Genomic DNA, 72089 nt, shown 5'->3' with positions numbered 1-72089 from the left:
GAGGGCTGTAAATCGGCTACTCAAGAGAAGAACAAAGCTGAAACAGAGGTTTATTTCAATTTGGGGTTTTGGTTTCTAGTAATGGTAAATTGATTTGGTTAGATTAACTTTCTCACAGATAACTATGGGACTTGAGACAGATGACAGATAAATACACACATAAAAACAAATATCTTTAGGCACTATAAGGCGACAAAAATACGGCAGGGACTGGAAAAGAGATAGTCTTAAAAGGTATCAATTTTGGCTGCTTTAATAAAAGTACCACAGAATAGGCAGTTTGTAAACAACAGAAACATGTATCATACAGTTCTGGAGACTGGGAAGTCCAAGATCAAGGTGTTGGCTGATTTAGTGTCTGGTGAGAGCTCACTGCCTGGTTCAGATGGCTGTCTTTTCTGTCTGTCCTCACATGGTGAAAGGTCTATTTCATAAAACCTGTAATCTCATCAACTCCCCAAAGCCTACCTCCAAATACCAGCACATTAGGAATGAGATATCAACATATGAATTCGGGGGTGAAGGGGGTGGGGGTAGTGAGCCGCAAAACTATTCAATCTACAGCAAAAGTTTAGTCTTGAAAGAACAGAACTACAATGAGTGAGATTTGCCAGTTTGCCACTTTTTGATTTAGGTTATTTCTCAACCTACAAACTTATCTTGAGTCAGTGGCAAGCTGCAGTCTTATTGCCTTGAGGAGTCAGACACTTGTCAGAACAAGCAGAGTGAGTCAAAGTTAGAGAAGTAATAGAAGAGAGTCACAGTTGTGGGAAACCTGCAGATATGCATATAAATTACACCAGTCAGCTGATTTGATTGCTAAACTATGCACCTACAGAGGAGTGTAAAAAGGACTGTAAAAAGAACAAAAGCAGAAAGCTAAAATCATTAAGTGGATGTTTTAACTACTAGCGATCCAAGGGAGGCATAGTCTGGCATTTGATTTCAGAGCAGGTACCTATCTGCTAGAAGAAAAATAAATATTCTTCAGAAAAACATCATAGATTTCAGAACTTCTAGAATATAATATCCATAATATTCAATATACAATTACAAATTTACAAATCCTGTGAAGAAACAGAACAATGTAATCATAATTAAGAGAAAAAACAGTCATAAGAGAATGTACCCAAGAACCAAGATGCTGCAATTAGCAGAAAAGAACTATAAAAATAAAAGTCACTTGATGTGCCATTTGATGATGGAGTCCTTAGACTGGAAAAAATATTACAATAATTCAATGAACAGTCAGAAAGAGAAAAAGATTCAAGAAAAAATAAAGACTCTCAGTGACATGTTGGAAAATATGAAGTCCTCGAACATACATGTAACTGGAGTTCCAGGAAAGGAGAGAATAAATGCACAGAATAAAATATTTTCATAATCTGTAGCTGAAAATATCTCCAATTGTAAAAACCTTAGACTTATATATTCAGCAAAATTCAATGAGATGAATATCCCAAAGAGAGATAAATACAGATGAAATCCACCTACGCAAATCAAAATAATGCTGCCAAAATCTAAGGATGGAGATAAAGTCTTGAAAGTATCCAGAGAAAATTAGCATATTACATTCCGGAAAACTAAAATATATTTGACATCTGATTACTCATTAGAAAGAATGAAAACAAGAAGATAATGAAATTATATTTTTAAATCCAGAGAGATACAAACATACATCAAAGCAAAAAATCTGCATCTGGTAAAATAATCCTTTAAAATTTAAAATGAGAGTTCTATTACACTCCATGATAGTAGAATGGGGACCAGATTTGCCTGCTATAAACAACAAAAACAAAACACATGGAATTAAAACAAACAAACAAACTCATCTTTTAAGTATTAGAAAACAGAAAAAAAGTGTCTTCTAAGGAACGAAAACAAATGAGATAAGGTCTACAATTGTTGAAGTATTACTGCCTGTAAAGAGTCTTCAGACCTTATCACAGACCAGGAAGCCCAAAGAAATCTCAGAAGTCCCCCTCAGTTGAAACAGCAGAGCTGAATTCTCTTGGAGAAAACGTATGGATAAGAAAATCAGAGAGGAGGAGACTACACCAAGTAAAGAAGACTGCACCAAAAGAGAGATCAGGATAATTGCAAGTAATTTCCCTAAAATGTTCAGCTGAATACCTACAGTTGCATACATGTGAGAAATTAACCAGAGTGGCAGGGATGGGGGAGGGTACAGAAATAAAAACAAAACACCAGAATGAAACAAAAGAAAAAAAATCTTTGCTGCTGCCAGGGTGAGTAAGTTTCATATTCTCACCAGTAAGTTGAAAAAAAAAAAAAAACATTATATAACATGGAGAATCAAGTAGAATCAACAGAAGGCCATCATTTCAATAGTTAGGGGAAAAAACAGCCCTGAACTACAGACTGCTCAAGTACTGAGTGGCAAAACTTTGAAGTTTGAAGCATCCCTGAGAACAAATTGTTTCTCAGTAACAACTTATCCAAGACAAACTACTAGAATATTGAAAAAAATTACAAATACATTCAGTCTACAGAACACACAAAGCTTGATTTCCAATAAAATATTATAAGACATTGAAATAAACAGGAAAGGATAACCCATCATAAGGAAAAAAAAATCAATGTAAAGAGACCTAAACTAGTAAACAAGTACATTAAAATAGTATTTATAACTAGATTCATACATCCAGATAGAGGAAATCATAATCTTGTTCATTAGAGATGTATAAAGTATAGATGGGTAAATACAAATTTGAATTCCAAAAGTAAAAATATAGTTTCCTAAAATGAAATACATACTAGATTGGACTAATAGCAAATAAGACATGGCAGATAAAAGATCAGTAATCTTGATGCATAGGAAGAAGCTATCTACATGAAACAAAGAAAAGGGGGGGAGGGATGGAGAGAAGAAAAGGAACAGAGGAGCAATGGGTTGAGGATCAAGATTAAGTAGCCGAATATATTCATAAATTAGCATACCAACTGAGGAACAGAGAGGAAAAAGAAAGAATTCAAGAAATAATGGCCAAAAATACTAAAAATTTGATGGTAATTTAAACCCATTAATTCACTATGCCCAATAAACCCCAAGCAAAATCTATAATAAGTAAACAATACCAAAGACATCATAATCAAATTGCTCAAAACTCATTATAAAGAGAAAAACCATAAAAATAGTCAGGAAATTAAAGATATTTTGTACAGAGGAAAATAAAAATTACAGCAGATTTCTCCTTAGTGTCAACAAAAATAAGAGGAACCTGAAACAATGTGGTTCAAGTACTAGAAAGACAAAATAAACAAACAAACATACAAAAAACAAAACACCCTTCAAGCTACAATTTATACCCAGAAAACATATATTACAAACACAGAAATATTATCATATATGCAAAAGCTGAAAAAAATCACCTGCAACATATATCTACTAAAAAAAAAAAATTAGAGGAATTCCTTGAAGCAGAAGAAAAATGATCCTAGATGGAAATCTGGATCTACGTAAAGGAATGAAGATAATTGGAAATAGTAAATAAAAAATCTTATAATTTAAAAAATTCTAAAAGATAAATGATTTTTCAGGTGAAAATAACAAAAATCTAGTATGACTTTTATGACATGTAAAATTAAAATACATGAGAAATATAAGGACACAGAGTTGGGAAAATGAAGTATGTCACTGAAAAATTTGTGTATGCTATGTAAAATAGTATAATGTTACCTGAAGATAGAAACTGTGATGCATTAAAACTACATACAAGAATCCCTTAAGCAACTCCCAAAAGAAAACAACAAAGAACTATTTTTTTTTCAAAGAGCTATTGAAAATAAGTCACCATGAAGGAAAAAACAGATAAACTAATTACTAATTTTAATAAATTAACTTATTTAATAAATTAATTTTATCAACATAATTAGAAATTTAAAAATCTCAGCTCAAAAGAAGGCAGAAAAGAAGGAAAAAGAACAAAAACCCCTGCCATATAAAAAATCACATTAAGTTTAAATAGATAAAATACTCCAATTAAAAAGCAGATATTTAAAATTAGGTGGAAAAATAAGAATCACAAATATGCTGTCTACTAAAATATGCACTTTAAATAAAAATACTCAAATATCTAAAAGTAAAAGGATAGAAAATGATACATTATAATAATACCAATTAAAAGAAAGGTGAAACAACTATTAATAACAAAGTATATTTCAGAGCAAAGAATATTTCCAGAGATAAAGATCATTTCATAATGATAAAAGGATCAATTCAGCAAGAGAACATAACAATTCTAAATATTTATACAACTAATAACACAACTTCAAAATACATCAAGTAAATTAAGCTCCAAGAAGAAATTGAAAAATCCACAATTATAGCTAGAGATTTCAAAACCTTTTATGTTAGAACATATTGAAAACAGCAAGAATTTGGAAAACTTGGACACCTGGGTTGCTCAGTGTTTGAGCCTCTGCCTTTGGCCCAGGTTGTGATCCCGAGATCCTGGGATTGAGTCCCATATCAGGCTTCCCATTAGGGATCCTGTTTCTTTCCTCTGCCTATATCTCTACCTCTCATCCTGTGTCTCTCATGAATAAATAAATTTAAAAAATAAAAAGAATATAGAAAACTTGAACAATCAACCAGCTTATCCTAATTGACCTCTCTCTATAGAACACTAATTGCAACAACAGAATAGACTCTGTCTATGCACATGCACCAATAGGACCATATTATGGTCCTAATATCTCAATACATTTAAAATTTCAAATAAAATAAGGTATGTCTCTTGACCACACTGGGCTTACTTGAAGTTAAAAACAGAACTCTAAAAAATGTTAAATATTGGGAAAGTATCTTCTTTTCTTTTATCTGTCATTCATATAACTATTTTAGGTGTCTATTTAAGTCATGGGTCATTTTTCATTTTTTAGTTCTTTAGTTTTTTTCTTAAATCTTTTTGGTTTTGACTCAAAGGGTATAGAAGTATATAAATTTATATTATATATACATATGTATTATATTTACATATAATAACCTTTACATTAAAGAAGAATCGGGGCAGCCCCAGTGGCTCAGCAGCTTAGCGCTGCCTTTAGCCTGGGGTGTGATCCTGGAGTCCCGGGGTCAGGTCCTATGTCGGGATCCCTGCATGGAGCCTGCTTCTCCCTCTGCCTGTGTTTCTGTCTCTCTCTCTCTCTCTCTCTCTCTCTCTGTGTGTGTGTCTCTCATGAATAATAAATAAAATATTAAAAAAGAGAATCAAAAGAGAAACTAAAAAATGTTTTAGTGTAAATTATAAAGAAAACACATTTTTAAATATGTGGGATGAATCTAAAGTATTAAAAACTGTATCCTTAAATAAAGGCTTGATATAAATTATCTAAGCTTCTACCTTAAAACTCTGAAAAGGAGGAACAAATAGCATCCAAAGTTACTACAATGAAATAAATAAGTAGAAATATGAGGTAGAAAAATAATTATTTTCTCCAAAAAGCCATTACATATAGCAGTGCCTATAGAAGATTAAGAGAAAGAGAGATTGGAAATTGGTACTCATCAAAATGTACTGTTAAGAAAATTAAGAGGTATGTCAGAGATAGGAAGAACATATTTGGAAAACACTCATGTGTTTGCAAAACACTTTGCAAATGTCTGGTATCAGACTCTATAAGTTGATAGCAAAAATACAAAAAAATAATAAAAAATAGATGAAAAGTGAAAAATACATATGAATGACAAGTACAGAAAGATATATAAAAGAGCTAACATCATTAGTCATTAGGGAAATGAAAATCCAAGCAATGATGTCATACTGCTATACATCCTTTAAAGTGGTAAAAAATAAAAACACCATAGCACCAAATTCTAGTAATTAAGTATAACAATCAGAACTCTCATATATCACTAGTGAGAATGTAAAATCTACAATTCCTTTGAAACATACTTTTTTTAGCACCTTAGAAACTGAAATATACTCTTATACGTTGTTAAGGACACTATGTGCAAGAAGGTATTTAGCCAAGAGAAATGAAAATACTCACTTTATTCCTAATAGCCAAAACTGAAAACAACCAAAAAGTCTATCTACAGGAGAACAAATATGTAAACTCTGGTGGATTCACACAATGATATACACTCAGAAATTAAAAAAAAAAATACTACATGAAAAAAACATGGCCAATTTTACAGATATGCTGGACGCACAAAAAAATAAAATAAAATTTAAAAACCAGGCACAAAAATACATGATTCCATTTACCTGCATTTCTAGAGCAGGCAAAGATGATGGAGAAACAGATGTATACATCTTTATATATGTACATGTCACCATAGCCTCTGAAGGATGAAGGAAATTACATATTGGAATTTTCTAACTTGATAACTTCACACGGGAGAGAAAAAAACAGATTTATCCATTAATCAAAATCATAATATTAAGATTTGTGCATTTCAAGTGGCAGGATATTAATAGTTAATGAAGCCAGGTGATGAACCCTAGTGATTATCGACTGAATGAGAAGGAATAGATAAGAAGTAAGAATGAATAAAGAGGTGGTGTTTTGACTAGTTAAAAGCTTGGGGCTTGAATATCTGAGTAGATAATTATATCTTTTCCAAGAATAAAATTAAAAATGCTTGAGCCTTGTCGATGTATAAGAAAAAAAGCCCTGTTTGGGGCATAACAAACTTAAGTTCCACTTGAATATCTATATAGAAGTACCCAGTAAACTTTGATTATACAACTTACTGGAAATCTCAACCTAGATGTCCTGTTTTAGAACAATACACACACTCTGAGTTTATAATTCTGATGAGTCAGTTAGGAAGCTAAAACTAAAGATTTAATTATTAAAATGTTGATGTTCATCAAACCAGCATAAGATTAATTTATCCACATGTGCAGAATTGGCTGATACTACTTGGTGGTTGTAAAAAACTGAAGGAATACAACTAATAAATACTAAGAGAAAAAAAGTTAGTTTCAATTAAAACTTGACTCTTTTTATTTTTTTTTTAAATATTTTTTTAATCTTTTTTTTTTTATTTATTTATGATAGTCACAGAGAGAGAGAGAGAGGCAGAGACACAGGCAGAGGGAGAAGCAGGCTCCATGCACCGGGAGCCTGACGTGGGATTCGATCCCGGGTCTCCAGGATCGCGCCCTGGGCCAAAGGCAGGCGCCAAACCGCTGCGCCACCCAGGGATCCCCTTTTAAATTATGGGATGATTTAAAACTAAACTGCTGAATTTTAAAATAACATGGAGTGGCCACGGGCATAATTTAGGTGAACATTATATATTTATAAATTCAGATTCATGTCATTTTTATATGATAAATCTGATTCTGGATTATTTTAAAATCCACCATTAGTATTACATGGCTTGGATCTAGTTTTATATTTATAATCTCAATTCTGAATTTTATAAAAAACCTTTAATCACTGTATTTCCACATAGAGAAATGTCAATTCCATTATATTCGATATACTCTTTGTTGCATTAGAAACAGACTGGAAATGCAGTTCTGTTTTGCCTGATGCTTTACAATGAATTTACATTTTATTTTCAATTCCCATAGACTCAAAATATTCAATATCCATTTTATCTGTCTCTGGGCAAAAGTGCTTTGCAAAATAAAGAATTTGTTGTCAAATGTTGATGTAAGCCAAGGGTTTTTGTTATTTTACATGCCTCCAAGGAATACTACCTACAGGCTAACAGAAGAAATGATAAATGCTGAATAGCACCCAACAAAAGTGACATAATATTCAAGAATAGTACTCTAAATTGATAAAATAGCAACATGCAGAAACATGGGGTGAGGAAAAATTTACTAAGGAATAAAATATTTAAAAATTTCAAACTCCATAATTCATTATTGACTGTCAAGAAAGAGGAAAATATCCAAACAGAGAAGAAAAAAATTGGACAATAAAGATTATTTGTCTATGGCTTTCTAGATGGCTTAGAAAAAGCTCTAGCCTGAATGTACACTGTAGTAAGAGGGCATATTTTTAAAAAATGCAAAATGAATTCTAAAATTCTGTAGAAAGACTCAGACTCAGAATTCTGTAGAAAGACTCAGAATTTATTTACAAAAAAAAAAAAAAAAAAAAGCAGAGGGAACCAATCAAAATGTTTCAGAAGTTGAGGCCACCTATAAACTACAGCATAAAAATAATTCCACTATTTTGAAAAAAAATTAAGATATTATTATAAGAATGTAAAAAACTTAAATGAAAAAGAACAAAAAAATCAGTACAGTCATTGTCAATGGTGTTGAAGAAAGGATTCAGAATGATACTTGATACCTAAGAAAATAAACTACTTCCCGCCAGAAATCTAAAAACACTTTGTCCTCACAGGTAGAATTTGTGTGAACAGCTTATAAAACAAGACTGCTGAGTCCAAGGTAAAGGTGGATATGAAAAAAGCCATATTGCTGATAGTTCTGAAAGAACAAATTACCTTTGAAATAGGAAATTCTTTACCAGCCAAATGGGATTTTTTTTTTAAACTTCATCTTCCTCTTTACAAGAAAGGGGAAAAAGAAAGAGAGAAAGAGAGAACTCATTTAACAACCAATCCATATATTGGTGCTGAGTACTAGATTTGTGAACTCTTAGTCATTTCTCAAACTGAGGTTAAATCAATCATCTCTTTGTTATGGAGAAAGATTTAAAGACATTTGATTAACCTTAAGAGGCTCAACTCCACTGAAGGCCATAGATGGTCTTTGATTTGTTGAGTGTGGGAATTCTAAGAGGCTATTATATTCTATTCCTCATTAAAAATATAGAAGAGTAATAATTGTATATGAGTCTGAGGACTGTCAAGTAACACTTATGAAAATGGTATCATTTTACTAATTAGAAAAAGTAACACATTTACACTAAGGATCATCAAATCCCTTGTTATATTGGGCTTGGCTGGATTCTTTTATCCTGTAACCATAGAAATGCACTGTATATGGGACAAATTTATCAAAGAATTGCCTAAGCATATAGTTGCTTTAAAGAAAAAAGACAGTGGATAAGGTTATCAAAGTAACTATGTAAGATTTACTTCTTTTAAATCTTTTAAATGCCAAAATAATAAGGATTTATTATTATTTTATCAGTTCTATCAACATATATTTATTAGTCCTCTCCCTTGGTGTAGTCTCAAAGAGGAGCAAGGGACAGAATCATTGCATAATTTCAAAATCTCTGTGAGTTCCCAAAATGGTTACAATGTATTTAGCCTATGGAGAGATTTGTTTGGCTCAAATAACTTTACCAAATTAACAAACAAACAAAAATCTGAGCCAAAATTTTACTTAAAAATCTAGACTCCTGGCTGGATTCTACCTGTTCTCTAGCACATTCCAGTGTGTCCACTCACATAAGGAATGTATAGGCTGTATGTTTTCATCATCTTTCATACTGCCCTCTCCTTAGGGACTTTTGAGGGTTTTGATATTATGATTAATCTAAATCATAGTTCTGAATTATCATTAATAAGCTGCACAAACATTAGCAGTTCACTAAAACAAGGTATTTCTCAGTTTCTTCATGTCTCATAAGATACTGAATTATTGTAAAATTTGTTGCAAGATCTCTGTTATACCTTCGTAAAGCATTCCGTATGTATCCAGGAAAAACCCATTTCCTTCTGTGAGCCTATTATTCTTGTTGCAGAGGACCATTTGTGAATATTATGTCATTATTATTGATTTTATAACATCCTAGTAAATAATAAGGAGAGAGGACTAGTGTCCTCTCTATCTTTCTTGAGCCACAGTTCCTGGCACAGTATGTGATATATTACAGGCACCTTGATATTTTGTTCAATAACTAATGGTTGTCTTAATCACTTTTACTCCTACAATACCTTCATCCTCTACTCTGCAGAAGCTCTTGAACTGAATATTTCAGGGGGTTCATTATAGAATTATTTTGGGGTGTGCTTGAGTGACTCAGTGGGTTGAAGTGTCTACCTTCAGCTCAGGTCATGATCCCAGAGTCTTGGGATCGAGCCTCACATTTAGCAACTAATTTTTGTACTAAAATAATATAGCAATAAAATCTGAAATCAGAAATGTATTTAGCAATAAAAACACCCCAAGCTTTTCTAATATTAAAACTGATCTGAAATGGAAAAATCTCTGCAACAACATGGTAGTGGAATATAGTCACCAACTGAACAAGTCTCAGAGAAGAAAGCCAGTGTACACAAAGTAAGAAAATCTCTCCCTGTATTAGGAAAAGGCAACAGAACAAAGAGTAGACTAGTTGTGAAGCAGGTCGCAAAATATCCTCAGAGGGTTTTAAAATAACCAGGGCAGTTTTGAAACAGGGCTCAATGTGAATGGGGATCGAAGCTAGTCAGTTTGTGGGTAGGGTGATAATACTTTTTTTTTTCTATTTATACGCAAAGTCCAGTCGTATTTGTTTCAATAAATTATATAACAAGGTAGGGAAATAACAGAAAATTAAAATAGTCTAGGATTCAGTTTCTTGAAGACTGCCCTTTTACCTTTGTGTTTAATGATATATATTTCATTCTAAAATATATATATATGCATATATATTCCCATATATCCTAACATTATGTGGATCATTAACAGTCATAATGGGTTTGTCATTTCTAACTTTCCTTGATATGGAAAATAATTCCCCAACAAATGAGGAGTTAAAAAGGATAAAAGGAAAAGTACATTTGAATCTAAAGGATTTCTATCTACCAGCTCAGTTCTAAGGGTAACAAGCTAGAAAGCATCATTAAAGTTTTTAGTTATTGTTTAGTTTGTCTCATTTTGTTTTGTTTTGCTTTATGACAAACATTGGAGCAGGCCTTTTTGAAAGTCTTTTGTAGGCAACAATATCAAGTAGTTGAAAATAAACAGTCTTCTTTGCATTCCTTGTAACACAGCCTAACTTTTTTTAAGTTTAAACTGTAAACTTTTTTAGCCAGTGCAGAATCAGTTTAATGCTCACATATTATTGAACATTTTACAGGTGAAAGGGATATTAGAGGTAGTCAGTATTTGAAGAGACCTATAATCAAGAGAAAAATCATCTGCTCCTCAGTTCTCTTTGATGATGTTCTAAAGATCAAAGCTCTCATTGGTCACAAATTTGGGTCAATGCCATTCCTTTCTTTGCTAGCTAACCACATTCCTCTGATACAATATTCATTACCCCAATAAAAAAACATTTTGCTGGTATGTAAAATACAAGTAGCTTTGCACTTTTTTGTGGATTATTAAAAACTGAATGAGTCAAGAACTCTGGGTAAGATATAATAAGAAAGCTTTTTGCCATGTGAAATTTTAAGGAACTGTAAGTAGTAAAAATGGGAGCAATGAGAGAAAAGTAACAAAAATAGAATTTAAAGGATTTTTTATTTATTTTCACAAATCTGGATATTTTCGAACACCAGAAAGTTATGTCATCAACAGCGTTTCGTAAAACTCAGCTGGAAAAAGGACCATTATGTTCTGTTAAATAACACTGGGACCCCAGGAACCACACATATTAGAAATAATGGCTCCTGGTTCTGAGCTCAAATAAAGAGATTACTAGAGAATCAAGTACTTCTAACTCAGCTTAATCTTGTAACTGGTATTCGTGTTATATATTAATCTGAACATTTATATAGTGTCATCACACTTTTCATCATACTATAATGTCTTCCTAAAATGTATGTAATTAACTCAAAGAACTCAAACTTAACCCGAAATGCAATCTTTCTGAAGTGCTATATAACCTCTATACAGGGGATCCCTGGGTGGTTCAGCGGTTTAGCACCTGCCTTCGGCCCAGGGCGTGATCCTGGAGTCCCGGGATTGAGTCCCGCATCAGGCTCCCTGCATGGAGCCTGCTTCTCCCTCTGCCTGTGTCTCTGCCTCTCTCTCTCTCTCTCTCTCCCTCTCTGTGTGTGTCTCTCATGAATAAATAAATAAAATCTTTAAAAAAATAACCTCTATACAACTACATGAAGGGTAGAATTAATCCAGTGTTCTTCTGTATTCTAACTTTACATTTTTCATGATTCTAATCAGTTTTTGCCTAGATATCAATGACTTCTACAGTATTATGTGCCTTTTGAAATATCCCTACTTGCAATTTTACCATCACTCAAACTAAAAATTAACCATTTGGTTGCACCATGTGGATGGAGCTAGAGAGTATTATTACAAGGCAGTCAGAGAGACAAATACATATGATTTTACTAATCTGTGGAATTTAAGAAACAAGCCAGATGAACATAGGGAACAAAAAAATAAAAAGAGGCAATCCAGGAAACAGACTCTTAACTATGGAGAACAAACTGAGGGTTCTGGAGGGCAGGTGGGGGGATGGATTAGATGGGTGATGAATATTAAGGAAGACACTTATGTTAAGCACTGGGTGTTGCATGTAAGTATGAATCATTAAATTCCACACCTGAAACTAATATTATACTGTATGTTAACTGGAATTTAAATAAAAATCTGAAAAAAAAATTAAAACCGCTATAAATCAATACAGCTCATTTTGGAAAAACTAATTTTGATATAATTGTAAACTTTTCTCCCATTTGGTTTACCATTCTCTAACTCTCTCACATTATGCATACATACTGTTAAAAAGACAGGACAAAAGGCCCAAAATGGAGTCACTTATGGAAAGCCAGTCACCAAACTATAATTAGTTACAGTTTTGGCTTTCCCAGAAATGGAATTTCAAACCAATCATCAATTACCTGATCACACTTGTTATTAATCTGCCTGATAGATCCCTATTACCCCCTAAAGGAAAGTGATCTCACAATAACCAACCCATTATTATTATTATTATTATTATTATTATTATTTATTATTATTATTTTGCTTAGTATAACTTCCTTGTTTCTGCTCTCTCTGTCTATAAAAGACTTTCATTTTGTATAATGTCTCTGAGCTCCTTTCCACCTGCTAGATTAGATGCCACCGGATTCAAATAGATTTTTACTCAAATTCTTAAAATTCTCAATATATACTCAGTTTATCTTTTAATGGTTCTGGTGTCAAAAGAGGGAACCAAGTGAGACCCCAACAACCCCCAGGAGTAATGAGCAAACAGACAGGTATACCCATAGAGCCCCTTGAGTTCACTGCTCTCTCACTGCCTCTGGGAGCCATGGGTAAGTCCCTCTCAGATCTTAGCTCTGCAGTAGTAAGAGCTTTCAGACTTGCTTTGAGCATTTCTTTTCCTGGACTGGATCCAGAAACCAGCTGGAGTTGGGTTGGGTCTAACTTGGAAACCAGAGTACACCTGGAGTTGGACTGTCATTGTCTTAAGTTGGACCAAGTCCAGTATAAGGCTTCAGGTGAGTAAAATTGTGTTTTAAGGCTAAACTAGAAGGTTAGTCTTACCAAAGATAATCTCGAATTACAGTGGCCCCAGTGGAGAACTTTTAACCATTTTATAGAAGCTAAAACATTTACAAGGTATCCTAGAGAAAAAGGGGTCTCAAGCCAAGCACTCATTATAAAGCATAGAGGAAAATATTGTTCCTCTTCTACAGTTCCTGCTGATCAGGATGAGACCTTCTGGGACACCCCAGAGTCTGCAGACAAGATCTTGCAAAAATTGGCAGAAATCAGCAAAGGTTTTTTTTTTTTTTTTTTTTTTTTTTTTTTTTTTTTAAACCAAAGTGAGAAATCCCAGCTCTCTATCTGTGGTGCCTTAGTCAGGAGAAGAATGTAAAATTTCATGTTTTCCCTTCCTTCTCAAATTCAAAAGGGCAGCCAAAAAAACAAAACAAAACAAAAAACACACAAAACATTTGTTAAGAATTCAATCCTTGAATTGTGACTGGTGAATCTGCTTTCAATGCCCTCTGGTTATCAGTCCTTTCTATCCCAGGGAGGGCTTTGCCATTATTGTTCCTCTTGTTTTGTGTCCTGAGAACTAGGTTTGACCGTCATCAAGTTGGGGGCCCCCAAAATATGGCCAGACAGAAACATGAACTGTACCCCACTTGTGGCTAGATATGGCTGGACAAAAATAAATGAGTTGCACTGCAACTCACTGAATTTGTGACTAGGGTCCTACAAAACGTTGCCAGCTCACCGAGAAATTATCTAAAGTGTTCTTTCTTTTGGTTATCTTTGGGAATGATGCTGCATTTTGGGAGGGTAGTATCTTTTCCACCTTCTTTGAGGATGTCTCTGGCATCCATAGAGTTGTTCAATACTGTCAGTAATATTTAATTTTTGCCCCAGCTGAGACATGACATGATATTTGAAAGGATTTTCTTAGATAGGTCTATGGCTGAAAGTTGGCCAAATTAGAAGCTGAGATACAAATTTGTTTTTAGGCCTTCTCTAGTAAGCTAAAATGAAACTTTGTACCCACAGGGAAAGAAAAACATTCTGAAGCCTTTGTGGAAGGATTTACTAGAACATTCCAAGGATGCACAACTCTAAATTTAGAACATAGGAGTCCACTGATTTCCATTTTAGTGGAAGATCTTTTCCCTGATATAAAGAGTCAAATTGAAGATAATATAGTTGGATGGAGGGGTTAATCCCTTGATATCATCAGGTTGCAATTCAATTCTATGAGGCATTAAAAACTGTGCTTGTCTTACAAATAAAGCTTTTACAAGAACAGAAATGTGACTCTAGAAAGAATTCAAAGCCCACATATTCTTTTTTTACAATTTCCAAACCTCTGCTATTCGCTTGTAGATAATGGAAAGGATCTGGACAGAGAGAACAAAAGTCTTTCTTGGTGAAACTTTATTTTTGTGTGTGTGTGCCTGTTGAGATATAAGTATTCTATGTGGTCTTCTCTAGGAACCAAGGTAGTTACTATCAGAAGGGAAAAGAAAGGAAATTCTATTTTGAAAACTATGCCTATGAAAAATGTTAAAAGTCCCTTCCACAAATATTAGTAGAAAGTTTTAGCATCTGCCATCTGAGCAGGTACCTTAACTAATCCCATCTGCCAGAAACACAGTTTGGATGCAAATGTTCTTTTATAAACTAGTGAGTTTTGCATTCTCATAACTGTCTTATGGCTAAAATCTTAAAACAACAGCTATAAAATCTCTGTTTCTATATTTATGTATACCTATGTATGTATGTATACTACAAATGTGTGAAATTTTTTCTACCCCTGGATGACATTGCCAAAATCAGTTTGTAAAGGAGTTTATTTAATTGGCTTAAAGGGAAACAAGTTTTTATACAAAGCAAGGATACTCTGAGAAATACAGAAACTAATACAAATGCTTTTCAAGTTCACATAATCTAGGATAATCTTAGTAAATAAAAGCTAGGTTGAATTTGCTGGTTTAATTAAAACAGTCAATTCTTAGAGTTACTGGTATTAAATATATAGTACTTTCATTCTTCCTAGGTTCACTAAAAGTCAAATAAGCTTATGTTATTTCTATTACAGAATTTATCAGACAGATAATCTAAGATAATGCTTAGCTGCTTGATGTCTCATGAAATTTTCATGAGTAATCTTTTTTTAAAGATTTTATTTATTCATTCATTCACTCATTCATTCATGACAGACACACAGAGAGGGGCAGAGAAATAGAGAGAGAAGGGAGAAACAGGTTCCTCACAGGGAGCCTGATGAGGGACTTGATCCCTGGACCAGAAACATGCCCTGAGCCAAAGGCAGACGCTCAACCATTGAGTCCCCTCGGCATCCCTTTCATGAGTAATCTAAACATAATTGCTAAGAACAAGGAAATTAAATAGATGTAAAAGTTTATAAATGGACTTTTCAACAATAATTGTGTTAAATGTCTCAGTCTATCCTTTAGTAATACATAATCATATATTTATGCATATACATATATTAATGCATATGGATGTTTTATATTCATCTAGAATTCCTTAATCTATATCCTGATAAGCACTATGTATAAAGACATAGAAATAAAAACCACCCCATATCTTCAGTCATGCATTTTACTAGTGCAATAAGGGCTTTAAATGAAATAGCACAAAGTTTTGCAGTATCTGAACATGGTGGCCAGAACCCAAATCAGAAATAATGTGCAATCTTGATCTTTTAATGTAAACTCCAGGCTCTATACTTCTTTCTCTTAGAACTATGACTCAGTGTTCTACCTATTTCCTTACCTATTTATTGATGTATCTTGGTCTCTGTCTCTATCAAGCAAAATTAATGGGCTCTTGTGTGAAAACTCAGAAAATTTTCTATTCTTACTTAGGGTATCCCAAATTTCATTGCTTTTATTATACAACATATCAGCTGTATCAAACTATATTCAAAGCCTTTTTTGACATTTTTCTTTTTTTTTTAAGAGAGTATGCAGACATGAGCTAGTGGTGGGGGAGGAGCAGAGGGAGAGAGATAATCTTAAACAGGCTCCATTCTCAATGTAGAGCCAGGCATGCAGCTGGATCTTAGGATTCTAGGATCAAGACCTGAGCCGAAATCAAGTCAATTGCTTAACTGACTGAGCCACCAAGTGCTCCTTGACTCACTCTTTTTTTTTTTCCTTTTCTTAACCTGTTTTTATTTTGTTACTTTTTTGATCTGCTTGTCTAGATTTGTTAACATATAAAATTTTATCTAGCTCTTTGTTGTTTTTAATGGGAATATTTATTTCTCTAGCTATATAGACCACAATGTTGAAGAAAAAGGGATAGATAAATGATTTCAAGGGGAAATTGCCACTGTTTTCAGATAGAATGCCTTTTAACATTAGTTCAGGATTTTCACATATTGCTATCTTTGTTTATGACACACTTCCTTATACTTGCCTAACATCTCACTAAATGAAAAGTAAGTAGTAGATTCAGTTGCTATAATACTGCAAATTTCAGCCATCTTGGAATGTTGGATGTGACCTAAATGGCTTCCGTTAGCAAGGTCACATTTCCTTCTCTCTCTGTTCCTAGTTATGATTACACATATTCCTTTCCTATAAGATTTTATTGAAAATTACAGGACATAGTCACAACTCTCCAATAAACCAATTCCCTTGACCCCCTCCAACTAAGTTTTCCTAAATTTATTGGCTAGAAAGGTAAATGATCTGAGTTGCAAGTTCAAGCAACTACTTCACTACCTCTTAACAGGGATTGTTGGCTTCCATGCAGGGCATCCAGGAATCCTCATTACTCCTCAACCTCTCTTAACTCAGGTTATTCCAAATATTATTATCCATCACTGCTGTACCTATTTCTGATATCTACATGGGTATCTCTTGATATCTACATGGGTATCTCTTGATATTATTAGGATCAAGTGACAAAAAGCATAATTTAGAAAGTTTGTGTATATTTGTTTTCAAGTAGGCTCTATTCAGTATGAAAACCAATGGTACTGCTATTAAATCTGTCTTTTCAACTCTAGACTCTACTTTCTCTGCAATGGTTTAATTACTAGGTATTTGTCAATATACAGTGGTGAAGGCAGGATTTTCAGACTAACAAATCACCAACATCTACTATAAAGTATTTCCAATACTAGAAAGTGTTTCCTGTTGCGAGAAAAATGGGGAAAAAAAACAGGAAAAATTTTGAAAAATCTCTAATATTTCCCACTGAAGTTTTTCAGCCAAAGCACTCACATTGATTCTGATTGATCCAAGTTGAGTCACTCACTTATATCTGAGTCAATCATGTTTTATAGCAAGTGGAATATCAATCATGTAACCAGAATCATAAACTACTCTTGGACCCAAGAAATGGGGTCAGTTCTAAAATCACTACTGTCTAGAATGAAATAGGTAATTTTTCAATAAGCTACTGAACAGATAATAAATAGGTTTTTTTTTCTCCCCATATTATCTTTGTTTCTTTTTTCCCCTCTCTTTGTCTGTTTTAATCACTTTCTTCCATGAAAGTTTTTTTCCCTTAAATACAAGCAAATAAAAATATTTCTAGTCTATATTATAAAACATTTATTCTGAGAATGACCAAAAATATATTGATTTCATTAACTATTTTCCAAGTTTTACACTAATAAAAAATGTAATACTATAGCAGGTACTTTATAGCTTTCTTTTAAATAAATTTTGTTTTTGACTACGTGACTGAAACTGTATTACCAGGCACAAGTTTCAATTCTAGAAAAATATTTGGGCAAACATGTAGCATTTGGTGAATAATGAATACTTCCAATATTTTCCACTTATTGACTATAGTATTTTTATTAAGTCAGTGTCATGCATTCATTAGTCAATAGTTACTCCATTTTTGTTTTAAAATTTTTAAATAGGATTTTAAAGATAAGAGCATTCTACTAAAGGATATACCAAACTACATATTGAAAAAAAATTTTCTTCAGCAGATAACAGCTCATTTTAACATGAAAAAGGGAATTAAATAACATCTTGGAAGTATCTGATCTTGAGATTATATAGTTCAACTCTGCCTTTTCTGCCCATGCCTTTTGAATTCTGAGTAGTGCTATTTTGTTGCTACTATAATTTTCATTATAGTTTAGAAGTATAGTTTAGAAGTATAGCAATAGAAGCAATTTCCTTCTCCCAGTCTGCTGGTTCAAATCCTATTACCAGTAAGTTTCCCAAACAACAGTCTTTTAATACCTATTTCTTTCAATTTGTCCTGGAAACACCATCAAGTAGTAACATTAGCATTTTTTAAACATGACATTTCCAATGTGTTATACACTGATGTCTGTATTCAAAGTAGATCTGGTATTCTATACGAATCAAATATCAGTGCATCAAAAGATCTAAGTTCAAGACCAAGCTTCTAAATTTGCTAATCCACAGTTTTAAAGGAAAATTGGAATTCTTTTTCTTGGGACTGCATCTTCAATATAGTTAGACACAGATAAAAGGGCCAGGTCTGTTTTCTGCCTACCATGTGTGTAGATACTTTACATTTATTATCAAGCTTTCAAAGCTAATAACATCTTCACTATTATCTACAATTTTTCCAGGAAACATCCACCCCAAGAAAATCTTTAGATGTTCATAAAGATTATTATAAGAAAGATGTAGCACTATATATTCATTGTGTTACTGATCATTCTAAAGTGCTCAGATTGATTCTTCTGTTGAAAGAGAATGAGAAAGGTGATGACCATATGAAATATGATTTTGAGATTATCATATTTCCCTCAAAGAACTTGTCAATAGAAAACAAGGAAAAAGTCTCTAAATTATTTAATTATATAAAAATATAAAGGAACAGGAATTAAAGTGAAATTTATTTTTACATTATACACTTTTTCATTCTGAAATTTTTCCATGCAAAAATGGATTGATAAATTATAATAATAAACTAAAAAAATAAAGATAAGAAAAGAAAAACTATAACTGGCAGGATTATTTTATGGATATGATATATACTAGCCCATAATCAGTACTGTATATATTTTAATGGAGTTGAACTGTGGTTAGGAAATCTAAAAGGAAGATATCCTGAAGAGGTACAAAAGTTTGGGGGCATGGGTGGCTTAGTCAGTTAAGCATCTGCCTCCCTGCTCCTGCTCTCTCTTGCTATGTCTGTTTCTATCTCTTTTTCTCAAATAAATAAATAAAATCTTTTTTTAAAAAAGTACAAAAGTTTTGAAAAAAGAAAAATTTAAATATTTAACTACCTTGACTATATACACCTATTGTTCCCTTTGATACCTGACCTCCATAAATAAAAATCCATCTTCATTTTATGTTTCATTTTTATGTAGTTGAAAATCTAAATGTATTCAGCTAATAATCTTGAAAAAATATGAAAATATGCTCCTTTATTTAAGGCATATTTGCCTTTATTTAAAGCAGCATATTTTAATTAAATAAATAATGGGAAACAAATATTATATACACAAATACATGGACAAATGTATATCTTTATATAAAAATTTATTTTTATGAAAATGTAACCAAGGATTCATATGGACAAAAATAATGTATCCCTTTATTGAAATTGAAGAAGGGATTTGGCTTTGAGAAGATGAGCTTACATGAATGTCTAGACTCAGAGGAAATATTATGCTTCTAATCAATACCAAAGAAAAACAGAATCACAACTTGAAAAAACACTGTTACTAGATCATCTGAAGAGAACTGAGCTGAGACTGTGGTGCTACAACACACTGATTGCATTAAAGATTTTTCTATTATAGTCAAATTTAGTAACAGATTCTTTTATCCCATTTTTGCTTTTGTTTGTTCATTTTTTTGTTCTCCTTAATAGTTAGTTGATTGTTCCTACCATGGTATAATTAAAGGTGTTCTCAATCATAAGAAAGAGGATTTTTTTTCAGCCATTGTGCAATCTTTCTAGATGCCTGAAATCACCAAATTACTCTTGAATTTCTGACATATTCAGTTTTCATACCAACAATTCAATGCTGTCTTATCAGAATTAAAAAAAATAAATTAAATGCATCTCATTATTTTAAGAAAACCCCCCCAGACGTCATACTATCAATTAAATAAAAAATTAAATCAAATTGGGCCAAAGACTTAAGTGTCGCACTCTATACCTTTAGAGGTAAATGTGACAAAAAAAAAAAGAAAAAATCTTTGTGATCTTGAGTAAGGAAGCTGGAGGAGCAAGAGAGAAAAAACATCTCTAGCATGTGGATAACGAATTTTTCCAACCCTTGACACTATTTTTATTGTTTTGTATAACTATCATTTTGCTCAAACATACTACCTTAATCACTGGAACTATAGAAGGTTTAAAATCAGGTAATATCAGTAATCTAATTTTGATCCTTTTCAAAATTATTTTTAAAAATCTAATTATTTTTCTTTCCACCTAAATTTAAAAATTACCAGTAGATTTCTACAAAGACAGTGCTGGAATTTTGGATGAGAGTCTATCATATCTATAAATCAATTTGAAGATAATATATTAAAACATCCTCCAACTTAAAAATATATTAAGCCCATCTATGTTGGAATTTTCTATGATGAAATTTTTCATCAATTAGTGCTTTTTTATGACAGCTTTTTGAATTTATATTTTATTTTTTTAAGATTTATTTATTTATTCATGAGAGACAGAGAGAGAGGCAGAGACACAGGCAGAGGGAGAAGCTGGCTCCTCACAGGGAGCCCGATGTGGTACTCGATCCTGGATCCCAGGATCAGGCCCTGAGGCAAAGGCAGATGCTCAACGTCTGAGCCACCCAGACGTCCCACGACAGCTTTTTTAAAGATTTATTTATTTATATTAGAGAGAGACTGAGAGAGAGAGAGAGAGTGCACAGAGGCCAACGTGGGCTCCATCCCAGGATCCTGAGATCACAATCTGAGTTGAAACCAAGAGTCAGTCATTCAACCAACTGCGCAACCCAGCTGCCTCATGACACCTTTTTTTTTTTTAAGGATTTATCTATTTATTTACTGTAGAGAGAAAGAGAGCACGAGCAGGAGCAGGGGGAGGGGCAGAAGGACAGAGAGAAAGTCTCAAGCGGACTTCACACCCAGTACAGAGCCAGACATCACACAATCCTGAGATCATGACCTGAGCCAAAATCAAGTCAGAGGTTTAACCCACTAAGCCACCCAACCACCCTTGTTTCTCATTTTCATAGATGCCCCTTTATTTGGTGAAGAAGTTGCTTTCTACTACTAGTTTGCTGAGAAGTTTTTGCTAAGATGGTTGGTGAATGTTCCCAAATGTTTTTTTTTCTTTTTTTTTTTTTGATGCCTGCATCTATTAATATGATCACTTGGTCTTTCCTCTTCAGATTCTGAATATGGTAGCTTAGATTCAATGGTTTTCCAATATTAAACCAACTTTGCACTCCCATGAAAAATACCATTTGATCATGATATATAATCTTTTTGATTTGTTAGCCTACTATGATTTTTTTAATTTTTTTATTTATTTATGATAGTCACAGAGAGAGAGAGAGAGAGAGAGAGAGAGAGGGCAGAGACACAGGCAGAGGGAGAAGCAGGCTCCATGCACCGGGAGCCCGATGTGGGATTCGATCCCGAGTCTCCAGGATCGCGCCCTGGGCCAAAGGCAGGCGCCAAACCGCTGCACCACCCAGGGATCCCAGCCTACTATGATTTTGAACTGGAGGGTGAAATAATATGATCTTGGTTTTAAAATTACTTCTCTGGCCACTGGCTTGATAAACAAACATCAAGGGTTAAGTGTGGTAGCAGCTATTCTTAATTGAAGACTACTGCAATGTTTCATGTGAGTGATGAAGATAGCCTGAACCATGGTGATTACAATAGATTTATGGACATATGGCTGAATTTTTATATAAAATCTAAAGTTTGAATAATATGACTTCCTACTGCTTTAATATGGGATATAAGAGAAATAAAAAAGTAAAAAATTTTGACCTAAATAACCTGAAGTACAGAATTGTCACCCATTCTGATGGGAAAAAATACAGGTAAGTCAAGTTTCAGGGAAAGAAAAAAATTCACTTTGGACAAATTAAGTTTGAGATTTATATTAGGTATCCAATTGATGCTGTCAATAGAGCATTAAATATATGAAGTTGGAGTTCATAACTGTGATTAAGAGAAATAATATTTTCTGTTTCATAAAACAAAATTCAATTCCTCAATTCCTTGATTTACAGTGATGTCTTTTTATTACAGTTGTTTAAATGCTAGCATCAGTTGTCAAGATTCTTGTCAAATCAAGTTAGTAGTCATATTTTTTTTAATTAGAAAAATGTTAAAATCCATAGAGGACGTGCTGATATCTGATGAAGTTAATCTACCCCTCAAAAGTACACCTCTCCATAAAGGATGTGAAATGTGCTCCCATATGCTAAGCCTTTCTCCAAGCAACGCTATAGAAAATGCTGACACATTGTATTCATGCCCTCTTGGCTATCACAGTAAGCATTCATATGGAGTCAAAATTACTAGATTTGTTTTCTAAATTGGAATTATTGACATCTTGAAATTATCTGCATTACATCAGTTAAAATTCTGAACATCTTACAATTTCTTTCATGACAGGTTTCTGAAACTTCCAAGGAGTGAAATATATGTAAATATTCTAAGAAGAAACCTCTTAAGAAATAATATATACAGAATTAGTAAAAGAAACCCTCATTTTTTTTACCTTCACTTATATTTCAAAAAAAAAATGTTAAAGATTTTGTTTATTCATGAGAGAGAGAAAGAGAGAGAGAGAGAGACAGAGGCAGAGACACAGGCAGAGGGAGAAGCAGGCTCCATGCAGGGAGCCCGATGTGGGACTCAATCCCGGGACTCCAGGATCACTCCCTGGGCGGAAGCAGGCACTAAACCACTAAGCCACCCAGGGATCCCCAACCTCCACTTATATTTCAAATAATGTTTGCCTTATCTTGACAAATAATAATAATATACCAAACTGACAGCATGATAATTTAAGTGGTTTTCTTTATATATTATATATTAACTAATGACCTAACATCATATGGTTGTTGTTACTGCTTAAGCAATACTAAACTTAAGAAGGAGTAGTTAAATAGTCAATTAACCATTAATCAGGGAATATTTTATTATTAAAATGACCTGGACTATGTTTTTGAAAATATTCTTATTAAATATGTATTGATTTCTTTTTCTAAGGGGAAATAATAGATTTATTGATAACTTGACGAATTACTTCATCAAACCAACATTATACAGTTTAATTATTAAGCCAACACATGATCAACTCAGATCATTTTTTGTTTGTCTATGTGGGTGTGCATTTATGCATAATCACAAAACCAGCACATGAACAATGGAAGAAAAATGTGTTTATTATTGTGTCTATGACTTTTTGTATTTATGCTTTTGTATTTGGCATTATATTTGATGCCATTGCCTCTGTTCTTATTTAGCACAGAACACGCTGACGGTTGTGGGAAGCAATGAGAATGAGAATGAGAGTTATCTATGGAATGACTTCATTTGCATTATTTCCAAGTTAATTGAATAAATAAAAGAAAGGAATATATTGCACGTAAAAGATTCAAGGGATAATTTTACTTTATTAGGTGTATTGTTTCCCATTGACCAAAAGCAGAGTAGTTCAAGGCAGAAAGAATTAGTACTTCTTCATGCAAAACTAACATAAATACGAACAAGACTCTCCACCTCTACAAACACTGATTTCATTAAGTTTTACATAATCACTTGTAAAAAATCTTTAGCAAGTGGCAAACAGCTAGCTTTTCTATTTTTCTAAATACTCACTCTTCCCTGGGACTTTCATAAGATTAAGAACTAAACCAAGGCACATCACTTTTTACTCTAAGAATTACTAGCATTTCTTTATTCATAATTTTTCAAAACATAAGAGAGTATTATTGGGGAAAGTTACTTTTACACCAGATAGTAAAACCTGAATTTCCTAGGGAAGTCATTGACAGAAAAATCATGATGGTGTCCTAGAAGATACATTTGTTCTGCTATAAAACATATTTCAGAACTTAGCAATGTCTAATAAATAGAGTAAGGATCTGATATTACTTAAAGTCTGTTCATTCTTATTTCAAACTGAAAAAAAAGCCCTATAAATCTATGTCCTACTTACTTTAAATTAACTTTTGAATAATACACAGCTCCCCTTATAAATATCTTCTGTAGCCAACAATTCCCTGCAGGAAAATTCTAAATGCCATAGTCTGACACATGAGGCCATTAAGTACTATCTAGAATCAAATTTCTAATTGAATCTGCAGTCACACCCTCAAAAATTATACCAAACATATACTTCATTTACATATACAAAATTATATCCGACATAAACTTCAATTTATGTCTCAAAATAAATTTCTACTTAATTTGTAATCTTCACAATGCCCAACAAACTCTTTCCTCCCCATGGTTCAAATTTTATGAAAATGTTTCTAGTTTTTGGATATCTAAACTTAAAGTGAATATAATATTCTTCTGTGTTAAGGTACTAAACTGTAAAGGTTTTGCTCATTAAATTATTAATTCAGCACAACATATATCATAATTATGTTGTTATATTGTGATATATTATGGTATACATAATGCATATATTCACATACATGAGTTTATACCTCCTCTGGTGTATATTACATTACAGCACAATGATGTTTATTCATATGAACTTTCATTTTTATCAGTTTGGTTATATACCAGTCAGATTGTGACAAGTACTCTAAAATAATTTTCTAGAAGTATTTTGTGGCATATCAGTTTACGCATCAAAAATGATATAGCACTTGCACGGTAGTATATGGGATAATCCAGGAGTAAACTGGTATGCTTGCATGAGTTTGACTTGTTTTGTGGGATTAAATTAGGGATTAGCATTTTTTTCTCCTGGAAAGAACCAGAAGGTAAATATTTTAGGATGTATGACCCACATTGTCTCTCTTATAACTACTGAACTCTACCACTGTAAGACAAAATCAGTCATTGACAATACTTAAATAAGTGTGTGTGACTGTTTTGCCATAATTTTTTATTTACCATAGCCTAAAAGTAGGCAACGAGCTATATAACCTACAGACTACAGTTTCTCCACCACTGAATTTGTCTAACATAATTTATCAATATTCTCCAATTATTATAAAAAGTAGGTCTTCAATGGAAATGCATGGTCTATGCAATTTCATTTGGCTGCAATTCTTATTCCTGTTGTTAATAGTTCTGAAAGAAACATGCAAGTCTTTTGATTAATATTCAGGGAGAGAGACATTCCTCAAGCTGTCTATAAGAATCTACAAATGTAACAACTGGAATACCTAGGAATATTCAAATGACAAGATTAGAATTTGCAACATTAATGACACTAGGAAAGGTTGTAATATAAGTACTTTCAGAAATTTGGACAAATAAATACTTATTTTGGATGTGAGTTATTTTTGGAAAAAAATTTTATTTCTGTATGAAAGATGAAATATGTGGGTGGGGATTTTAAAAATGGCATTAATTGAGTGATTAATATGTGGTAAGAAGTAGTCTCTATATATTAACTTACATATCCTCAAAACAACCCTGAGAGGAAGGTGCTATTACTGCCATTTCTATTTTACAGATGATGAAATTGAAGCAAAGACATTTTAGAAAATTGCCTAATACTACACAATAGTATATGACAGGCCCTCTTTTCAAATCCAAGCAGTTTGGCTGTACAACCTGCTCCAGTTCAAAAAAGGTTTCTATTTTGCCTGGTTTATATTCCTGATTGCACAGTTTCTTAGCTGTTGACCACCAAAAAGTGGTTTAACCTCTTCAGGTTTCAATTTCCTGAAGTGTGTAATGATTGGCTTGAAGTAGACAATCTCTAAGACTTTGTCAAAATGCTATGATTAAATTCATAAAGTTTTAGCTTCATAAATATTCTTGAGCATTTTGAAATTTTAACATATTACTTTTATAGAAAATATTATTCAGATAGTCTAAACCATTTGCATTTTCTCTTCTGCCTCTTTTGAGAAGATAGAATTAAAATTCCTGTTTGGGGAAGACAGGGAAATGGAAGGAGAGCTGTTGTAAAGAGATTAGGGGAATTGGGATCAGAGAACCAGAGTTCTGTCCACTTCACTTTCAATCTTGCCAATCCTGTTTTTTTAACAAGGGGGTTCTTGAAAGGGGATTATGAAACCTATCTTAAAGAATTGCTATGAAAAGAAGTATGTTGTGATATATGAATACTAATGTTGATCCAAGCTATGTAAATATGAAAGTTTTTTAAAAAAACATTAATAAAGAACCTAAATATACATAAATAAATTTAAGTAGTGACCATTTTCAGAGATAAAAGTAGTTTTGGTTATTTAAATCTCAGTTTAATTGATGATACCACAAATTTACTTACATATCAACTCAGGAAATAATTCCGTGGGATTTTCTTCAAGTGTTATTTTATTTAGAACAAATTGAAGAATATTATTTGATATGATAAGAAATGAGATAAGAGAAGAAAGAAAGGCCTACTTAAAAGTAAAATGTAATATGTGTACATCTGTATTTTGCAACAATATGAAAACATCACTCAATTAAATGTGGTCTAAATTTAATTTTTCATGTATTCTCTTTACCCTAACAGCCTGCAACTCCCTGAAAGAATTGATTCCACTTATTTATATTATTTTCATTTATGTAAATGGTAGTATATCATAAAATTATCTTTTGCCTAAATTTTCACATCACTTGACCCAGAGCAGGATTTCATATTTTATTATCATTGTTTAGTGCAACATCCCAGTAATTGTTCTTTGGAAGATAAAGTCAAAATAATTTGATTTTAATACTTAAGGCAAATTCCCAATACTTACAGAGATTCTGACATAACGGAAATCTTGAAACTATTAACATGCTTACATAGAGAGACACAACTAAACATCCCCAAATAAGAGTAAGAAAAGAGTTCTAATTAAAATGGTATCAAAAAGAATATAATACTTATGGTTACAGTTAGCAAAAACACAAAGATGTACACTTAAAACTATAAACCATTGTTGAGAGATATTAAATGAGAACAAAATAAATGGAAAAACATCCCTTGTCATCCCAAAAATGTTGTTAAAATAGTAAGAACTTCCAAATTCATCCTTATCAGTATTCCAGTTGCTTTTTCTTTTTCTTTTTTCAAAAACTAATATTCATAAAAATACTGTGGAAATTTGAGGAATCCAGATTTGTCAAAACAACCTGGATAAAGAAGATCAAATTGGAAAACTCATTTTCCCTGATTTTAAAGGTTACTGCAAAGGAACAATAATCGAGAAATATAGCCTAAGGATAGACACACTGATCAATGGATTAAAACTGAGAATACAAATAAACCCTTACATTTATGGTCAATTGATATTTGAAAACATGCCAAGACAATTCAGTGAGGACATATATTCTTTTCCACAAATGGTACTAGAATACCTATATATATATATATATATATATATATATATATATATATATACAAGAAGAAAGAAGAAAAGAAAGAAAGAAGGAAAGAAAGAAAGAAAGAAAGAAAGAAAAGGAATTTGCATCCCTATCTCATGTCATATGTAAAAATTAAAGTGAATCACAGAATTAAATATAAGAGGTAAACATATGAAACAGGAGAAAGCATAGGAACAAAGTTTCATAGACTTGAGTTAGCAATAGTTTCTTAGATACCATAAGAAAAACACAAGCAAAAAAAGACATAAATCATTGGATTTCTTAAAGTTAAAGAGTTTCATGCATCAAAGGATACCATCAAGGAAATAAAAAGAAAAACCACCTGGAGAATAGAAAATGTTTGCAAATCATGTCTGACATGGGACTTATATTCAGAACACATAAATACTTATAATTCAACAATAGAAAGAAAATATTAAAGAATTTGAACGGACATTTCTCCAAGGATGTACAAATGGCCACTTAACAAATGCAAAGATGCTCAACATCATTAATTATTAGAGAAACACAAATGAAAACCACAATGAAATATTCAGTTACTAGGATGACTAAAACAGTAACAAATGTTGGTAAGAACACAGAGAAATTGTAAATTTCATGCTCTGGTGGCGGGATTGTTTCAAATGTTTCAACCACTTTGAAAAGCAATTTGACAGTTCCTAAAAAGCTTAAACATAAGACTCAGCTATTTAATTCTTGAGTACATCTCAACTTAATTGTAAACATATGTCTACACAAACATTATATGTAAATATTAATAGTGGCATTACCCATAACAGTAAAAAGTGGAAACAACCCAAATATCCCTTGTGGAATGGAAAAAAATATGTGATATTTCTATAGAATATAGTATTATTTAGCTATGAAAAATAAAAAGAATAAAGTACTGATTCATGGTACAACCTGGATGAACTTCGAAAGTATTATTTTAGGGGCGCTGGGGTGGCTCAGATGGTTAAGCATCTGCCTGTAGCTTAGGTCATGATCCCAGGGTCCTGGGATAGAGTCCTGCATCTGGCTACCTGTTCAGCAGGGAGTCTGCTTCTCCCTTTTCCTCTGCCCCACCCCTTGCTTGTGCTCTATCTCTCTCTGTCAAATAAATAAATAAAATGTAAAAAGAAAAGAAAAGAAAAGAAAAGAAAAGAGAAGAAAAGAAAGAAGAAAGAAAGAAAAAAAAGAGAGAAAGAAAGAAAAGAGAAAGAAAGAAGAGAAAGAAAGAAAAGAAAGAGAGAAAGAATTATTCTAAGTAAAGAAGACAGCTAAAAATAGATCACACACAGGCACCTGAGTGGCTCAGTCAGCTAAGCACACCTTAACTCTTAATTTTAGCTCAGGCCATGATCTCAGGATTGTGAGTTCCAGCCCTGCATAGGTCTCTGCAATGGGCATGGAGGACCTGCATAAGATTTTCTCTCGACCTCTCCCTCTGCCCCTTTCCTTACTCTCTTAATTAATTAATTAATTAATTAATTAATTAATTAATTAATTTTAAATTCACACATTATATAATTTTATTTATGCAAAATGTCCAGATTAGGAATATAAATGCAAGACAAAAGTAGATTATTGGTTGCTAGGGACTAGAGGCTATGGGAATAGAGTGTGACTGCTTAATGGGTATGAGATTTCCTTTGGGAACAGTGAAATGTTTTAAAAGTAGTGGTGACAGTTATACAATCCGCATGACACTAAAAACAACTGAACTGTATAATTTAAGAGAGTAAATTTTATGATCTGTGAACTAGTTCTCAATAAAGCTATTATTAAAAAAAACAATGCAAAGGTGTCCAGAATCATGTACACATCTTCCCACTTATAAATATTAATTTATAAATGGTAGTTAAATTCATGCCAAATAAAAAATTTATAACTGAATAATGAATGGTATTGAGAGAGAAATCATTAGCTATTAGAATTTAAATACAGTGCTCTGAAGATAAACACAGTGTTTGAATCACAAGTCAAAGAAGAATGAATTTATCAAAGAAATGATCTCTTGCAGCTTCAACTGTCAACATGTCAGCTCAGTCCCTACTCTCGGTTACATTTTGACACCATAAGATGCCAATGTAAGTGTGTGCCACAATTCTTCTAAGTGTCACAGAATACATTACAGAGGAGAAATAAATATTAAACACAAAATATAGATATATGTGAAAATACCATGCCTTCAACTACAATCAGATATACGTGTCCTATTATCACTGTATGCCCCCAAATTGGAAACTAATTTCCTCAAGTACTGATAATGAGAAGTTCTAGTTAACTCAATGAGTTTACTACTAGTAAACACAGCTATGGTTTACTGGAAAGAATGCCGGACTTCAAGTTTGAATACTTGATATTAAAAACCAGCTCCACCACCCATACAAACAAAAATGATTCTTATGTTCTGTGCTTGACTTAACTCTCCTGTACCTCTTTCTTTCACCTATATAAAAAAAAAAAAAACAAAAAAAAAACCTCACACTAAGTATTGCTGTTAAGTATAAATGAAAATCAAATGCTGAAAGAATCTAATATATGGTAGGTAATCCATAAATAGTTATTACATCTGGTTAACTTATTTCAGATAGTAGGTAATAAAAATCATACATTAGTGAAACTATCCTGATTATAATAAGCACATTTTAATAATTTAAAATGCATTTTTTAAAGATCTATTTAAAACTACTTTAGAGAAAGAGTGTGTGATGTCAGCAGGGTGAGGGGCAAAAGGAAAGGGAGAGAATCTCAAGCAGATTCCCCACTTGATGGAGGCCTGATAATCCTGAGATCATGAACTGAGGGGAAACCAAGAGTTGGATGCTTAACCAACTGAACTACCCAGGTGTCCCTCAATTCCGTTTTTATATTTTGACAATATCTAAGGATCATTCTTAGGAAAACTTCTTAGTATATTCTTCATGCCTAAAATAAAGTTTTTTTTATAGATAATGAAAGAAAATAGAGAGTGTTTCCTTGTTGTGCATTGCTAATATGGCATAAGACCTAATACATGGAACATTACCTGGAATTTTGTAATTAGGATAACAGTTGGAGATTTTTGAAATCTAGCATTAGCAATGAAACTTCTGTGATTTTAAAGGCCCATCAGGCACAATGAAATATAATAGTAAGAATGTAATTTTGAAATACTGAAGGAGAGACAATTCGTATAGAAGTCTGGCCAAACTACCAGTAATCAGCAGTGTAGCAAATACAGCCCATTAATAACTCATGTTTCAGAAGGGTTAAAACCTAGTATATATTTAGCCACATTTTGTAAAAAAAAAAAAAAAAAAAAAAAAAAAAAAACCTTAAAAAATTACACTTTCCTTAATCTAAAATAGTTCCCTGTAAGGGAAAAAGAAAACAAAAAATGATTCTTTCCTTTCCAGCTCAACAGAAAAGTCACATAAATCAAAATGTCATCAGTGAACTGGTAGTACTGTAATACACAGCCCATCACAGCCTTCACAGCGTCTTAAATAAGTACCACAGAGGCAAAGAGATGAAATAAAACCCCATGAGGTGCTATACAAAAACTCTCACAGTAAATGAACAAATATCCAATGCTGCCCTTTGGGGTCCTGTCTCTATAGGAGGAATGAAATCACTGAAGGTAGAAGTCCATCAAATCTGACTCCCTATCTCATGGCCATTGGAGTACAACACTCCTGACAGTAGATGTCACATTATTCTACATGAGAAATTAATAGAGAATCCATTCTTTTTTCTAAAAATCTAATTCCTTTCCCAGAAGCCCCTGGGTATACATTATTGTTTTTATTGTAAAGTCATTTCCAAGGAATGTCAACAGATAAACTTCTAAGTCTAAGGTCAAATATAAAAGTCTCAGTGTATGTGTTTGGAAGAATAAAAACACGTTTAAAAAGATAAATAAAACCTCTAGGAAAAAGAGGGAACACTATGCCTTTTGTAGCACATTTTAATTCCTTATTAGGTCATTTTCTTTTATTTTAACCACAATTCTGTGCACTATCTGGCAAGGAAGGGCTATATAATATGTAATTAATATAGAAGATGGATCTGAAAAATGAATTTATTCCAAAAAGTATGTATGCTGAATAGATTTAGGAATTTTACTTTAAATGGTTTTAAGAAAAATTCAAAGCTAACAAATTCTCCAACCTTAGATTTTCTACAGGGATAAATATACATATGTATATTAATTTCTTGATAACCATGATAGATACACACATAAATAAACAAACGGATGGATGGATATAGGAAGGTAGATAGATGATAGATAGATGATGATAGATAGATAGATAGATGATAGATAGATAGATAGATAGATAGATAGATAGATGATAGACATCACAGATTCACATCATTTCATTTTTTGGAAGTGATTTCACAATGTATTTGTCATGTATCACAGTAAAAATCAGTAGAGTCTTTGAGGTCTCAAGTGCATTTACTTGCTCCTGCAACTGACTTTGTGCTCGATTAAATTTATAGAAAACACCTTTTGTTTTGTGCTCAGTTACTACAGAGAAGTTAAAAAATAGAACTGTTTCTATGTATAAATAATGTAAGACATTCAGAAACAGCACAATTCACCAACTTGAATTCCTATTAGATTATAAACAGCATTGATGAAATTTGCCATGATTTGGTCTGGATCTTATTATGTCAAAATGTGATGTATCTTAAGAAACATTTCTTAAGACCTGAGCAAGAGTTTTCTTTTTCTTTTAAGATTTTGTTTATTTAATCATGGGCGAGAGAAAGAAGGAGACATAGGCAGAGGGAGAAGCAGGCTCCCTACGGGGGAGCCTGGTGTGGGACTCCATCCCAGGACCCTAGGATCATGAGGTGAGCTGAAGGCTGACATTCAACCACTGAGCTACCCAGATGCCCCTGAGCAAGAGTTTTCTAGCATATAAATTTATTGAAAATCTTCTAATGTTCTATCAATCAGAAAACAAAATGCTTTGAAGAGTCCGTTCCCTACCAGCTTTGATTTAGACAAGTACAAGATTTGGTCTGGGTCCTCGTCACTTAAGAATGTGCAATATAGGGATCCCTGGGTGGTGCAGCGGTTTAGCGCCTGTCTTTGGCCCAGGGCGCGATCCTGGAGACCCGGGATCGAATCCCACGTCGGGCTCCCAGTGCATGGAGCCTGCTTCTCCATCTGCCTGTATCTCTGCCTCTCTCTCTCTCTCTGTGACTATCATAAATAAATAAAAAAAAAAAAAGAAAAGAATGTGCAATATAATTGGCAAGGCAATTTAAAAAATATGTGAGAACATTAAATTTTAAAAAATAAGATCCAATAACTTAGTTCTCCTAGGAATTTTGAGTTTAAATGATTATTTAATACTGGACTGATGTTGTTGAGTTGAATACAGTTATAATTTAAGGGTTTGACCTCAGATGTAGAGATATCTTTCATTTACCCAGGCCAGTGAGGCTCGGGAAAATGAGGAACTCTGAAATAAAATTATAGGAGACACAGATTATTTTTTGTTATCAAGGGAAATAAATTAATAGGAAGATAAAGCTTTCCAATCATAAAGTAACTACATGGAAAAATAAGAATGAATATAGAAAAAATCAACATCATTTTATATCAGGCTACACTTCAAAGATGTGCAAATATTCCATTTTTTATGCATTTAAAACAGAATCAGACATGAAGTTATATTAAATGGGGATTTGAGGTAATTGAAATTTCATTCCATAAAAAGAGGTTGTATATTATGGCTTGGATTCTGTTTATGGTTTAATTTAAAAAACCTTATCTTGGTTGGCTCAAGATACTTTCCTACAAGTCATTAGAAAATTTTTTAATTTAGTTAAGGAAATATTGAAATCAACACATGGAAGCCTTAAACTTAGGACAGTTATTTCATATGATTTAATTTGGTTGGGTTCAATACTCTTATAGAAATGCTATAATATTCGAATTCATTTTTTGGTTGAATTAAGGAATTTTAAGTTTCTGATTTGAAAAATTCTTTATATGATCTTAATATTAGAATATATTTATATACTTATAAAATAAAGGAATGAGAATTCTTATTATTCTAAATTTATTTTAATAATAGATAAGTGGTGAGGGTGTATATGTATGTGTATAAAATTGGAGTGAGGCAGGATATCAAAGAAATTATCAGACTAATTTAATTACTGTTCCTACAAAATTAGGTTTCAGGGATATTTTTTAATCCTAGAGTAATTTTCAAAGATATCTGTGACTATATTTTCATACACATTAGATTTGGGGGTATTTAATCTGGACACTTTCTGTGAGTATATTTTTCCACTTGTATCACTTAAACCACAGATTCGCCTGGTTTGCATATTTGAATGATAAAAACAGATTATGCTGATGTGATATTTATTATTTTAATTGCTCCCAACTAGAATAGAGGGTGAAATGCCAGTGGTAGATTCAGCCAATGTGGAGGCTACATTTTGGAAAGGACGCTTACTAGATCTTTGACTTCAGGCCAGTTAGTTAAACTAATGTGAAAAAATTCAAAGGTGTGATAAATAAGAGATGTGCTTAAGATATATTATTAGTAATAGCTCTTACAGTATGTTAGGTAAGAGGAAACAGCAGTTTTACCTTTTATAGTTAATAAAGATTTATGTTCACTATTCTTGCAGGAGAGGTCTTTAACCAAAAACTTCATAGGAATTGCCTTTAATGTATAGTTGTCAACCTACAGAGAATTATCCAAAGGTTCAACAGAGAGAAATGCTGCTGTTTTAGGGAAAAAATATGCAAATAAATATGGATCTTTTGTGTAAAGATTATTTGGGTCTTCATGATGTAATCTTTCTAACCACCTCACTTAAACTCCTATAATTTCATTCTTCATTTGTTAATGCTATTCATGTGATCCTTTTCTTCCTGCTGCTGCTCCATTTATTCTGATAACAGATTTCGTAGTTTATTTGCCTCCATATTTTAGTGTTTCTATTTTCGTTTTTTTCAAATAATTAGTTCTGATTTTGGTAATAATGATCCTATTGTTTAAAATCTACATGTAAGATGCCTGGGTAGCACAGTCGGGTAAGCATTGACTTTTGGTTTTGGCTCAGGTCATGATCTCAGGGTCATGAGATTGAGTCCTGTCTCCAGCTCTGTGTTCATTCAGCACAGAGTATGCAAGAGATTCCTTTTCCCTCTGCACCTCCCACTCATGCTCTCTCTCTCTCTCTCTCCCTAAAATAAATAAATAAATCTTAAAAACACCCTACACACATGCACATATACACATTTAATTTCAGCAATCTTGGTAACTCCTTTGATGACAATATATCATTCTCAGATTGCTATTTTTAATTAATTTTATATTAAATTAATTTTTATATAATATAAATATATATAAAATAAATATATATAATAAATATATAAATAAATATTTAATTAATTTTTATATTAAATAATACTAGTATTATTGACTTAACAAGTCAAACCAAGAATTCTGCTTTGTCTATAACTGAGTAATAAAAACTAGGTTTACTGTTCCCTCTCCCCTGCTCACATAAACAACGAGAAAATAAGAAAAGCTACATGAAACATAAAACAGAATTATTAAAAAAAAACTTTAAAGTGAAAAAAATCAAGTATTATAAGGAATGTGGTGCAACTGGAATTTCCAAAATAAAGATCATACAGCCACTTTAGAAAACATGTTTTCTTATGTTTAAAAGTTAAAGTTTCTTATGTTTAAAAGTTTCTTATGTTTCTTATGTTTAAAAGTTAAAGTAATGCAATATAGCAATTCCACTCCTAGGTATTTACCCCAAAGTAAATAAAGCACGTGTCCATAAATCCTTTATTTGAATTATCATACTTGAATTATTCAAAATGGCCACTTTTCTTTCAGTTTTATAGAAATATAGTTGATGTACAGTACTGTATTAGTTTAAGATATAATGCCTAATAATCTAACATACATATGCTATAAAATGATTACCACAGTAAATTTAGTTAACTGTGTTTAGGTGATAATCAAATTAAGTTTAGTTACCTTATGTAACACACGTGACTATAGTTAACGTACTCTACAGTATATTTGAAAGCACTAAAACAGTAGATCCTAACGGTTCTCAGTATGAGAAATAAAAAGCATTTTTGTAACCGTATGAGACAATAACTGTACATTATTAAAAATAAATGTAGCAAGCATTTATTTTTATTTGTCCACTTAAACTTAGGGAACATCTTATATACAGTAATACTCAACTTCTATAAACTCATCCTGACAAATACATTAATATAATTGATGACTGTACATTACCAGAGTTGTTAAATAATCAAAGGAATCTACTAGTTCATATATAAACAATTGACATTATCAAAGAAAAAATATTCAAAGACAAAAAAGAAATGCAGCATCACAAATCAATAAATTATTATAACGTGTAAATACATAACTATAAAATAAGTCACTGTATTAGTCTCGGAAACCAACTTTTTCTATTCACATCTTCATTGTAAATACTAAATCTTACTCAGCTTTATTTTGCATTGTGATATAAAAAATATATGAAAACTAAATTGTACCTAAATTTTATTATTTTTATAAATTGCCTAGGGCATAGTATCTCACAATGAACTGGAGTTCATTTATATGTTTATTTATGAACATTAAGGTCATGCATTTTGTATGATATAAACAAACGTAAGTTGTAACAAAAATAGAAGCATAATTCACAAAATGGTGATGTTTATGCTGATTAGCATGAACATTTTGAAGATAAAGAATGTGGAATTAAGCTTTTTGACCCCCAATATTCCAAGGAATCTTCACTTATTTCTTTTTTAGAGTCATTAATTGGACATTAAGTTAGAAATGAGTGTCCTCTTTAAATGATTCTATTTATCCATCTTTAAAAATGTATTTCCTAATGAATTTTGCTCTTTCTTATGTTTTGTTTTTAATCTGGGGATGTTCTTGCAATTGGTGGTAGGAAAAGAAACATAAAAGCTTACAATCTTCCCATCTAATGGATTACTATTGATTACAATACATGCTACTAACCAAATTTTTTCTTCAAAATTGAAGAAAATAAAATGGCATATATTTATTTTTAAATGAAGGAATATATCAGTATGATGCTGAGTAGGTCATTTTCCTCCCTTAGCTGAACCCATACTATGAGATTCTTGTTGATACATACAGAAGTTGTTGTAAAAACAATTCTCTTTTTAACTGGAGAGATTTTATCCCTTACATTCTTCTCTCCAAAGTTTTAAGTTATCCTCAGTTTTTTCCTGATGTCATTTTTTAGTTCCAGGATCCCATCCAGGATAGTGTAGTTCACTTAGTTGTTACATCTCCTTAGCTTTCTCCTCACAGAGCATTTTCTAGATTTTTCCTATTTCCGGTGGCCTCGGAAGTTTTAAAGAATTCTGGTAAGGTATTTTTGTAGAATACCTCTCTATTGGAATTTGCTGATTATTTTCTCACAATTACACTTACAATTATATGATTGTTGGAGAAAGATGGAAGAGGTACAATGCCATTTTTATCACATAATATACAAAGTATGTACTCTCTACATAATTTAGCACTGTTCATGTTGACCTTGATCACGTGGTTGAGATAATAGTATTTTTCTGGTTTTGCCAGTATAAGGTTGTTCTTTTTTTCTTCTCTCCCTCTATCTTTTGGCAGAAATGTTTGTTTTTCATCAACCTGAGGACCTTACTTGCATTTTGTTTGCCTTTGTGGAAGAGAAGCTTAAGACCACTCAGTGGTCACTCTTACCCATTCAGTTGTCTGAGCTTGAGCAGTGGCAGTCTTCAGTGGCAGGCTGGGTCTCCAGTCTTCAGTAGGGAACTGCTCAATAGCCCCAAGGAGCACCTACACACCTTCAGACCAGTCTGCAACTACAGGTTGTGTAGCAGTGTAACTGATGAGCTGAAGCCGTCCAACGACCCTGAAATTCCTCCTTGGTTATACAGCTTTCTCACCAGCAGTCTGCTCTCCCTTTTCAACATCTTTAGGATCTCTGTAGAAGTGGAAATCAGGCATGACCTCCCTGGGATGTCCACAGGAAATGGGGTAACACATGTGCAGAACTTCCCAGGCCAGCATCCACCACATCAGATCCACTGAGCTGTTGCAAGGGATGGCAATGTCCACACAGTGCAGAGGAGAGTCTGTGTTACACAGAACAATGGTAGGCAGGTTAACATAAGACACCTCTATGACAGGCTGGTGGCAGCCCTGGGATCAGTAGCCACCAGAAGCCTTGGCTTCTGGAAGACTGCCTGGATCTGCTTAGTGAAGGTTCCAGGAGTGAAGCAGCCAGCAGTAGGAGTGGCTCCAGGGGCAGCAGCAAACTTCAGTACAACTTGCCAGCCAGTCTTCCTGGAGGATGTGACATTGACATCAGCAGGGTTTGCAATAACAAGGATACCAGCTGCCAGCAAAAGCTTCTCCCAGGTTCTCTTCAGATTTATGATATAGATAGCATCACTATTCCTTGTGTAGATGTACCATTCCATTTGGAAGTCAAGGATTTTGTCACCTAAGTGGGTTCCTTCTGCAAGGAATTTGAGGACATCCTCCTCCTTCATTTGTAGGAGACCAAAGGCTCCAGATATTGTGAAAGTTTTCCTTTAAGTTCCTATGGGAATCAGAATAAGGCCATACATACCCCTCCCTGGGTAGTGCAGAAAGGCAAGGTTGTTCTTTCTTCTCCTTTCAATGCTAGGTGCCGCCCATACTAAAGGAGTGGGGAGTTAATATGCTCCTTCCTTGAAGGTAGCAGGTCTACATAAACATTTTGGAATTTTTCTACATGAGGATTTATCTCTTTTTTCCAGTCACTCTGTATCAGTATGGACTCAGGAACATTTATTTTATACTTTAAGTTATAATTCAGTGGTAATTTATTTTTTTGCTCTTCAAAATGTTCCAGCTTGGGCCATCAGGAATCTGTTCAGTCAGCTCCTGTGTGCCTTTATCATACCCTCATCTATGTGTTTTTGTTGTTCTTGTTCCTTGTTATTGTTTGCTTGTTTGTTTTGAGCACTTCCTTACTTTCTGGCAATGTAAGACGCTCCAGACTCATTTCATGTATTTCCTGCCCTCAAACCTTGGGATTTGCCATTTCTCAAGGAGCCCTAGCTCTTTATATTGGAGAAAGGTATTAGAAACTAAAACCTGGGCATTAAATGTGCTCACTGCTAATGGAGTGTCATTGTATACTGGTCTCAGTTGACAAAGGATATGTATGTCTATACCCTAAACTGTGTATATGCACATGTCCATAAACACTTCTATGTGTAAACATTTGTATCTATATTAAGCTACATATGAGTTCATCCTTGGCCACAGTGTATAATATTTTATACTTTTTTGAGTTTGACTTGGTACTTTGTGAGAACTGGTTTTAGTACTCTGGTAATGTTTGCCTTACAGAACAAGTCAAGATATCTGCTTTTATTTTATCACATAATTTTCTGAGAATGGGTATTATATCTTCTTTAAAAGTTTAGTAAAATTTACCAGTAATACTATCTAGGCCTGATGCCTCCTTTTTTGTAAGATTATTAACTGTTGATTCAATTTAACAGATATAGACTATTCAGATTATGTATTCTCATGTGGGTGTTGGTAGTTAATATCATTCAAGAAATTGGTTTATTTCATCAAAGTTATCAAATTTGTTCATACAGTTGTTAATAAATTCCTTCACTGATTCAAGGACTTATTAACTCATACATGCAAAATATGCTGCTAATTTTATGAGCAAAAAATCCGTATATAAAATCACTCCACAATCCTGCAACTATCCATTTAAAAATGCTGTTCTTAAAAGTGGTTAAAAGTCCACTACTGTATCTTCAGTGGGCAAACTGTACTGAACATTGTTTGTTCTGTCACTGAGTTTTCAAAACCTCACAAACACAAAGTGACATTTTTAGGCAAAGCAGTGATAGAAGCACATGTCCATGCAGGTGAAGTAAAGAGTAGGGTCAGTTTCAGTGCTAGTAATCTGGCAAGACAGCGATGTTAGATTCATAGTTTAAGAATAAAATATTTTGCAAACTGTAAACCTGCAACAGATGATTTTTACTCCTACTTCCTAGAAAACTAAGGAAAGGCTATATCAAATTTGAATAAAGTAATACAAAAACAAGAATGCATTATTGCTAATCTAAAAAAAAATCCACAAAATTTGCGTACTTTTCAGGAAGATTTTGTAATACAGAGACTTAATGCACATAAAGGAGGAGATAAGAAGTACGCTTACTAAGTTAGCAATTATTCAGAGTGAATTAAATACTCAACCGTGGGAGAGGTGGCAGGTGTAAAAAAAAAAAAAAGGAAAAGCCTCAGAGAACAGTGATAATACCAACCTTTCTTCATCCTCAACTGCATTTGACAGAAAATAACCTTTTATAAATTTTACTTGTGACATTTTATTCAGTTTAATTATTCTGTGTACAGTGTAGTGTATGTTAATCTCCACTTCATATTTTGTCAAAATTCTGTCATCATCTTTTGATCATGTCAAATATTTCACACACTCCATTCCAGTACACCCACAGCTAAGAGCAGCATACTTCATTAGGAGAAACATAGGAATAAGATTTTTATTCAAAATCTCAGCAAAGACTAATAAACTATTTTTTAAATTCATCACAATATTAAGATTCATCCAAAGAATTGAGCTATTCTCATTACATTATGATATACAGTACAGCATTATGGAATGAACACTGACAAATTATTGAATATAGTAAAATAAATTTCATTAAGGAGGGTGTTTTGCTTTACATATCTGAAAACTAATTAAAAGCATCTGAATTTCTTAATATCAGAAGCTACAGGCTTCCTAAAGAGAAAAGTCCATAAAACAGTTCAGTGCCTAGTGTTTGTAGCACATAATGCAACATAGTTCAGAGGGCATTTTGGCAACTCAATCTAAGCAAAGATAAGGAGTACTGAAACTAAGTCTTTGAGAAGCTTTTCAGGCACTAGGGTGGCTCAGTGCTTGAGTGTCTGCCTTTGGTTCAGGGTGTGTTCCTGGGGTCCTGGAATTGAGTCCTGCATCAGACTCCCTTCAGGGAGTCTGCTTCTCCCTCTGCCTATATCTCTGCCACTCTCTGTGTGTCTCTCATGAATAAATAAATAAAATCTTCTTCTAAAAAAATAAGCTTGTCATCTGGGGGCTAAATTTTAATAGAATGTGAAAATTTGAACTCATACTTTAAACATACAAAACTCTAGAATTTCTGATTGGCTCAAATGATTGTATGGAAAAACTAATCTGTAACAACAATTTGGCATTGAATGTGAAGGCTCCACCAGTTCTGAGCAAAATGTACATAGGTTCTAAGAGAGACAGAGCAAGGAAATGAGAGTATTAGATTTTTGCAAGCAGACACTTTCCCTTCCTCTTCTTGATGGGAATGGCCAGGAAACTGCTGGAGAAGCTTCATCAAAAACTGCCTTGAAGTGACAGAACCCTCAATCATGGCTAAGCCTTGTGTGGCAGCAATGAGAATGATCTCTTACAGTTTCCCAATTATGCCTTTATCACCTTTAGGATCATAGCTCTCACTAGGACAATAAGGGAGTTGAGACAACAGTGTTGCACTTCAGGATACCCCTTTGCAGATATTGTCAAATGATTTAGGACTCAAAGGAAAAAAAAATTAAGAATGTATCTGTTTGTTGATAAGATAGAAGATATAAACTAACATAATTGTCTTGTCTAGTTGTATTCCATAAAGATTCATGTGTTTCCCACATACCATAACACTTAAAACATAATTATAAAAGACAGTAGGAATATATTCTTCAAGAAATGTGCTGGTTGGGCAGCCTGGGTGGCTCAGCAGTTTAGTGCTGCTTTCAGCCTACGGTGTGATCCTGGTGACCCAGGATCGAGTCCCACGTCAGGCTCTCTGCATGGAGCCTGTTTCTCCCTGTGTCTGTGCCTCTCTCTCTCTCTGTGTCTCTCTTGAATTAATGAATAAATAAAATCCAAAAAAAAAAAAAAAAGAAATGTGCTGGTTGTCTGACTGGTCAGTGGGAAAATTTGACTTACAGACTCATGTCTCACCACCATACACACCAATTGATGGCCTACATTGTACCACTTGTTGGGGCACTGCTCCAGGTGTTGAGAAGAAAGCAATGGGTTGGCTAGTCCAAAGCCTGTGCTTCTTATTTACATAAACTGGCAGGTTTAGGGACTATCTCCATTCTATGTAATATTGTATTTTAGTGAAATTCCTAGACTGAGAATAGTAGTTTTAAGTTTAGAGATGTCTGACATTGGAAGTTGACTTTGTACCTCTGTGGTACAATCCCCTCATCTATCAAATAGGTAGAGCACAATAAATACCAGTTGTGAGTATAAAGCATAAACTCTGGGTAAGAACTTCAGGGATCAGACTAGGATTCATTTTCCAGGAATAAATAGCTAATATAGCATTTCTCAGTGGTAACTTATTTCTTCATAATATTATATTTATTTCTGAAACATGGTTCTCCGATTAAATAATATGAACAAATCATTTACAGTTTATTTTGCTTTCAGAGAGGTTACTTCTATCAGATGTAGTTTAGGTTTTGGAGAATGGTAAAGAGTTTGGGGACCACCCATTATTTATGTAGAGATTTGAATATTATAGTGGCTGTACAGTAAGCTAGGATAGCAATTACACAAAGCTGGACCTCTTTAAAAGGCAAATGTCTCACAGAAATGGTAACAAATCCAATAATGGGTAAGCATTCAAAATATTAGATAGTGAAAAAAATATTCTAATCAAACCTCTCCAAATCAGTCAAGAAGGTCAAAAGTGACATTTATCTTGTATATGCTGTGTTAAAAATGCACTTACCATGATAAATGATTTTTCAGATATAAAACCAATCTTGATCAGGGCATTTGCTCTATTGGAGGAAAGGACTGACATACTGCTATTTAAACAACTAGTATGCTAAATATCCAGTGGGGGGATCCCTGGGTGGCGCAGTGGTTTGGCGCCTGCCTTTGGCCCAGGGCGCGATCCTGGAGACCCGGGATCGAATCCCACCTCGGGCTCCCGGTGCATGGAGCCTGCTACTCCCTCTGCTTATGTCTCTGCCTCTCTCTCTCTCTCTCTCTCTCTCTCTCTCTCTCTCTCTGTGACTATCATAAATAAATAAAGAAAAAAAATTTAAAAAAAATAAATAAATATCCAGTGGTATATTAAATTGCCTGTGATCTCTGCAGACTTAAAAAAAAAGTTTAAATTTCTTCTGCTTAAATACTATATAAGTATATTATTATTTATAAAATACAACCTAAATCTTAGCCTAATTTTCTTCAAATCCATTAGTTTTAAAAATCTTTGATAGTAAAAAGTACTTACTAAAATGTGTGTGTGCATCCCTGTTGACATCTTAGAATCTCAGATTAAGGCAAACTATAAAATAAATCATCTGACCTTAGAATGTTTGATGAATTTTTGACTAATTGGTACCCATCAATTCTCCTTCATAACAGCACCAAAATTTCTTACTATTTCTTACTATAAGCTTAATTTCTTAGACTATTCCATACATTTCACTATAACCTTTAGTATAAGTGGTCAGAATCAGAATCTTTTAACTGTATCCAAAGTACCAGAACTAACACAAAATCCTCTAAAATTTTATTCTATTTCACTATACTATGGAAGTCAGGCAATTCTGACACAACAGAATTTCTTATGCCTGGATATTATAATTTCCTTAGAATACAAGTTCTAGTGTCCGGCATTTCTATGGCTGTACAAGTAACAAAGGAGACCAGAAATTTTTTTCTCTCCAGGATACTTTTCTCTTATTACTCCTTGACTTACAGCACCAAGTTCAGCATTATATGTTGAATATATCACATTATTTAAATTGTACATTTTACAATTGCATGGGATATGGGCAATTGCATGATAATCCAAAACAATTAGTTTAGATGGTAAAAAAAAATATAGAAAAGACAGGAAAATATCTTGTGTTCACAACTTTTGTGCTTTATTTATTTTTTTATAAATTTATTTCTTATTGGTGTTCAATTTGCCAACATATAGAATAACACCCAGTGCTCATCCCATCAAGTGACCCCCTCAGTGCTCATCACCCAGTCACTCCCACCCCCCGCCCACCTCCCATTCCACCACCCCTAGTTCGTTTCCCAGAGTTAGGAGTCTCCCATGTTCTGTCTACCTCCCTGGTATTTCCCACTCATTTTTTCTCCTTTCCCCTTTATTCCCTTTCACTATTTTTTATATTCCCCAAATGACTGAGACCGTATAATGTTTGTCCTTCTCTGATTGACTTATTTCACTCAACATAATACCCTCCAGTTCCAACTTTTGTGCTTTAAAGAGAAAATAGCCATGGGAAGATTCAAAAGTTACTCTTCTGATTTATTCCAATTTTGTTTCAATCTTAAGTGTACTTGGTTACCGGTTAGTGATATGTATCCTACACATCAATAGTACTCAACCAATTCTGTTTATAGAACTAAGTAAATTACCTAGAGAAATTAGAGGAAAATTCTCTGATTGACTAAGAAGGCATTTTTTTTATTTGTATTTGTATTTATTTATGATAGACATAGTGAGAGAGAGAGAGAGACAGAGACAGAGACAGAGACACAGGCAGAGGAGAGGGAGAAGCAGACTCCAGGCCGGGAGCCCGACACGGGACTCGATCCCGGGACTCCAGGATCGCGCCCTGGGCCAAAGGCAGGCGCGAAACCGCTGAGCCACCCAGGGATCCCCTAAGAAGGCATTTTTAATTAAAGCTCTCTATGTCATCCAGTTATCTGGATATAACTAAATATAGTAACGTATAATTATAAACTAATATAGTAGCATAAATGATTTTAAAATGTTGGATTTGAAATAAAAGTCTTATAAGCAATTTGTAATCCTGATTTTTCTCATGCGAGAAACAGGTGTAATATGTCACGTTAAGTGAGTGTAACCATATTGGATGCATCATAAATTCATAAATACTTGGCAGGACTTATGATATGAAGTCATGTGTAACCGGTTATAGCAAAAAATCTAAGATTTTTTTGTGGAAGAAAAGATACTGAGATTAAACAATTCTTTGAAGCTAAGAGCCAGCCCTCAGTCTAGACTCTTAAAATCTGAGAGTACAAAAGCAACCATTTAATTGTGTACATAACATACTGTTTTAAAAAGATACACATTCTAATTGGAGAGTTGGAAATCTCAAGGTAAGTATGGCACTGACACTCTTGGTCATACCAGACAGGAAGGAATCCTATACAATGGATGGCATCATGACATTTAGATGGGTTTCCATACTGGTTACTTCTAAATAAATGCCTGAATCAAAGTGACCTAAATAAATTAGTGTGAAATAAAATCTTGATTACTAGAGTTTGCTTATATGTTTGTGAGTGCTTTATAAAGGAGAAAAAAGAGAGAGAGAGACCAAAAGCCAGGTTGCTTCATGTCTCGAGACTGATGACTGTGAAGCTTTCTATAGGGGTCTAACTACTCTCTCCGGACAGTTATTTAGCATTGACCGAGGATGTTTCTCTGAGCAGAACTGCACACTGAGACCCACAGAAATGATATCTATCACAGAAGAATTTGCTTGGAAAAATAAATACTAGAAGGAAACATAATACTGTCTCTCTCTGATATTTTGAACTTGAGGAAATTAATTTATTAGGTGAATAATTCTTGCCAGTAGAATAAGGGGCTGAGGGAGGGGGGAGAATTTCAAGTGGACTCCCCAGTGAGCATGGAGCCCTACACTCAGAACCAAGAATCAGATGCTTAAAGAACTGAGCCACTGGTACCCCTCTATTGATCACATTTTCAATCTATTATTGTATCCCTCCCTGTAGGAAAATCTCTCCTCTCTCTTTACACACACACACACACACACACACACACACACACACACACACACACCTTACCAAAAACCTGGGATAATTTCACTTTATACATATAATAGCATAAGCTGTTTTTTGTTCATTGACAAATATAAGGATTTTTGTAACCTATCTAGAATATACTTCATGACCATGGAAATTTTTAATTATGTATTAATATCAGTATATTACAATTAGCTAAATTCCATATTGACATAGATTTCTGGTAGTTTCAAAAATCTCAATTATAAAGAATGCTGTAATTTGTTTTTCTCTGACACATAACTTCATCTTGTCCCTCTCTTCCATATATTCTGGGCTCTATCCTTCCCATCCCTATCAGTCTTCTTTTGGCTATAACCACTCTTGCCTGATTCACCATCTTTGAAAATCTCTTATTTCATCTCCGTCTCCTCCATTATATTGTTCATCATGTAATCAATTATTTTGGGAAAAATCAAGTGTATGATTATACCACTTCCATCTTTAGTGCTTTTAACAGAATGCTACTACCTTTAAGCTAAAAGTTATATCTTCATCACATCTTATAACATATGATATCAACCTCCAACTTTAAACCAACTTTATCTTGAGCTATTTTTTTGTACTGTATGCAACATTATTTTACTACCATGATGTGCTGTATTCTCCAAAAACAGAAGTATATTAACCTTTCTCTGTCTTTTCTCTGGGACCTTCCTTTCTGCCCTCTGCCTATATACACACATAGACTAGCTGGACCAATTTCTTCCTTCATTTTTCAGCTTATAATTCACTCCGTATCTACACCATTTTAGACCCCTTCTCCTTGCATTGCCTTAGCACACTTTATTTCCCCACTCATTTCAGGTGACCAAACTGTTTAATTTTTGCCTTAACTTGTTGATTCTAAGCTTCATGAAATTACTTTATAACCAGTTTCTTTATAACTATCACAGTACTTAGAAATTATTTATGCTCAATTAATATTTTTAAGTTGACTTAAAGACTATAGGGAACCACTGAAGGTTATAAGCAATATAGAGACACAGAAAATGGGTTGACTATAAAAGGTGCAGACTCGTTGTTTATCCTCACATCTACTGTGCTTCTTTTAAATATAAAAGCCAGAAAATAATAAGCTTTATTTCACATATACTCTTTAGTTAGCATTCTGGATGTAAATTAGATCCCATTAGCTAAATATATTCATGAAATATTTTAAAAGAAGAACAAAAGACATCTTTTTGCTGCTTTAAAATATCCTGCCAGGGTGCCTGGATGGCACAGTCAGGCATCTGACTCTTGGTTTCAGCACAGATCATGATCTCAGGGTCCTGGGATCAAGGCCTGCATTGGACTCCATGCTCAACGGGAGTTGACTTGAGATTATGACTCCTTCTCCCTCTGTCCCTCCCATTCACTGTCTCTTTCTCAAATAAATAAATAAAATCTTTTAATAAATAAATTAATAAAATAAAATTTCCTGCCAAGAAGCAAAACTAGAGGTATGAGTTTCTCCTGTCGATTTTGGTGACAAGGACTATTCTCAGTATTCTGGTATCTAGTTTCTTTCTTCTTGGGCAAGAGGAAAGTTGGGGAGCAGAGCAAGAGAAGCTATTCCATTTTCCTTTTTTGAATTGCAGCTATGGCAGTTGTGTGTGTGTGTGTATGCACACGCACATGCGCGTATGTTTTGGTCTTTAATTTATCAGTTACAGGAAGAGCTTATAGAGTACAATCCTCTAGAGCCTCAAATATTATATAAGCCATTCTATTCTTATATTAATAATATTTTCCTAAAACACTGAGAATATTTGCTCTTTGCCAATCTCAGTTTTGAATGTCACAGCATTGGAGCTAGAAATGGTTACAGACACTTGAGGAAGGGAATCAATTTGACTATTTGAATGGCTTATTACTGAAGGCAGTTATTATCTGATTACTATTGGAAAATGGGACAGAAGGCAGTTATTATCTGGTTACTATTGGAAAATGGGACACTAGTTGTGTATGGCATGTGATGACAAAATAGTTACTTAAATTTTATTCTGTGGTCATCTGGAATGAAAAGTCAATTAAGATAACACTTTGAAACACCAGATGTCAAATGTCTGCTGCAATAAAACATATTGATGGAGAAAACTGCATGGGCTCTCTCCTCCCTTTATGAGAAAGATTCAAGAAAGAAAATGGCCAGTGCAAGATATCAAATTAATGGCTCAAAGCATAGAGAACTGGATAGTTTCAACCATCTAAAATAAAACCTATATCTTGTGATTATAGGCCTGTTTTCACAAACTATCAGATTCAGGGTCTGATAATGTGGGTTTTTGAAATGCCTTATAAGTTTAATTCACATTCTTGCTGGAACTAATATTTAAAATTAGGAAATTCACAGGATAAAGTAGGACTGTAAGAATGGAAATGAGAAATTATGGATGAAGTTGAATGACTGTGAATGTAATTATATGATAAACTTGTCTGATGGTCTAGTTTGGGCTTATTTAAAAACAATGTAGTGACTGATCCTAGGCAAGTTCTATCTGAGACAAAAAAACCTCATGTGCCACAAATGTTGCAGCATTACTCCATGTATCAGTAGAAATCTAGGGAATTATAGAAATTACTTTTTTTATTAAAACCATAAAGAAAAAAAATATATATATATTTAAATTCAGCCCCAAATATCTATAAAGGTGTACTGGACAAAGATTTTGGACTTAAAGAACTAAATTGGGCATCTTTAGGTGGTTCTGAAGTTTGCTGAGGTTGTTGACAAAAATGTGGACTCATGGGGGTTACAATAACATATATTCCTTCTATGAAGAATAAAGTCTTAATGAATCAATAAGGAAGATTTGATATATATATATACAAATATATGTAATATATGTATGTAATGTGTACATATGCAAATGTATTTATATGGGTATATATGTAAGTGTGTTTATATATATATATATTTGCATGTGTATATAAACACACACACATACACACACAAGAGTATTACTCAATCATAAAACAGGATCTTGCCATTTGCAACATAGATGGATTCTAGAAATATTATGCTAAGTAAATAAGTCAGACAAAGAAAGCAAAATACGATTTCATTAATATGTGCAATCTAAAAAGCAAAACAAATTAATAAACAAACAGAAAACAAAAGCAGACTGATAAATACAGAGAACAAACTAATGGTAACCAGATGGAAAGGGGGGTGGGTGAAGAGGAGTGGGAGATATAGGCTTCTAGTTAAGGAATGAAGAATCTATGGAAATAAAAGGCACAACATAGGGAATATAGTCAGTGGTACTATAATAGTGTTGTATGGTGACAGTGACTATATTTTTGGTGAGCACAGCATAACATAGAAAGTTGCTCAAGCATTATGCTGTACACTTGAAATTAATGTAACATTGTGTGTCAACTAAAATCAAAATAATATTTTTCTTTTAAATTTTCACTTAAAAGGCTGGTACAAAAGTTATAGTGGTAAAGACTTAGGCATTTGGCTAATATATCCTTGAAAATAGATAGTTTCTCTTTAAAAAAAAAAAAGCTGAGAGCATTTGTTGCCAATGATAAAATTCTAGTTTTCAAGTAGAAAATTATAATTTTAAAAAACTTGTATCTGCTACCAGGAACTTGACAGTTCCCCAATATTTAAAGAGTTTTCAAATAAGATTTGTCATGGTATTTATGAATGAGATCTTTGACACTGCATAATAAAATGTGTCAAAATTTGAATGGTCTACATAACACCATGAATCAATATTTCCAAATGATCAATGCATGATGTTACAAAGTCATGCAGACATAAAAGATCCATTCAAACTGCAAATGGGCTGATGTAATAGAGTATGAAATTTATTGATAAGGTTTCAAATTCTGCATTACAACTGACCTTTAAGAAACTACTACTTTTCCAGTTTTCTTGTAATATTAAAGAAGAATAGCCATAATTACCTGAAATGTTATTAAAGTGTGACTTCTATTTCTAACTACATGCCTTTGTAATACCAAGTACTCTTCACATACTTTAACTTAAAAAACATACAATTGATTCTAGGAATTCAACTTTGTTTTATTAATCTAGACATTAAAGTGGATTATGAAATTATAAAATAATGATATTTTTCTCACTTTTTTTGAAAATGTAGTGATACTTTAATAAAATTATGTATGACAAATTGTCTTGTATGGCTTCCTATTGTTACTTTAAAGTGAATCAATAAATACATATTCAGCAAACTTCTCACTGTAATACTGAATGCAGCATATATCTATAGATTTTACCCATATAAACCAAAGCTCTTTGGGGTCCTCAACAATTTTTCAGGGCATAAAATCACCCGATACCAAAAATTTGGAGAACTATTCTAGTAGATAAACTAAGCAACTAAATTCCTGATAAGCATGATGTCACAATATGGCAGAGTAGGTAGTTCCCAACTTCAATCCCCCTCACAGATCAGCTAATTACTATCTATATAGAGGACACCTTTGTGAAAATCTCAGAACTAAGAAATGACACTGAAGCAACCCCTTGGACCGCAAAAACTGAGAAAAGGAAAACTGCATTAGAAGGAAAAGAGAAGCAACTTTACCTTGAACACATTCCCCTTTCCAAAGATGCTATAACACTGCTCTGAGAGTACCTCCCTGTGCTTATGGTTTCTACAGTGGGGAAAAAGAGAGCCCAAAGTGGACTTTCAGTTTCCCCAGCATTATAAGACACTTCCTGCGAGGGCCATGTAGGTCTTGCTTCACGGGGGTTCCAGGGGGATCAGAGAAGCTAGACTATAGGAGATCAGCTAGAGAGAGAGAAGGAGGTGGAGCTCATAGCAACCAACATCCAGATCTTGGCAGACCACATTTCTGCTGGCAGCAGTGCCCAAGCATAGAGTCCATCCATTGGCTCTCCCCATTTGTGGAGCCAAGCTGGTGGCTCTATCTGGTAAAGAAACACAATTCTGAAAAAAAATAAATAAAAAATAAAAAAAAATAAATAAACACAATTCTGCCCAATTTGGGTTCTTATGCAATGGACTATTTCAGCTAAGGAGCCAATCCTACAGACTGCTTGGACAGGGAACCAATGAACAATCTTGTGTCAATCTCAGAGCCCATCCTACAAACCTACATGGGCAGAGAGCCAAGATAGAAGCCCTACCCAGCTATGAAGCATAATCTCTGGCCCCAACTCCCCAACTCACTAAGGATCCTAATCAGTAAATGGCTTCCAGTGAATTTAGGCAGTCTGTTAGAACAGTCTACTATGCCACCTAGCCACTGAGCACAGCCTCAGGCCTTGTCTGACTACTGAACATAGCCTGCAGACTGACCAAAGCAGGAAGTCCAGTGGCCTCACCCAAGCACAAGGCATAACCTGTAGCCTTACTGGACCAGTAAATACAAAAAGCAACCTTCCCAACAGCAGATAGGCTCCAGCCCTATCCAACATCCAGGAATGGCTGTCAGCCATGGCTGATCAGGCTGCTTGGCCAGTGACCTCTCCCAATAGCTGAGCCCAGCCAGTGGCCCTGCCCAACTTGGAGATAACCTATGGCTCCATCTGAGCACAGAGTATAGCTTAAGAACCCACCTATTCATAAAGCCCTGCCTTCAGCCCTGCAAGTGTGGATTCAAGCCACTAGCACTATCCAGATAAGCACTGCCTGGCTTTCAAGTTTCCAAAAGTCAAAGACAAAATTTTGAGGCAGCAAGAGAAAAAGACTTGTCACATACAAGTGAGTCCACATTAGAAGATCACTGGATTTCTCAACAGAAAACTTGTAGGCCAGAAGAAAGTAGAGTGATATATTCAAAAGACTGGGAAAAACCTATCAATCAAGAATACTGACCTGGCAAAGTTGTCTTTCATAAGTGAAAAGGAGATAAACCACTTCTCAAACAAAAAAACTTAGGGAATTTATCACCACTAACCTGACTTACAAGAAATACTAAAAGGAATTTTTCAAGCTGAAATGAAACTAAATAACCGTGTATAAACATATGGATATGTAAAATTCTGTGATAAAAGTACATACATTACTAATGTAATGATGATGCGTAAGTCACTTTCAACTCTAAGAGTTAAAGAACAAATACATTAAAAATAGCTGTAACTAGGGGCACCTCGGTGGCTCAGCTGGTTGTATGTCTGACTCTTGGTTTCAGCTCAGGTGTGATCTCAGGGTTGTCAGATCAAGCCCCCAGTAGAGCTCTGTACCCTGTGAGGAGTCTCCTTTGGATTCTTTCTCTTCCCCCCTCCCATACCCCTCCCACTACTCGCACTCCCTCTCTAAAAATTAAATCTTAAAAAATAGCTATAACTACAGTAATTTGTTACTAAATTTACAATATAATATAGATGTAAATTGTAACTTCAATAACCTACAATGTGACTGGGGAAATGTATGCAGTTTCTATATGTTATTGAACCAAACTCATTCTCAGCTAAAATAGGATATTATACTATAAGAAATTTTATGTAAACCTCATGTTAACTTCAAAGAAAACCCTATAGTAAGATACACAAAGGATTAAGATACAGGCATCTGAGCATACCACACCACTAGACTTCACAACACAAAGGAAGACAGAAAAAGGAGGAGAAAGTAACAGATCTCCCAAACAGTTAGAAAACCATTACCAAAATGGCAGTAGTAAGCCTTTATCAATAAATGTGTGGGAAATATCAGAAAGGGACACAGAACATAAAGACTCCTAACTCTGGGAAATGAACTAGGGGTGGTGGAGGGGGAGGAGGGCGGGGGGGGGGGTGAATGGGTGACGGGCACTGAGGGGAACACTTGATGGGATGAGCACTGGGTGTTATTCTGTATGTTGGTAAATTGAACACCAATACAAATTAATTTATTTAAAAAAATAATTGCCTTAAATGTAAATGGATTACATTTTTCAAACAAAATCCATAGACTGGCTGAATAAAAACACAAGATCCCATGACATGCTGCCTATGAAAGTCTAACTTTACCTTTAAGGACACATAAAATGAAAGGATGAAAATGATATTCCAAGAAAATGGTAACCAAAAGAGTCCTGGGATGGCTATACTTAACTCAGACAATATAGATTTTTAATCTAAAATGGTCACCAGAGACAAAAAAATTCATATCATGAAAAAGAGGTCAATTCACCAAGACATAATAATTACAAATACTTAGTTATCCAACACTGTACACCTACATATGCAAAGCAAATACTAAACAGGCTAAGGACAAATAAACAGCAGTACAGTGGGGAACTTAATACCCACTCTCAACAACAGATAACTTAGCCAGGCAGAAAATTGATAACAAAAGAGGAGATTTCAAAAACACTGTAGAGCAATCGGACCTAACAGATACATAGATATAGATAAAGATACAAATACAGATTAGATGTAGATATAGATATTTGGATAGGGATATGAATAGATACAGATATACAGAACATTCTATCCAACAGCACCACAATATATTCTCCTCAAACATATAAGAAACATTCTCCAGGATAAATCATATTTTAGGCCATGGAATAAGTCTTAACAAACTAAAGAAGTTTAAGATCACACTAAGTATCTGTTCTAACCACAATGGTATGAACTAGAAATCAATACCAGAAGGAAAACTGAAAAATTCACAATCTTGTAGAAATTAAACAACATACTCCTGAATAAACAATGGATCATGTAAGGAATCAAAATGGAAATAAAAAATATCTTGAGACAAACAAAAATGGAAACGTAAAATACCAAAACATATGGGAGGGGGCGAAAGCAGTTCTAAGAGGAAAGTTATAGCTATAAAGATGCCTGTATTAAGAAAAATGTAAGATCTCAAATAAACAACCTAATATATCTCAAGGAACTAGAGAAAAAGAACTAAGCAAAAAATTAACAGAAAGAAGATTTTTAAAAAAGGTAAGAGTAGAAATAAATGGAATAGAAACTAGGAAAGTAATTGAAAATGTCAATGAAACTAGCGTTGGTTTTTTTGAAAAGTTAAAATTGACAAATCTTAAGCTAAATCAACCAAGAAAAATGACAGAGGACTCAAATGTAATTCTAAATAATAAAAAAGACTTCATGACTGACATCACAGAAATACAAAGGGCCATAAGACACTACTGTAAACAATTATACTCCAATTGATTTTACAACCCAGAAGAAATGGATACATCCTCCCAGCTAAGGGGGACACCATCATTTTTGAAGACATTTTTGTTGGCTCACTTTCGTAGATCAGGGATGATATGTGAATGTTGCAATGATATTTTATTCCATCATTTCAAGAAAAATAATGTGAACTTGGAGGAGTAAAAGCCAAGTTTTGTTAACTATCTGAGAACAGAGAAGCATAGCCACTATAGTCAGCCATGGGATTGAAACAGAGACACTAAGCATTGGTTTATGAGACTTCTCTGATGATGGTTAATTAATCACAGAGTTCGTAAAAATGAAATAGGCACTCTGTTAAAGTGCTGCTTGACATACTGTGGAGGAAAAAATAAGCATCATAACTCAATTCAAGGGCATGAAAATTCATGGTCTTTTCAGGTTTTAGAATTAAGATGGTTCCCAGACCTCTAGTCCCCTGATTATGGGAGAGTCTGTGTGTCTCTCTGGGGAAAGATCCTGTCTTATAGTCATATTTGTATCCCATGAATCTTTCTTCAAGTGTTCTACATTTTACAGATGACCAGAAACTTGGAATAGATAAACAACTATTCCTTTTGGAGTTATTAGATACTAACACAACACTGAACTTACATTGACCCTGAGAGATTCAACACCCTGAAGCCCAAGAGTGCAAAAGCAGACTTAAAGACATTAGGGGTTAAAGACTTAAGCCCCAGCTCATTTGACAGTACTTCCAGTGGTACCATGGATCCACTGGTAGTCCCTAGACTCATTAAGTCAGGGGCACTAGAGTAGTAAAAGCTAAGTGAAAGTCCCAGTAACTGCCCATCTCTACCCTATTTACAAAATATCCATGGACCAGACTAGTTGATACTTAAAACTAACCATCACACAATGGAAAAGCAGAGGCACAGGAAAAGGAGAGAAAATATGCAAAATTTCTCTGTAGCCTTATCTAAAGCATGCTCTGTTGCTTCAATAATAAACTAAAGGTAATACGAACTCTTCAGTGAAAATTCAAAGATTAGAAATACCATTAAATCCATGAGAGATGAAAAGGTATGATTCCTATCTTAGCCCACTTATCTAATTACTCAGTAAAAGAGTCATTTGTGAGGTGGAGAATGGCAATCAATTATTACAACCACAAACAGATGGTGATGCCAATCAACTTTTATTCAAGATGTTACCTCTCTAGAGTAGAGCTACACAATCCTGGAATGCTGCCATTAACTCACTAATAAGTGAAATCCAAAGCAGTTTACATTTACTAAATGAACACTATCCTTTCACCTCACTCTTTCACACCATAGTTCAGAGACATTTTATTTATCGTATTAGCCACTGTAGTTTAGGATTTTCCAAAAGAAATAAAAAATTTGGGTATAGTGCTTATTTGGCCAAGTTACTCCAGGACTGGGAGCCAGCTATAGACAGGGACTGTGTCTAAGTTTTAATTTCCAGAGGGGGGGGTACATTCTTTGGTGCTTAGCAGACATTTAGTAAATGTTCTCATAATATATGACTAAATAAGTGACTTACAGAGAAAAGAGGTAGGTCCACTAACTAACTTAATGTAAGTTCCCTGTAACTGTATGTGTTTGTAAGGGTATTGTACTTTCAGGAAGTAAAGGGATCTTCAGAAAGAAAAAGACCGAAATAATTTCTAGGATTTCGCTTCAATTACGCAAAAGAAAAAAAATATGTAACTGCCTAGATATGTTTCAAGAATTTTCTGAAATTCTAAGGTAGGCCACAAATTCAATTTACATAATATGTATATATTAATTAACATAATGTGTATACATATTTGCATATATGTGTATGTATGTATATTATGACTCATATGTAATAAATAACTTGAGTTTTATATATATATAGGATAGTGTGTATATGTATTATTAGCTGAAGACAAAGTTTATTTTATCTTCAGTAACTTTGTTTTTATGTTTTTCTCCAATATTCAGAATTTTTTAAGGTTTAATTAGAAATACTCTTGATATATATTTTTAAGTAAGCTCAAATTTACCCTCTTTATCCACTAGTGAAGAAATAAGTATTTATAAGATTGAACAAAATCAGAGTTTGAGTTTTATTATAAAAGCTAAGAGCACCTAAATACAATGCTTTCCTGAAAATTTAATACTATATACAATATTTTTATAAAAGCACAATAAAAAGCAAGACAACTGTTCATAGCATTAAGAAGTCTTCTATCAAGAATTATTTTCCAGGGGTCAGCCAGGAAGATGGCAGAGTAGAAGGATGCTAACTAAGCTCACTTTGTCCCACAGATACAACTAGATAACACTCACATAAGCATAAATAACCCTGGAAAGAATCGGAGACTATCAGAACAAACTCCACAACTGCAGGTAGACAAGAGTCCACACTGAAGAAGGTAGGAATGGCTCAAGATGCAGTCTGGGAGCAAAACAGACCATGGTTGTCCACAGTGGGGAGGGTGCCAGTGATGCAGAAAATGACAAAAACCAGACTTTCACACTTGTGAGTTGATGAATGGGGAGGATGAATCCCCGAAATATTTGCCTTGAGAGAGGGAGAGGCTAAATTTCATGAATTCTTATAAACAAAAGGACTTGGAGGCCCTATTTATTCCTGCTTTAGTTTCGGTAGGTTGTATAGGTTGTATGTGTCTAAGACGTTATCCATTTTTCTAAGTTGTCCAATTTGCTTGCATATCAGTTTTCATAATATTCTGTTACTAGTGTTTGTATTACTGTGGTGTTTGTTGTTACTTCTCCTCTCTCATTTGTGATTTTATATATTTGAGTCCTCCCTCTGTCTGTCTGTCTGTCTCTCTCTCTCTTTTTGTTTTTTTGGATGAGTCTGGATATAGTTTATCAATTTTGTTGATTGTTTCAAAGAACCACTCCTGGTTCTACTGATCTGTTCTAATAATTATTATTTCTTCTCCCTACTGGTTTTGTTTGTTTTTCTTTTTCTAGTTCCTTTAAAGAGTGTAAGTTCAAGTTGTTTACATGAGCTTTTTCTATAACTTTATCTAGATCTATGTATCTGTTAGGTTCATTTGTTCTACAGTGCTTTTGAAATCTTCTCTTTTATTATCAATTTCCTGCCTGGATAGTTTATCTGTTGAGAGTGCAGTATTAAGTCCACTACTCTACTGCTGTTTATTTCTCCTTTAGTTTGTTTAGTATCTGCTTTGCATATATAAGTGTGCCAATGCTGGATGCCTAAATATTTAAAATTATTGTATCTTGGTGAATTGATCCCTTTATCATTATATAACATATACCATTGTGGTTAATTTGATAGCATCTTGAACTTTTTTAGTTTGTTAAGACTCATTCCATAAACTAAGATATGATCTATCCTGGAGAATATTTGTTGCATGCTTGAGGAGAATGTGTTTTTGTGTGGCTGAATGGAATGTTCTATATATCTGCATCTGCCATATCCCTATCTATATATTCTTATCTATATCTATTTAATGAAGGACCAGAAGGCTTCACAGGAAAATTCCACTAAATTTTAAAGAGGAGATAATACTTATTCTTCTCAAACTATTTCAAAAAATAGAAAAGAAAGGAGCACTTCCAAATTCATTCTGAGGCTGGTATCACTCTGACACCAAAACCAGATAAAGACACTATAGAAAAAGAGGACTATATGCCAATATCTCTCATGAATATAGATGCAAAAACCCCTCAATAAAATATTAGCAAACCAAATCCAACAATACATTAAAAAAATCATTCACCAGGATCAAGTGAGATTTATTCCTGGGATGCAAGTGTAGTTCAATATTCACAAAACAATTAACATGATACATCACATCAATAAAGGATAAAAACCATATGATTATTTAAACAGATGCAGAAAAAAAATTCAACAAAGTACCACATCCATTCTTAATAAAACCCTCTGCAAAGTAGGTCTGCAGGGAATATACCTCAACATAATAAAAGCCTTAGATGAAAAACCCATAGTTAACATCATACTCAATGGGGAAAAACCAAAAGCTTTTCCTCTAAGGTCAAGAACAAGACAAGGATGCCCCATCTCACCACTTTGCTTCAATATAGTATCAGAAGTCCTAGCCAAAGCAATCAGACAACAACAACAAAAAAATAAAAGGCATCCAAATCAGCAAGGAAGAAGTCAAGCTTTCACTATTTGCAGATGACATGATACTATATACAGAAAACGTTAAAGACCCCACCAAACAACCATTAGAACTGATAAATGAATTCAGTAATGTGGGAAGATACAAAATCAAAGTACAGAAATGCATTTCTGTATACCAATAATGGAGCAGTAGAAAGTGAAATTAAAAGAAAAAAAACATTGCATTTACAATTGCACCAAAAACACTAAAATATCCAGGAATAAACTTAACCAATGAGGTGAAAGATGTGTACTCTGAAACTATAAAATACTGATGAAAGAAATTCAAGATAATGCAAAGAAGTGGAACGACATTCTATGCTCACGAGTTAAAAGAACAAATATTGTGAAAATGTCCAAACCATACAAACAAATCCATAGATTTAATGCAATTCCTATCAAAATACCAACAGCATTTTTCAAAGAAGTAGAACAAACAATACTAAAATATGTATGGAATCACAAAGGACCCTAAATAGCCAAAGCAATTAGGCTATTGAAAAAGAAAAACAAAACTGGAGGTATCACAATTCTGGATTTCAAGTTATATTACAAAGTGATAGTAATTAAATCAATATAGTACTTAAAAAAAAGAGTATGTTACTAACATGAAAAACAGACACATAGATCAATGGAATTGAACAGAAAATCCAAATATAAGCCCAAAAGTATATAGTCAATTAACCTTTAACAAAGGAAGAATGGAATAAACAATGGGAAAGAGATAGTCTTTCAACAAATCATGCTGGGAAAACTGGACGGCTACACAAAAAAGAATAAAACTGGACCACTTCCTTTCACTACACACAAAAATTAACTCAAAATAGTTTAAAGACCTAAACGTAAGACCTGAAACCATAAAAATCCTTGAAGAGGGCAAAGGCAGTAATTTATCTGACATCGGCCACAGAAACATTTTCTTAGATATGTCTCCCATATTTCTTAGATATGTCTCCCAAGGGAAAAAAAGCAAAAGTAAACTATTGGGACTACATCGAAATAAAAAGCTTCAGCACAATGAAGGAAACAATCAACAAAACTAAAAGACTACTGAGTGGGAGAAGATGTTTGCAAATGACATATCTGATAAAGGGTTAGTATACAAAAAATATAAAGAACTTCTAAAACTTAACACCTAAAACCAAATAATCCAATTAAGAATGGGCAAAAGACGTGAACAATTCTCCAAAGAAGACAAACAGATGGCTAAGAGATACATGAAAAGATGCTCAACATCACTCTCACCAGGGAAAAGCAAATCAAAACTACAGTGAAAAATCATCTCACATCTGATGGCTAAAATCAAAACACAAGAAACAACAAGCGTTGGTAAGAATGTTGAAAAAAAGGAACCCTCATGAACTGTTGGTGAGAGTGGAAGCTGGTGCAGCCACTGTGGAAAACAGCATGGAGGTTCCTCAAAAATTTCAAAACATAACTATTCTATGAACCAATAATCACACTACTGAGTATTCACTCAAAGAATACGAAAACACTAATTCAAATGGATACATGTACCCCTATGTTTATTACAGCATTAGTTACGATAGACAAACTATGGAAGCAGCCATGTGCCCGTCAATTAATGAATGGCTAAAGAAGATGTGGTATGTGTACACACACACACACACACACACACACACACACACTGGAATATTATTCAGTCACAAAAAGAATGAAATCTTGCCATTTGCAACAACATAGATGGAGCTACAGAATATAATGCTAAAGTGAAATAAGTCAATCAAAAAGACAAATATATGATCTCACTCATGTGGAATTTAAAAAACAAATGAGTAAAGGAAAAAAGAAAGAGAGAGAGAGACAAACCAAGAAACAGATTCCTAACTACAGAGAACAAACTGATGGTTACTAGACAGATGAAACAGGTGACAGGGATTAGAGTACACTAACATGATGAAAAATAAAATAATTTTTAAAATTATTTTCCATCCTCACTGAGACCTGTGGTCAAAGTGTTTGAACTCACCTCCAGTCAGTTTGTATAGCGTTCAGATGTATGTAACTAAAGGTAAGCAATTTTACTTCACTGTTTTCACATAGGTAGAAATAATATGTAAATTATAAAATATAAAGGTAATTTTCAAAGATTTAGAGGTTTTGATAAATAATGAATTAGAAAAAGTTCAGGAATGTGTTTTCAGTAAAAATTCAAACAAAATAAAATTCTGTTACTCAGTAAACAATGCAACACTGCCCTTCTTAAGGTCAAAACTTTAAAAAGTTTTAAAAGCACATAATAATTGAAAAGTATCTTAGGCACTAAGAAACTTTAATTCCTATCGAAATAAGTATCATGATAATGCTGCTACATAACAATAAAAAACAAATGTTTATTGCTTAGGCATCTGAAGTCAGCTGGGGTCAGTTAGGAGACTCAGATCATCTTGTCTGGTTTGAATGGTTAGTGAGTGATCTACACTAGCTTTTTCTGAGACCTATATGGCAGCTCCCCTCAATTTGTGCTTTTCCCTCTATTAGATTATCACAGTGTCTTAATCAGCATTCTCCAGAAAAACAGAATCTACAGAGTGTGCGTGTGTGTGTGTGTGTGTGTGTGTGTGTACAGGTTGAAGACCCAGAAACCCAGAAAGCTCTATTTAAGTCCAAAGGCAGTTCACTACAGAAAGAAGAGCCAATGTTGCAGAAGAAGTTCAGAGGCAATTTGCTGAAAAATTCTCCCTTATATGGAGATGGCTCTTGTTTTAGTTCTATTTAGGCCTTTTACTGATTGGATAAAGCTGGTTTACATTATGAAGAACTATCTGCTTACTAAAAGTCCACTGATTTAAACATTAATGTCATCCAAAACCCCCCTCACAGAAAGACCCTGAGTCATGTTTGATAAAAACCTTGCTGCTAAGTGGCCCTGATTAGCTGATATATAAAATTAACTATCACACATGGGAATAACAGAGGCATGGGAACGCAAGAGAAAATATGCAAAATTTCTTTGAGCATAGGCTCAGGATTGGCATAACACCATTTCTGCCACCAGAATGGGATCCAGTACATCACAACACCAGCCTAAGTTTAAAGAATGGGGAATGAGACACCAGTACTCTTCAGGGTGAAGAAGTGTAAAGTCATATATAAAGGTATATGGATACAGAAAGTGGTAAAAAATTGAAGTTATTAATGTAATCAGTTTAAACACTTTTAAAAAATCTTTGGTATGATTTTAACAAATGCATCTTCATCGCCTGATTTAATCATACACTTAGATGAATAATTCAGAATCCTCTCTTACAAGTCCAGATAGGATTTGTGAGATTTGAACTTAAAGATATCTATTCTTGCTTGAAAAGTGGTTAACAACCATATTATATAGCACACCAGATTTGCAAGTTAGAATTTTTAACCACTGCAGCAAAACACTGAGCCAGATGTTTAGTCACCTATTAACAGTTTTGTGACCTGTGAAATATGTAGTGTGAACAGACTGAGCATTTACACACTTTATGCCCTGATTTAAAGCTGGATCCCCGACAGGGGAGGGGCAAGACAGCAGAAGAGTAGGGTCCCCAAGTCACCTGTCCCTACCAAGTTACCTGGATAACTTTCAAATCATCCTAAAAAACTACGATTTCGGCCTGAGATTTAAGAGAGAACAGCTGGAATGCTACAGAGAGAAGTTTGTGCTTTTATCAAGGTAGGAAGACAGAAAAAAAATAAAGAAATAAAAAAACATCCAAGGGGGAGGGCCCGCGAGGAGCGGCTAAGGGGGGCGGCGAGTGTCCCCAGGACAGGGAAGCCCCGCCCGGAGGAGCAGGAGCTTCACCAACCTTCCCGGAAGGAGAGGCGCTCGCAGGGAGCTCGGGCAGGATCCCAGGGGGGCGGGGAAGCCCTCAGGCTCCCGGGGGCACTAACAGGACCTGCGCCCCAGGGAGAGCCCCCCCACCCCGCAGGCAGAGCTCGCTAAAAGGCTGCAGTGCAAACATCTGGGCCCAGGAGCAGCTGGGAGGTGGCTCGGGTGGAGGCTCCGGGGGTGCTGCACGGCCGGGAGCGCGATTCCAGCAGCACAGGCCCAGGAGCCCAGGACATGGGGGACACAGCCCAGGATCCGGGGCTCCCCTTGGGACAGGAGGATGCCGGGAGGGCACAGGACAGAGAGGATGCTCCAGCCTCCGGCAGGAGCTGAGCAGATCAGCGGCCGGCCCCTAGACCATCCCGGACCCTACGGACTGAAAGCTTCATAGTTACTGCAGGAGCTGACTCCAGGGCTGGAGAGCTGGCCACCGCCACTGTTGTTTCTCCTGGCGTCACCTTGTACCTGGGACTGAGCAGGGGCCTCACAGGATAAACAGCTTCCACTGAGCTGTGCACCTGGCAGGGGGCTGGGCAGCTCCCCCAGGGGCGCTGCACTTGAGAATCAGCACAGCAAACCCCTCCCCCAGAAGATCAGCTAGACAGACAGGAGAAAAGCAAGTTATTGACCAAGCAGCACTGGAAAGTTCCAGGGGAAGTTGAGGGATTTATAGTATATAGAATCAGAGGATAACCCCCGTTATTATTTGCTTACTGTTTGTTACCCCCCCCCCTTTTTTTTTCTTTTTTCTCTCTTTTTCTCCTTTTTCCAGTACAACTTGTTTTTTGGCCACTCTGCACTGAGCAAAATGACTAGAAGGAAAAACTCACCTCAAAAGAAAGAATCAGGAACAGTCCTCTCTCCCACAGAGTTACAGAATTTGGATTACAATTCTATGTCAGAAAGCCAATTCAGAAGCACAATGATAAAGCTACTGGTGGCTCTGGAAAAAAGCATAAAGGATTCAAGAGACTTCATGACTGCAGAATTTAGATCTAATCAGGCCGAAATTAAAAATCAATTAAATGAGATGCAATCCAAACTGGAGGTCCTAACGATGAGGGTTAACAAGGTAGAAGAACGAGTGAGTGACAAAGAAGACAAGTTGATGGCAAAAGGAAATTGAAGAAAAACGAGAAAAGCAATTAAAAGATCATGAGGATAGGTTAAGGGAAATAAGTGAGAGCCTCAGAAGGAAAAATCTACGTTTAATTGGGGTTCCCGAGGGCGCCGAAAGGGACAGAGGTCCAGAATGTGTATTTGAACAAATTATAACTGAGAACTTCCCTAACTTGGGAAGGGAAACAGGCATTCAGATCCAGGAGATAGAGAGGTCCCCTCCTAAAATCAATAAAAATCATTCAACAGGGATCCCTGGGTGGCGCAGCGGTTTGGCGCCTGCCTTTGGCCCGGGGCGCGATCCTGGAGGCCCGGGATCGAGTCCCGCGTCGGGCTCCCGGTGCATGGAGCCAGCTTCTCCCTCTCCCTCTGCCTATGTCTCTCTCTCTCTCTCTCTCTCTCTGACTATCATAAATAAATAAAAATTTTAAAAAAAAATCATTCAACACCTTGACATTTAATAGTGAAACTTCCAAATTCCAAGGATAAAGAGAAAATCCTTAAAGCAGCAAGAGACAAGGAATCCTTAAACTTTATGGGGAGAAATATTAGATTAACAGCAGACCTCTCCACAGAGACTTGGCAGGCCAGAAAGGGCTGGCAGGATATATCCAGGGTCCTAAATGAGAAGAACATGCAGCCAAGAATACTTTATCCAGCAAGGCTCTCATTCAGAATAGAGGGAGAGATAAAGAGCTTCCAAGATAGGCAGAAACTGAAAGAATATGTGACCACCAAACCAGCTCTGCAAGAAATATTAAGGGGGACTCTGTAAAAGAAAGGGGAAGTCCAAGGAAACAATCCACAAAAACAGGGACTGAATAGGTATCATGATGACACTAAATTCATATCTTTCAATAGTAACTCTGAACGTGAATGGGCTTAATGACCCCATCAAAAGGTGCAGGGTTTTAGACTGGATAAAAAAGCAAGACCCATCTATTTGCTGTCTACAAGAGACTCATTTGAGATGTAAGGATACCTACAGCCTGAAAATAAAAGGTTGGAGAACCATTTACCATTCAAATGGTCCTCAAAAGAAAGCAGGGATAGCCATCCTTATATCAGATAAATTAAAGATTATCCCAAAGACTGTAATAAGAGATGAAGAGGGACACTATATCATACTTAAAGGATCTATCCAACAGGAGGACTTAATAATCATCAATATTTATTCCCCGAATGTGGGAGCTCCAAGTATACCAATCAATTAATAACCGAAGTTAAGACATACTTAGATAATAATACACTTATACTTGGTGACTTGAACACAGCACTTTCTACAATTGACAGATATTCTAAGCACAATATCTCCAAAGAAACAAGAGCTTTAAATGATACACTAGACCAGATGGATTTCACAGATATTTATAGAACTTTACATCCAAATGCAATTGAATACACATTCTTCTCAAGTGCACATGGAACTTTCTCCAGAATAGACCACATACTGGGTCACAAATCAGGTCTTAACTGATACCAAAAGATTGGAATCATACCCTGCATATTTTCAGACCATAATGCTTTGAAACTAGAACTAAATCACAAGAAGAAGTTTGGAAGGATTTCAAACACATGGAGGTTAAGGACCATCTTGCTAAAAGATGAAAGGGTCAACCAAGAAATTAGAGAAGAATTAAAAAGATTCATGGAAACTAATGAGACTGAAGATACAATGATTAAAAATCTTTGGGATACAGCAAAAGCAGTCCTGATGGGGAAATACATCTAAACCCTAAAAACTACAGAACACTTCTGAAAGAAATGGAGGAAGACACAAAGAGATGGAAAAATATTCCATGCTCATGGATTGGAAGAATTAATATTGTGAAAATGTCAATGTTACCCAGGGCAATTTACACATTTAATGCAATCCCTATCAAAATACCATGGACTTTCTTCACAAAGTTGGAACAAATCATCTCAAGATTTGTGTGGAATCAGAAAAGACCCCAAATAGCCAGGAGGATACTAAAAAAGAAAATCATAACTGGGGGCATCACAATGCGTGATTTCAGGTTGTACTACAAAGCTGTGGTCATCAAGACAGTGTGGTACTGGCACAAAAACAGACACATAGATCAATAGAACAGAATAGAGAACCCAGAAGTGGACCCTCAACTTTATGGTCAACTAATATTCGACAAAGCAGGAAAGACTATCCACTGGAAAAAAGACAGTTTCTTCAATAAATGGTGCTGGGAAAATTGGACATCCACATGCAGAAGAATGAAACTGGACCATTCTCTTACACCATACACAAAGATAAACTCAAAATGGATGAAGGAAGATCTAAATGTGAGACAAGATTCCATCAAAATCCTAGAGGACAACACAGGCAACACCCTTTTTGAACTTGGCCACAGCAACTTCTTGCAAGATACATCCATGAAGGCAAGAGAAATAAAAGCAAAAATTATTGGGACTTCATCAAGATAAAAAGCTTCTACACAGCAAAAGAAACAGTCAAAAAAACTAAAAGAAAACGTGCAGAATGGGAGAAGATATTTGCAAATGACATATCAGATAAAAGGCTAGTATCCAAGATCTATAAAGAACTTATTAAACTCAACAGCAAAAAAACAAACAACGCAATCATGAAATGGGCAAAAGACATAAAGAGAAATCTCACAGAGGAAGACATAGACATGGCCAACATGCACATGAGAAAATGCTCCGCATCCCTTGCCATCAGGGAAATACAAATAAAAACCACAATGAGATACCACCTCACACCAGTGAGAATGGGGAAAATTAACAAGGCAGGAAACCACAAATGTTGGAGAGGATGCGGAGAAAAGGGAACCCTCTTACACTGTTGGTGGGAATGTGAACTGGTGCAGCCACTCTGGAAAACTGTGTGGAGGTTCCTCTAAGCGTTAAAAATAGACCTGCCCTACGACCCAGCAATTGCACTGCTGGGGATTTACCCCAAAGATACAGATGCAGTGAAACGCCGGGACACCTGCACCCCGATGTTTCTAGCAGCGATGTCCACAATAGCCAAACTGTGGAAGGAGCCTCGGTGTCCATCAAAGATGAATGGATAAAGAAGATGTGGTTTATGTATACAATGGAATATTACTCAGCCATTAGAAACGACAAATACCCTCCATTTGCTTCGACATGGAGGGACCTGGAGGGTATTAAGCTGAGTGAAATAAATCAATTAGAAAAGGACAAACATTATATGTCATTTGGGGAATATAAAAATTAGTGAAAGGGAATAAAGGGAAAGGAGAGAAAATGAGTGAAAATATCAGTGAGGGTGACAAAACATGAGAGATATCCAACTCTGGGAAATGAACAAGGGGTAGTGGAAGGGGGGGTTGGGGTGACTGCGTGATGGGCACTGAGGGGGGCACTTGGGATGAGCACTGGGTGTTATTCTATATATTGGCAAATTGAACTCCAATAAAAAATGATAATTAAAAAAATAAAAATAAAATAAAATAATAAAGCTGGATCCCCAATGCTTAATTATTATACAATTTAAATAATAAGTCTAGGGATCCCTGGGTGGCTCAGCAGTTTAGTGCCTGCCTTCGGCCCAGGGTGTGATCCTGGTGTCCGGGGATCAAGTCCCGTATCAGGCTTTCTGCATGGAACCTGCTTCTCCCTCTGCCTGTGTCTCTGCCTCTCTCTCTCTCTCTCTGTCTCTCTCTCTCTCTCTCTCTCTCTCTCGGTCTCTCATGAATAAATAAATAAATAAATCTTTTAAATAAATTAATTAATAAATAGTCTTTAAATGTCATGTTTTTATCCTGAAGTGATACTCTTTTTTTCTTCCTCCATAGATAATTTTAAGGGAGGAAGGGGTTACAAATTTCTACATGAATGATGCCAAGAAAAGCTTAAAAAATTTGAAGCAAAATAAAAATAATTTCATGTAAATATTGACAGGAATATTTTGTGTTAAGATAAATCTTGGTAATCATTTTATTTTTCAAATATTGGCAAGACCCTGAATAATGTCAAAGTAAGAAAAAAGACAAATTATATATGAAGACATTTTCTGATGATCTCTAAAAAAAAGTGTTTAAAGTAGCTAGAAAAATAATTGTTAAAAATATGTATTTTTTCATTCTTCTTTTCTCCATTAGAAATGTTAATCTGATTTGGTATTTTAAGATTTAATTATGCATGAGGAATATTTTTCTCATGCTTATTTGATTTTTACAATTTCCTGTTTTCAGATCTAAAATTTATTTTTCGTGGGATCCCTGGGTGGCACAGCGGTTTAGCGCCTGCCTTTGGCCCAGGGCGGGATCCTGGAGACCCGGGATCGAATCCCACGTCAGGCTCCCGGTGCATGGAGCCTGCTTCTCCCTCTGCCTGTGTCTCTGCCTCTCTCTCTCTCACTGTGTGCCTATCATAGATAAATAAAAATTTAAAAAAAATAAAGTTCTTTTAAAAAAATAAAAAATAAAATAAAATTTATTTTTCGTAATGGTAAGAAACATAAATTCTAAGTTTGAATAAATTATACATACAAACAGCTAGATGTAAAGAAGGGTAGTAAGTAAATAAATTACACTTAAAGACAGCTGGAGCTCACCAAATATTTGGTATCACAAATTGGTTTTAAATACTGATTAGGTGGCTAATAATCATAAAGATAACTAACTCAGGTCCAGTAAAATTATTCTTTATTATAAACTGATACATTTTTAATCATATAACATCATCTTATTTTAAACAGTGCTCATGTTACCATTTTCAGGACAAACCCATCCTCCTTTATTTTTTCTGGAGTCACATACAGAAAAGACCTCTTGGTCTCTTAGTTTAATTCATGATCCCTGCAAGCATCATGAAAGCAAACAAATGATTTTTGAAACATAACTCAAAATTGCAAGTAGTTGCTAAGATTTATATACAGGTAAGAACTTCTTCGATGACATGTTTTTCCCCAGTCATCCTCCTCCCAGCAAATTTCAAAGTAGGCAAATAGATCAAATCAGAATATATATCAAGACTAAATTTCAAAATTAATCATCATCAAGTCAAAGATTATTTTTAGAGCATTATCATCTGCATATCTTTTCTTTGTAGGGTTTTGCCATCTTTTGAACTAGTATAATACTAATTATTCCATAAATGTTCCAAATAAATCAAAGGCATCTAACTTTCAGGCAACTATGTGTCATTCTGAAATGTCTCAGATCTTCATATAAAACATTTCAGACTATATAAATCCTAAATACCAAACAGGGAAATATTCCAACCCTGCAATATAATTAAGAACTGGACTACAATAATAAATTTTTTTCAAATGTATTCCTCAAGATTCACTCACTTGAAATGGGTAAGGGACATTTTAGGATCTGGGAAAAGATCATCTTCAGCATAAAGGCTAAATGACAGAATAATATAAGCTAAGGAAGAATTGTTAAGTTAGAAAAAATGTCAATCATGAAGCAGTGTTACAGTGGTTTTAGTGAGAAAGACTCGAATGCCAAAATTGTCTCTGACATTACTATGTGGATTAAAGGCTTAAAAATTTTTTTCAAGAATTTTAAATTTCTTCCTGTGGAAACAAGCATAATAATAAAGTTTCAGTGAGAAATTTTTAGAAATGATAACTTATATAGATTATTTGGCATTAAGTAATTCCTCAATACGTGGATACTTCTCCTTTATACTCTAATCTTTATTGGGACAGAAAATAAATCTGTCTTTTCTAAGTGTTGTGTGTCTCCTCTGGAATAATTCCTGCACTATCATGTACACAATAAATCTTGGAGAATGGGTTAATAAATACATCTGGCAAGCACAAAAAATGGAAAAAAGTATAGATGAGAATTTAAAATGCCACATTTCTCCATACCATCCAATTAATTGGAAAGGCTTTACTTTAAAAGTGGTAAGACATAACAAAAAGGTACTTTCCCATTTATTTTTAGTCATTTATTATATTAATGTACTATGAATTAATGTAGTTGCATTAATTTATGGGAAATGCACATGGGAGATTACATGCCAACAAAAATGGCAATCATTCAGATAAAATCATAAAGAAAATACAGTGTAGTAACTGAAAAGATTTGAAAACGGTGAGTCTCAGGAACTTAATAATTTGTCCTTGCCCAATTTGGAATTTATTTTGTTTACACTTTTTAAAAATATGACAATTTGTTAAGTTGGTCATTTCACCTCTGTGAGATAGTCCTCACATAACTATCTTCCTTATTCTCCTATTTCTTTGTAAATGAATCACTATGTCTATAGCTACCTCCCACCAATTCCATATTAATGTGTTTCCTGCACTGTTTTTGCACATTTCTCTTAATTCTTTCCCTAGGTATTTTCTACTCATTTTTGCATCTTTCTTTGGGAACTCTTGTATGATACAATATATGATCATCAACCTGACTATATAAATCTAGGACTTTGAATTAAAGAAACTACTTAAAAAATTGGTGGGAGAATTATTGCAATGGTGGATTAGAAAGTTTGAAGTGACTAAAATAATCTTAGAAAGTATTTTCTCTTAAGTCCAATTGCAAACATTTGACAGATAACAAAGAAATAAAAACTACTGTAACATCCAAGAAAAGAAGAAAACCCAGAGAATATTCAGGTCTTTTTCTCTTATTTGCCAGGGACCTTGGGAGAAGGTAACTGAGACATGAAGAAGCTAAGCAGTGATTCTGAAAGCCTCCTGAGACAGGGAGACAAACCTGGTAAGCACAACCTGACAAGGGGAGGGGGCTAGAAAAACCACCCATATTTTGGGTTGGACAGCCTAAAGCAAAGATAGACTGGTGGTGAACCAATATAGATGATTCCTCAAAGGGATTGAAGCCTAAAGTGTGAGCATTTCACTTCCCACAACTAAATTGAGAACCAATGGAATTGCTAATGCACTTCCAACTGGCAGAAGGAAATAGCTATCCTCTCTGAAGGAAACAATCCTATGAAGACTTTAGGTTATTTCTACAACTTTTTATGTACAATATTACCACTCAATAAAAACAATAATAATGGAGCACACATGAGAAAAGTCAGTATGAATTAGCCATGTGATACAAGAGATAGTAAAAGCACACTCCCAAGGGATCTAGATACTGGAATTCTCAAATCCTAAATTTAAAATACTTAATACAAAAAATAAATAAAATAAAATATTTAATACATACAAGGAAATTAAATACTTAAAATCTCGACATAGAAAAATAAACACTTGGTCTACACACAAAATTAAACTCCTGAAGTTGATAAAGAAAAACTTTGAGTACAAAGCAGATTTTCAAAAGAGACAAAATGAGTACCAACTTTTCAACAGAAACAATTTTACATGTACCGCTCAATAAGTGAGAAGAAAAATCAATAGGATATAAAAGATTTGAAAAACAGAGTGAAAAAAAATGATCTAATGCCCATTTATAGAAGACAGCATCCAGCAACTGTGAATATGCATTACTTCCATGTGCAAATAGGATATTTAACAGAACTGATCATATTCTGGGCCAGAAAACAATCTCAGCATGTTTTAAAATGTAACATATTGATTGTGTTTTCTGACCAAAAGGAAATTAAGCTATAATCTGTAATGTAAAGCTCTAGGCAAATCACATTATATTTTGAGATTAAGCTGTAAATGATTCTTGAAAAAAATCATAATTGAAATTAGAAAACATTTTGAAATAAATCAAATTTAAAATACTATATAAAAAATTTGTGGTTGACTTCTGCTTCAAGGCAGTCATGATTAACTTTTATGAGAATTTACTTCCCCTCTAAACAATGAGAAAACTGGACCAAATATATATATATATATTTTTTTAAAAAAATGGTTTTTATGCATTGGACCAAAAGCATCAAAGAAGTGTGATTACTAATAAAAAAGTAAACAAAACAGGCCTAATAACACATGACTTTAAAACTTTATTAAAAAGCAACTAAAGGTATCCCTAGGTGGCTCAGTGGTTTAGTGCCTGCCTTTGAACCAGGGCGGGATCCTGGAGTACCGGGATTGAGTCCCACATCAGGCTCTCTGTGTGGAGCCTTCTGCTCCCTCTGCCTGTGTCTCTGCCTCCCTCTCTCTCTCTGTGTCTCTCATGAATGAATAAATAAAATCATAAAAAAGCAACTAAAATCAGAGTGTAATTTTGGTATAAAGGTAGACATATACATCTGTAGAGAGAATAAAGAACACAGAAATAGGCATACACATAAGCGCAATTAAGTTTTGACAAACTTGGCAAGGTCACTCATTATGGAAATGATACTGTTTTCAACAAATTGTGCAGAAACAATTGTTTGTCCATATGCAAACAAAACTTAGACACATCACAATTCATACACACAAAATAATAAGATGTAATAGATCAAAAACCTAAAGATAAGAGTTAAGACTATAAAACAACAAGGAAAAATATGAAAAGATAACCTTTGTGACTTTGAATTAGGTGATGATCTATTAAATAGGTCTCAAAAGCATGAAGGATAAAGATAATAAATATATTTGTTCAAAATTTAAAATATGCTCTTCACAAAACCAAGCAACACTTCCCCCCACCCATGTGTACACACATGAAAAGGCAAGTGAGGAAAAAATATTTACAAAAACACATAATTCAGTAAAACACTCATGTTCAGAATATATTAGGAAACACTACAACTCAATAATAAGGCAAACTACCCAGAATAGATCAGAAGTTTTGAACGATACTTCACCAGTGAGGTTATATAAATAGCAACTAAACACACAAAAATATGCTCAGTACCACTGGTCATATTCAAATGAAATGACCATGAGACAGGACTATACATTCACTAAAAGGGCTAAAATTAGAAGCAGAGACAAAACCAAGTGTGGGAGAAGCTGCAGAACTAGTGGAATTCTCTTATGTTGATAATTGAGGGCAAAGCATCACAACCAGTTTAAGAAATAGCCTCTTAGTGTCTTAGGAAGCTAAAAATGCATTCACTATAGAACTCAGAAAGTCACATCTTATATATTTACCAAAAAGATATGAAAACCGATGCTCATGCAAAGATTCATGGTAGCTTTATTAATAATAACCCAAAATAGAAATGACCCAAATGTGAATGATTTTTAAAAAATGGTATATTCGCACAATGTAATATAACTCACCATTAAAAGGAATTACTACTGGAGCCCCTGGGTGGCTCAGTCTGTCAAGCATCTGCTTTAAGCTCAGGTCATGATGGTG

At 34.2% G+C, this 72089-nt stretch overlaps 1 pseudogene; it reads right to left on the bottom strand.

Annotated features, from left to right (window-relative positions):
* Window positions 1–37515: 37515 nt before the first annotated feature.
* Window positions 37516–54553, bottom strand: LOC129516438 (40S ribosomal protein SA-like; annotated as a pseudogene).
* Between the last annotated feature and the right edge of the window lie 17536 nt (window positions 54554–72089).

This window comes from Nyctereutes procyonoides, unplaced genomic scaffold (genome assembly GCF_905146905.1).
Source record: "Nyctereutes procyonoides isolate TBG_1078 unplaced genomic scaffold, NYPRO_anot_genome, whole genome shotgun sequence".
In the NCBI taxonomy this organism is placed as follows: Eukaryota; Metazoa; Chordata; class Mammalia; order Carnivora; family Canidae; genus Nyctereutes; species Nyctereutes procyonoides.
This window is presented reverse-complemented; position numbering and strand designations above follow the sequence as displayed.